Source organism: Gobius niger (genome assembly GCF_951799975.1).
Source record: "Gobius niger genome assembly, contig: SCAFFOLD_155, whole genome shotgun sequence".
Taxonomy (NCBI): domain Eukaryota; kingdom Metazoa; phylum Chordata; class Actinopteri; order Gobiiformes; family Gobiidae; genus Gobius; species Gobius niger.
Window position 1 is genome coordinate 1 of NW_027639222.1, and position 51,295 is coordinate 51,295.

General features: G+C 47.8%; 2 protein-coding genes across 2 annotated transcripts; both read left to right on the forward strand.

The window, feature by feature from the left end:
* Positions 1-33: 33 nt before the first annotated feature.
* Positions 34-23,275, forward strand: LOC306982729 (uncharacterized protein; the record flags this gene model as incomplete). The annotated part of the gene is made up of 8 exons (XM_079583191.1): positions 34-201; positions 13,017-13,066; positions 13,563-13,616; positions 13,725-14,068; positions 15,559-15,681; positions 21,838-21,957; positions 22,039-22,177; positions 23,086-23,275. The coding sequence occupies 8 exons, from the start codon at positions 34-36 to the stop codon at positions 23,273-23,275; spliced, it is 1,188 nt and encodes a 395-aa protein (XP_079439317.1).
* Positions 23,253-50,540, forward strand: cdc27 (cell division cycle 27; the record flags this gene model as incomplete). The annotated part of the gene is made up of 11 exons (XM_079583192.1): positions 23,253-23,421; positions 25,884-25,959; positions 26,175-26,322; positions 27,990-28,115; positions 29,061-29,158; positions 39,699-39,835; positions 43,235-43,437; positions 46,972-47,068; positions 48,608-48,717; positions 48,790-48,883; positions 50,300-50,540. Coding segments are annotated over exons 1-11 (1,357 nt in total), but the record flags the coding sequence as incomplete, so codon positions are not given.
* Positions 50,541-51,295: the final 755 nt, after the last annotated feature.

The following is a 51,295-nucleotide window of genomic DNA, read 5'->3' on the forward strand; positions in this document are numbered from 1 at the left end:
TCTCTGTTTTCCTCTGTGACTCCAGTCGGTGGAATGCACCGGGAGAAAGTGGCTCGTCGGGAGATCGGCTCCTTCACGGCTCAGAGGCGTGTCCCTCGCTGCCACAAGCTCCTCCCCCCGACGCAGCCCACGCCCCGCCCCCCCTACTCCCGTCAGCCAATCAACTTCCAGCAGCTGGACGCCGTCGGACACGGAGTCAAGGCGAGTGAACACACCTGAGACACAGAGTGAGAAACACCTGAGACACAGAGAGAGAAACACCTGAGACACAGAGAGAGAAACACCTGAGACACAGAGAGAGAAACACCTGAGACACAGAGTGAGAAACACCTGAGACACAGAGAGAGAAACACCTGAGACACAGAGTGAGAAACACCTGAGACACAGAGTGAGAAACACCTGAGACACAGAGAGAGAAACACCTGAGACACAGAGAGAGAAACACCTGAGACACAGAGAGAGAAACACCTGAGACACAGAGTGAGAAACACCTGAGACACAGAGAGAGAAACACCTGAGACACAGAGAGAGAAACACCTGAGACACAGAGAGAGAAACACCTGAGACACAGAGAGAGAAACACCTGAGACACAGAGTGAGAACACCTGAGACACAGAGAGAGAAACACCTGAGACACAGAGTGAGAAACACCTGAGACACAGAGAAACACCTGAGACACAGAGAGAAACACCTGAGACACAGAGAGAGAAACACCTGAGACACAGAGAGAGAAACACCTGAGACACAGAGTGAGAAACACCTGAGACACAGAGTGAGAAACACCTGAGACACAGAGAAACACCTGAGACACAGAGTGAGAAACACCTGAGACACAGAGTGAGAAACACCTGAGACACAGAGTGAGAAACACCTGAGACACAGAGAAACACCTGAGACACAGAGTGAGAAACACCTGAGACACAGAGTGAGAAACACCTGAGACACAGAGAGAGAAACACCTGAGACACAGAGTGAGAAACACCTGAGACACAGAGAAACACCTGAGACACAGAGTGAGAAACACCTGAGACACAGAGTGAGAAACACCTGAGACACAGAGTGAGAAACACCTGAGACACAGAGAGAAACACCTGAGACACAGAGTGAGAAACACCTGAGACACAGAGTGAGAAACACCTGAGACACAGAGTGAGAAACACCTGAGACACAGAGAGAGAAACACCTGAGACACAGAGAGAGAAACACCTGAGACACAGAGAGAGAAACACCTGAGACACAGAGAGAGAAACACCTGAGACACAGAGAGAAACACCTGAGACACAGAGAGAGAAACACCTGAGACACAGAGAGAAACACCTGAGACACAGAGAGAGAAACACCTGAGACACAGAGAGAGAAACACCTGAGACACAGAGAGAGAAACACCTGAGACACAGAGAGAGAAACACCTGAGACACAGAGAGAAACACCTGAGACACAGAGAGAGAAACACCTGAGACACAGAGAGAGAAACACCTGAGACACAGAGTGAGAAACACCTGAGACACAGAGAGAGAAACACCTGAGACACAGAGAGAGAAACACCTGAGACACAGAGAGAGAAACACCTGAGACACAGAGTGAGAAACACCTGAGACACAGAGTGAGAAACACCTGAGACACAGAGTGAGAAACACCTGAGACACAGAGAGAGAAACACCTGAGACACAGAGAGAGAAACACCTGAGACACAGAGTGAGAAACACCTGAGACACAGAGAGAGAAACACCTGAGACACAGAGAGAGAAACACCTGAGACACAGAGTGAGAAACACCTGAGACACAGAGAGAGAAACACCTGAGACACAGAGAGAACACCTGAGACACAGAGAGAGAAACACCTGAGACACAGAGAAACACCTGAGACACAGAGAAACACCTGAGACACAGAGAGAGAAACACCTGAGACACAGAGAGAGAAACACCTGAGACACAGAGAGAGAAACACCTGAGACACAGAGTGAGAAACACCTGAGACACAGAGTGAGAAACACCTGAGACACAGAGAGAGAAACACCTGAGACACAGAGAGAGAAACACCTGAGACACAGAGAGAGAAACACCTGAGACACAGAGAGAGAAACACCTGAGACACAGAGTGAGAAACACCTGAGACACAGAGTGAGAAACACCTGAGACACAGAGTGAGAAACACCTGAGACACAGAGAGAGAAACACCTGAGACACAGAGTGAGAAACACCTGAGACACAGAGTGAGAAACACCTGAGACACAGAGAGAGAAACACCTGAGACACAGAGTGAGAAACACCTGAGACACAGAGAGAGAAACACCTGAGACACAGAGTGAGAAACACCTGAGACACAGAGTGAGAAACACCTGAGACACAGAGAGAGAAACACCTGAGACACAGAGTGAGAAACACCTGAGACACAGAGAGAGAAACACCTGAGACACAGAGTGAGAAACACCTGAGACACAGAGAGAGAAACACCTGAGACACAGAGAAACACCTGAGACACAGAGTGAGAAACACCTGAGACACAGAGTGAGAAACACCTGAGACACAGAGTGAGAAACACCTGAGACACAGAGAGAGAAACACCTGAGACACAGAGTGAGAAACACCTGAGACACAGAGAGAGAAACACCTGAGACACAGAGTGAGAAACACCTGAGACACAGAGAGAGAAACACCTGAGACACAGAGTGAGAAACACCTGAGACACAGAGAGAGAAACACCTGAGACACAGAGAAAACACCTGAGACACAGAGAGAGAAACACCTGAGACACAGAGAGAGAAACACCTGAGACACAGAGAGAGAAACACCTGAGACACAGAGAGAACACCTGAGACACAGAGTGAGAAACACCTGAGACACAGAGAGAGAAACACCTGAGACACAGAGAGAGAAACACCTGAGACACAGAGAGAGAAACACCTGAGACACAGAGAGAGAAACACCTGAGACACAGAGTGAGAAACACCTGAGACACAGAGAGAGAAACACCTGAGACACAGAGAGAGAAACACCTGAGACACAGAGAGAAACACCTGAGACACAGAGTGAGAAACACCTGAGACACAGAGAAACACCTGAGACACAGAGTGAGAAACACCTGAGACACAGAGAAACACCTGAGACACAGAGAGAGAAACACCTGAGACACAGAGTGAGAAACACCTGAGACACAGAGTGAGAAACACCTGAGACACAGAGTGAGAAACACCTGAGACACAGAGAGAGAAACACCTGAGACACAGAGAGAGAAACACCTGAGACACAGAGAGAGAAACACCTGAGACACAGAGAGAGAAACACCTGAGACACAGAGTGAGAAACACCTGAGACACAGAGAGAGAAACACCTGAGACACAGAGAGAGAAACACCTGAGACACAGAGTGAGAAACACCTGAGACACAGAGTGAGAAACACCTGAGACACAGAGAGAGAAACACCTGAGACACAGAGAGAGAAACACCTGAGACACAGAGTGAGAAACACCTGAGACACAGAGAGAGAAACACCTGAGACACAGAGTGAGAAACACCTGAGACACAGAGTGAGAAACACCTGAGACACAGAGAAACACCTGAGACACAGAGAGAGAAACACCTGAGACACAGAGAAACACCTGAGACACAGAGTGAGAAACACCTGAGACACAGAGTGAGAAACACCTGAGACACAGAGTGAGAAACACCTGAGACACAGAGTGAGAAACACCTGAGACACAGAGTGAGAAACACCTGAGACACAGAGTGAGAAACACCTGAGACACAGAGAGAGAAACACCTGAGACACAGAGTGAGAAACACCTGAGACACAGAGAGAGAAACACCTGAGACACAGAGAGAGAAACACCTGAGACACAGAGAGAGAAACACCTGAGACACAGAGTGAGAAACACCTGAGACACAGAGAGAGAAACACCTGAGACACAGAGAAACACCTGAGACACAGAGTGAGAAACACCTGAGACACAGAGTGAGAAACACCTGAGACACAGAGTGAGAAACACCTGAGACACAGAGAGAGAAACACCTGAGACACAGAGAGAGAAACACCTGAGACACAGAGAGAGAAACACCTGAGACACAGAGAGAGAAACACCTGAGACACAGAGAGAGAAACACCTGAGACACAGAGAAACACCTGAGACACAGAGAAACACCTGAGACACAGAGAGAGAAACACCTGAGACACAGAGAGAGAAACACCTGAGACACAGAGAAACACCTGAGACACAGAGAGAGAAACACCTGAGACACAGAGTGAGAAACACCTGAGATACAGAGAAACACCTGAGACACAGAGAAACACCTGAGACACAGAGAAACACCTGAGACACAGAGTGAGAAACACCTGAGACACAGAGAAACACCTGAGACACAGAGAGAGAAACACCTGAGACACAGAGAGAGAAACACCTGAGACACAGAGTGAGAAACACCTGAGACACAGAGAAACACCTGAGACACAGAGAAACACCTGAGACACAGAGTGAGAAACACCTGAGACACAGAGAGAGAAACACCTGAGACACAGAGAGAGAAACACCTGAGACACAGAGTGAGAAACACCTGAGACACAGAGAGAGAAACACCTGAGACACAGAGTGAGAAACACCTGAGACACAGAGAGAGAAACACCTGAGACACAGAGTGAGAAACACCTGAGACACAGAGAGAGAAACACCTGAGACACAGAGTGAGAAACACCTGAGACACAGAGAGAGAAACACCTGAGACACAGAGTGAGAAACACCTGAGACACAGAGAGAGAAACACCTGAGACACAGAATGAGAAACACCTGAGACACAGAGAGAGAAACACCTGAGACACAGAGAGAGAAACACCTGAGACACAGAGTGAGAAACACCTGAGACACAGAGAAACACCTGAGACATAGAGAAACACCTGAGACACAGAGAAACACCTGAGACACAGAGAAACACCTGAGACACAGAGAAACACCTGAGACACAGAGAAACACCTGAGACACAGAGAAACACCTGAGACACAGAGAAACACCTGAGACACAGAGAAACACCTGAGACACAGAGTGAGAAACACCTGAGACACAGAGAAACACCTGAGACACAGAGAAACACCTGAGATGAGACACAGAGAAACACCTGAGACACAGAGAAACACCTGAGACACAGAGTGAGAAACACCTGAGACACAGAGAAACACCTGAGACACAGAGAGAGAAACACCTGAGACACAGAGAGAAACACCTGAGACACAGAGTGAGAAACACCTGAGACACAGAGTGAGAAACACCTGAGACACAGAGAGAGAAACACCTGAGACACAGAGTGAGAAACACCTGAGACACAGAGAGAGAAACACCTGAGACACAGAGTGAGAAACACCTGAGACACAGAGAGAGAAACACCTGAGACACAGAGAAACACCTGAGACACAGAGTGAGAAACACCTGAGACACAGAGTGAGAAACACCTGAGACACAGAGAGAGAAACACCTGAGACACAGAGAGAGAAACACCTGAGACACAGAGAGAGAAACACCTGAGACACAGAGAAACACCTGAGACACAGAGTGAGAAACACCTGAGACACAGAGAAACACCTGAGACACAGAGAAACACCTGAGACACAGAGTGAGAAACACCTGAGACACAGAGTGAGAAACACCTGAGACACAGAGAAACACCTGAGACACAGAGAGAGAAACACCTGAGACACAGAGTGAGAAACACCTGAGACACAGAGAGAGAAACACCTGAGACACAGAGAAACACCTGAGACACAGAGTGAGAAACACCTGAGACACAGAGTGAGAAACACCTGAGACACAGAGAGAGAAACACCTGAGACACAGAGTGAGAAACACCTGAGACACAGAGTGAGAAACACCTGAGACACAGAGTGAGAAACACCTGAGACACAGAGAGAGAAACACCTGAGACACAGAGTGAGAAACACCTGAGACACAGAGAGAGAAACACCTGAGACACAGAGTGAGAAACACCTGAGACACAGAGTGAGAAACACCTGAGACACAGAGAGAGAAACACCTGAGACACAGAGAAACACCTGAGACACAGAGTGAGAAACACCTGAGACACAGAGAGAGAAACACCTGAGACACAGAGAGAGAAACACCTGAGACACAGAGAGAGAAACACCTGAGACACAGAGTGAGAAACACCTGAGACACAGAGAGAGAAACACCTGAGACACAGAGTGAGAAACACCTGAGACACAGAGTGAGAAACACCTGAGACACAGAGTGAGAAACACCTGAGACACAGAGTGAGAAACACCTGAGACACAGAGTGAGAAACACCTGAGACACAGAGAGAGAAACACCTGAGACACAGAGAGAGAAACACCTGAGACACAGAGTGAGAAACACCTGAGACACAGAGTGAGAAACACCTGAGACACAGAGAGAGAAACACCTGAGACACAGAGAAACACCTGAGACACAGAGAGAGAAACACCTGAGACACAGAGAGAGAAACACCTGAGACACAGAGAGAGAAACACCTGAGACACAGAGAGAAACACCTGAGACACAGAGAGAGAAACACCTGAGACACAGAGAGAGAAACACCTGAGACACAGAGAAACACCTGAGACACAGAGAGAGAAACACCTGAGACACAGAGAGAGAAACACCTGAGACACAGAGTGAGAAACACCTGAGACACAGAGTGAGAAACACCTGAGACACAGAGTGAGAAACACCTGAGACACAGAGAAACACCTGAGACACAGAGAAACACCTGAGACACAGAGAGAGAAACACCTGAGACACAGAGTGAGAAACACCTGAGACACAGAGAGAGAAACACCTGAGACACAGAGAGAAACACCTGAGACACAGAGAGAGAAACACCTGAGACACAGAGAAACACCTGAGACACAGAGTGAGAAACACCTGAGACACAGAGAGAGAAACACCTGAGACACAGAGAGAGAAACACCTGAGACACAGAGAAACACCTGAGACACAGAGAGAGAAACACCTGAGACACAGAGTGAGAAACACCTGAGACACAGAGAGAGAAACACCTGAGACACAGAGAGAGAAACACCTGAGACACAGAGAAACACCTGAGACACAGAGAGAGAAACACCTGAGACACAGAGTGAGAAACACCTGAGACACAGAGAGAGAAACACCTGAGACACAGAGAAACACCTGAGACACAGAGTGAGAAACACCTGAGACACAGAGAGAGAAACACCTGAGACACAGAGTGAGAAACACCTGAGACACAGAGTGAGAAACACCTGAGACACAGAGTGAGAAACACCTGAGACACAGAGAGAGAAACACCTGAGACACAGAGAGAGAAACACCTGAGACACAGAGAAACACCTGAGACACAGAGAGAGAAACACCTGAGACACAGAGAGAGAAACACCTGAGACACAGAGAGAGAAACACCTGAGACACAGAGAGAGAAACACCTGAGACACAGAGTGAGAAACACCTGAGACACAGAGTGAGAAACACCTGAGACACAGAGTGACAAACACCTGAGACACAGAGTGAGAAACACCTGAGACACAGAGAGAGAAACACCTGAGACACAGAGTGAGAAACACCTGAGACACAGAGAGAGAAACACCTGAGACACAGAGTGAGAAACACCTGAGACACAGAGAGAGAAACACCTGAGACACAGAGAAACACCTGAGACACAGAGAGAGAAACACCTGAGACACAGAGTGAGAAACACCTGAGACACAGAGAGAGAAACACCTGAGACACAGAGTGAGAAACACCTGAGACACAGAGAGAGAAACACCTGAGACACAGAGAGAGAAACACCTGAGACACAGAGAAACACCTGAGACACAGAGTGAGAAACACCTGAGACACAGAGAGAGAAACACCTGAGACACAGAGTGAGAAACACCTGAGACACAGAGAGAGAAACACCTGAGACACAGAGTGAGAAACACCTGAGACACAGAGAGAGAAACACCTGAGACACAGAGAAACACCTGAGACACAGAGAGAGAAACACCTGAGACACAGAGTGAGAAACACCTGAGACACAGAGAGAGAAACACCTGAGACACAGAGTGAGAAACACCTGAGACACAGAGAGAGAAACACCTGAGACACAGAGAAACACCTGAGACACAGAGTGAGAAACACCTGAGACACAGAGTGAGAAACACCTGAGACACAGAGAGAGAAACACCTGAGACACAGAGAAACACCTGAGACACAGAGAGAGAAACACCTGAGACACAGAGTGAGAAACACCTGAGACACAGAGAAACACCTGAGACACAGAGAGAGAAACACCTGAGACACAGAGTGAGAAACACCTGAGACACAGAGAGAGAAACACCTGAGACACAGAGAGAGAAACACCTGAGACACAGAGAGAGAAACACCTGAGACACAGAGTGAGAAACACCTGAGACACAGAGAGAGAAACACCTGAGACACAGAGAGAGAAACACCTGAGACACAGAGAGAGAAACACCTGAGACACAGAGAGAGAAACACCTGAGACACAGAGTGAGAAACACCTGAGACACAGAGTGAGAAACACCTGAGACACAGAGTGAGAAACACCTGAGACACAGAGAGAGAAACACCTGAGACACAGAGAGAGAAACACCTGAGACACAGAGTGAGAAACACCTGAGACACAGAGAGAGAAACACCTGAGACACAGAGAGAGAAACACCTGAGACACAGAGAGAGAAACACCTGAGACACAGAGAGAGAAACACCTGAGACACAGAGAGAGAAACACCTGAGACACAGAGTGAGAAACACCTGAGACACAGAGTGAGAAACACCTGAGACACAGAGAAACACCTGAGACACAGAGTGAGAAACACCTGAGACACAGAGTGAGAAACACCTGAGACACAGAGAAACACCTGAGACACAGAGAGAGAAACACCTGAGACACAGAGAGAGAAACACCTGAGACACAGAGTGAGAAACACCTGAGACACAGAGTGAGAAACACCTGAGACACAGAGAAACACCTGAGACACAGAGAGAGAAACACCTGAGACACAGAGAAACACCTGAGACACAGAGAGAGAAACACCTGAGACACAGAGAAACACCTGAGACACAGAGTGAGAAACACCTGAGACACAGAGAGAGAAACACCTGAGACACAGAGTGAGAAACACCTGAGACACAGAGTGAGAAACACCTGAGACACAGAGTGAGAAACACCTGAGACACAGAGTGAGAAACACCTGAGACACAGAGAAACACCTGAGACACAGAGAGAGAAACACCTGAGACACAGAGTGAGAAACACCTGAGACACAGAGTGAGAAACACCTGAGACACAGAGAGAGAAACACCTGAGACACAGAGTGAGAAACACCTGAGACACAGAGAGAGAAACACCTGAGACACAGAGTGAGAAACACCTGAGACACAGAGAGAGAAACACCTGAGACACAGAGTGAGAAACACCTGAGACACAGAGAGAGAAACACCTGAGACACAGAGTGAGAAACACCTGAGACACAGAGAGAGAAACACCTGAGACACAGAGAAACACCTGAGACACAGAGAGAGAAACACCTGAGACACAGAGTGAGAAACACCTGAGATACAGAGAAACACCTGAGACACAGAGAGAGAAACACCTGAGACACAGAGTGAGAAACACCTGAGACACAGAGAGAGAAACACCTGAGACACAGAGTGAGAAACACCTGAGACACAGAGTGAGAAACACCTGAGACACAGAGAGAGAAACACCTGAGACACAGAGTGAGAAACACCTGAGACACAGAGAGTGAAACACCTGAGACACTGAGTGAGAAACACCTGAGACACAGAGTGAGAAACACCTGAGACACAGAGAGTGAAACACCTGAGACACAGAGAGAGAAACACCTGAGACACAGAGAAACACCTGAGACACAGAGAAACACCTGAGACACAGAGAAACACCTGAGACACAGAGAGAGAAACACCTGAGACACAGAGAGAGAAACACCTGAGACACAGAGAAACACCTGAGACACAGAGAAACACCTGAGACACAGAGAGAGAAACACCTGAGACACAGAGTGAGAAACATCTGAGACACAGAGAAACACCTGAGACACAGAGTGAGAAACATCTGAGACACAGAGAAACACCTGAGACACAGAGTGAGAAACACCTGAGACACAGAGAGAGAAACACCTGAGACACAGAGAAACACCTGAGACACAGAGAAACACCTGAGACACAGAGAGAGAAACACCTGAGACACAGAGTGAGAAACATCTGAGACACAGAGAAACACCTGAGACACAGAGTGAGAAACATCTGAGACACAGAGAAACACCTGAGACACAGAGAGAGAAACACCTGAGACACAGAGAAACACCTGAGACACAGAGAAACACCTGAGACACAGAGAAACACCTGAGACACAGAGAAACACCTGAGACACAGAGAGAGAAACACCTGAGACACAGAGTGAGAAACACCTGAGACACAGAGTGAGAAACACCTGAGACACAGAGAAACACCTGAGACACAGAGAGAGACAGAGTGTGTGGGCTGATGTTTCGTTACACATGAAGAGAAGCTCAGACAAAGGAAACATTTAACTTTGAGAAAGTCTTTGTTTCATTGGGAAGTGACTCGTTTTGAGGAACTGTTTTCTGGTAAACTTGAGACTATTTAGATTCAGTTTCCAAATATCAAGAGAAACTTCCCGTCTTTAGCTTCATATTCACATTATTAAGAAAGAGCTTTTAACGTCGACCTGTTTAGATTCAAACGCCTTCAGCCACAGTTCATTCACACGCGTGTCACATGATGTGTCACGTGATGTGTCACATGATGCTGCATCTGCTGCTCCATTGGCCGAGAGTTAAAGAGTTCATCATTAATGCTGAGTGAGATACAGAAATATAATGACATTGTGAAAGTATCTTAAAGTATTCAGAATACACAGTACTGATTACAAAATGCAGTTTTCTCCCCAACACTGGCTGTAAATACTCGTCTTTATGTTCCTTCACGAGGAAGTCATGTGACCTCAGAGGACACGCCCACAGTGTTCATACATGACATTAAAACATTACAAACATTGAAGTGATCTGGCTCTTTGCTCACACTGAAGCAGAAACTGAAACAGGAAGTGCCGACCACACACACAGCCACTTCCTGTTCAGTGTATGCAGTACATGTACTACTTCTGCAAGTACTGCAGTAACTCCGTCTGTCTTTAGCCTCACTGACGGAAACTGCCCATGTTTGATCCGTGATGTTTCTAAAGTTTCCTCTGAGTCTGAAGAGTCTGGAGCTGCAAACAATCAGTAATAAAACTACACCCTGATGTAAACACTCAGTAATAAAACTACACCCTGATGTAAACACTCAGTAATAAAACTACACCCTGATTATTCTGGAATAACATCTTCACAAACACTGACTGGGAAAATACAGGAGTATTGTTTTTTAACGAAGTTTCAGAGGTTTTCATTTAGTTTAGTTTTACATGAGAAATATTTTGTGATTGTTGTTAGACTGAAGTCTCCCCCAGGGGAAACTGAAGCTACAAATGTAGTTCATCACCCCCGAGTTCTTCTTCTTCTTCTTCTTCTTCTTCTTCTTCTTCTTCTTCTTCTTCTTCTTCTTCTTCTTCTTCTTCTTCTTCTTCTTCTTCTTCTAAAAATAGTGAACTGGACTGAATCGTGCAGTAACAGTAACAGGGCCACATGTATTTGTATTGATTTGAATGATTTTCAGTGGAACACATGAATAACACATGAATAACACATGAATAACACATGAATAACACATGAATAACACATGAATAACACATGAATAACACATGAATCTTCTTCATATGTTTTCATGATTTTTTTGTTGCACAGAAAGAAGTATTGCAGTAGAAGTAGATGTATTGTAGTAATACTACTGCAGCACTGAAGTTTTGCATTAGAAGTACTGCAGTATTGCTGTAGAAGTACTGCAGTACTGCTGTAGAAGTACTGCAGTATTGCTGTAGAAGTAGTAGTACTGCAGTGCTGTGGCAGTCGCTGGAGTTTGAGGCAGGTCAGTGGTGAGTTGTTGTTTTCAGGTCTTTGTTGAAGCGTGGGAACAGCTCTGAGCTCATCAATGGGCCTCCCCCCGGCACCCCCTTTACCCCCCGCTTTACCCACACGACCCCCCTTACCCCCCTTCTGCCCCCCCCCCCTCCCTTTACCCCCCTCTCTAACCCTCGTTTCCAGCAGATCACATTCTCGTTATTTACACTTCTTTCCTCTTTCCGCTCAGCCTGGGGGGAAATACTCTGAGCTGTACTCAGTTACTACTGTCTGTACTGGTCGTGGATTTTGTTCCTTTTTCTGCCTGTTTACTATTATACATTGTACATAGTTGTATGTATCCTGTTGTGAATAGTTTCTACATATTGCACATATTCTTTATGTATATTTTGCTATTTCCACAGATGTCTTTTGACGGAGGAAATTAGCATTTTGTATTTCAAATAACACAATGCACTTGTGGTTGTACATCCTGGACAGGGTCATATTTTATTTTATTTTATTATTATATTTTTTTCTTTTTTTTTCTCTTTTTTTCCCCTTTTTTTCTTTTTTTCTTTGTTTTATTTATTTTCTGTTTTTCTCTCATTTCCATTTGTTCTGTTTTGATCTTTCCTTGAGGAATCGCCTTCAGTGCATCTGTTTTTGGGCATCATTTGATGATTCCACAGATATGACGCTCGTCTCAAGAGGGATTGGGGAAAAAACAAAAAATGTGCTATGCCTGTAAACTACACTGGAAAAACTGTAAATTGCAATAATGGCATTGCACCAATAAAAAGTTGATCAAAAAAACAAAAAAACAAAATGTACTTAGTTACTCAGTACTCGGGTTCGGTACAGTTACATGGTTCAGTTACCAGTACTTTAACTATACTAAAATATCTGTGGTTCAGAACCAGAAAACAGAACAATAATGTGAGCAAGATCTGCACGTTTACATGATCAGGTTCATGTGAGTAAAAACAGGGGGCGCTGACGCTGTTCTCCTCAAGAATAACATCTGTCTCTGCAGCTCGGAGCCAAACCCCCGGAGCGCAGCGGGAAACACAGCGCCTCCTTCAGGTCAGAGACGCCACAGTTTCTTTTCTCCCCCATTCTTCTCTTCTTCCCCCAGTCTTTTCTTCTCCCCCAGTCTTTTCTGGTTTCCTTTAGAAACAGCGCCTCCTTCAGGTCAGAGACGCCACAGTTTTCTTTTCTCCCCCAGTCTTTTCTTCTCCCCCCAGTCTTCTCTGGTTTCCTTTAGAAACAGCGCCTCCTTCAGGTCAGAGACGCCACAGTTTCCTTTTCTCCACATTCTTTTCTTTCTCTTCCAGTCTTTTCTTTCTCCTCCAGTCTTTTCTTTCTCCTCCAGTCTTTTCTTTCTCCTCCAGTCTTTTCTTTCTCCTCCAGTCTTTTCTTTCTCCTCCATTCTTTTCTTTTCTCCCCCAGTCTTTTCTTTCCCCCAGTCTTCTCTTCTTCCCCAGTCTTCTCTGGTTTCCTTTAGAAACAGCGCCTCCTTCAGGTCACATGTGGTGTTTCCTTGTGTTGGTTTTATATGAATAGACTGTGATTGTTTCAGGTCGAAGCCTCTGGAGCCGGTGCAGTGTCCCACAGCGCCCCCTGCAGTCGGCAGGTCAGAGCATGTGATCCTGTGTACTTGCACTAGTACTGCAGTTGTAGTACTGCAGTAGGGTCAGCAGTATTATTGTAGTACTACAATAATGTTGTATTTTCTGTGTAGTTTTGGGAAGCCCGTGGCTCCGCCCTCTGTCCCCTCCTCCTGGCAGGCCCCGCCCCCATGTGATGTCATCGAGCCCCTCCTTCTGAGTGATGTCACAGCTGAGGCTCCTCCCCCTCCTCCTGAAGAAGCCAATGGGAGCCCAGCAGAATCTACAGCCCCGCCCCCTCCGCCTCCTCCGCCTCCTCCACCTCCAGCCAATGAGAACACAGCCCCGCCCCTTCCACCTGAGGCCCCACCCCCTCCACCTGAGGCTCCACTCCCTCCATCTGAAGCCCCACCCCCTCCATCTGAGGCCCCACCTCCTCCTTTACTGGAGACTCCGCCCCCTCCTCCCCTGGAGACAGGTACACGCTAATACTACTGCAGTATTTACGGTATTTAAAGTATTCGTACTGCAGTAGTCCTGTATTAATACGTCACAATGAGATGTGTACAAATACTGCATTTGGTGGAGTTTAGTTATTTAGAAAAAAGAAGCTAAAGACGTGCTACGAAGCTTCAGTAACAATACATGAGCTGCTGTGTTTAGCTTCCCCTCGGCTTCGTTTGTGCTAATGCTAACGCTAATGCTAATGCTAACGCTAAAGAAGAGATGAGGTTATAGTCACAGTAATGGCCGTGTTGTCATTATGTCCCTGATCTAAGAGTGACAGTGAGTGAGGTTTTAAATACCCCATAACTGTTATTACTGATCTAAGAGCTCCCAACCATACCAGAAACCTGCATCTCCAGTTACATACTCACCATAAACACCACAGTCACAAGCACATCAATGAGAAGCATTTATATCGACAGACAGACAGACAGACAGACAGACAGACAGACAGACAGACAGACAGACAGACAGACAGACAGACAGACAGACAAGACAGACAAGACAGACAAGACAGACAGACAGACAGACAGACAGACAGACAGACAGACAGACAGACAGACAGACAGACAGACAGACAAGACAGACAAGACAGACAGACAGACAGACAGACAGACAGACAGACAGACAGACAGACAGACAGACAGACAGACAGACAGACAGACAGACAAGACAGACAGACAAGACAGACAAGACAGACAAGACAGACAAGACAGATTCAATATCGGGATATCGCGACCTGTGTATCGGGATACTTATCGTATCACCTGAGACGAGGCGATACACACCCCTAGTGCTAATGTTGCTAACACCAGCTAATGTTATGCTAGCACCAGCTGATGTTTTACTAACACCAGCTGATGTTTTACTAACACCAGCTAATGTCATGCTAACACCAGCTAGTGTTATGCTAACACCAGCTAATGTCATGCTAACACCAGCTAATGTCATGCTAACACCAGCTGATGTTTTACTAACACCAGCTGATGTTTTACTAACACCAGCTAATGTCATGCTAACACCAGCTAGTGTTATGCTAACACCAGCTAATGTCATGCTAACACCAGCTAATGTCATGCTAGCACCAGCTGATGTTTTACTAACACCAGCTGATGTTTTACTAACACCAGCTAATGTCATGCTAACACCAGCTAGTGTTATGCTAACACCAGCTAATGTCATGCTAACACCAGCTAATGTCATGCTAACACCAGCTAATGTCATGCTAGCACCAGCTAATGTCACGCTAACACCAGCTAATGTCATGCTAACACCAGCTAGTGTTATGCTAACACCAGCTAATGTCATGCTAACACCAGCTAATGTCATGCTAGCACCAGCTAATGTCATGCTAGCACCAGCTAATGTCATGCTAGCACCAGCTAACACTGTCATATCTAAAGGAGGCTCTGGTTCTGCTGCTGTGACACAGACGTAAAGTTTTTCTCATTTCTGTTTCAGTTTTAGAAGAGTCCAGTTTCCCGCCTCCTCCTGATGACCTCACTAACGCCACGCCCCTTTTACCAGAGGAGGCCCCGCCTCCTCCACCTCCTCCACCAATCGTTGACGAGACAGTCCCCTACGGTAACTCCCCCTCTCCTCTGATTGGCTCTTGCTCTCCTGCTCTCCTCTGATTGGCTCTCTCTCTCCTGCTCTCCTCTGATTGGCTCTTGCTCTCCTGCTCTCCTCTGATTGGCTCTCTCTCTCCTGCTCTCCTCTGATTGGCTCTTGCTCTCCTGCTCTCCTCTGATTGGCTCTCTCTCTCCTGCTCTCCTCTGATTGGCTCTTGCTCTCCTGCTCTCCTCTGATTGGCTCTCTCTCCTGCTCTCCTCTGATTGGCTCTCTCTCTCCTTCTCTCCTGATTGGCTCTCTCTCTCCTGCTCTCCTCTGATTGGCTCTCTCTCCCCCCCTCTCCTCTGATTGGCTCTCTCTCTCCTGCTCTCCTCTGATTGGCTCTCTCTCTCTCCCCCTCTCCTCTGATTGGCTCTCTCTCTCCTGCTCTCCTCTGATTGGCTCTCTCTCTCCTGCTCTCCTCTGATTGGCTCTCTCTCTCCTGCTCTCCTCTGATTGTCTCTCTCTCTCCTGCTCTCCTCTGATTGGCTCTCTCTCCTGCTCTCCTCTGATTGGCTCTCTCTCTCTCCTGCTCTCCTCTGATTGGCTCTCTCTCTCCTGCTCTCCTCTGATTGGCTCTCTCTCTCCTGCTCTCCTCTGATTGGCTCTCTCTCTCCTGCTTTCCTCTGATTGGCTCTCTCTCTCCTGCTCTCCTCTGATTGGCTCTCTCTCTCCTGCTCTCCTCTGATTGGCTCTCTCTCTCCTGCTCTCCTCTGATTGGCTCTCTCTCTCCTGCTCTCCTCTGATTGGCTCTCTCCCTCCTGCTCTCCTCTGATTGGCTCTCTCTCTCCTGCTCTCCTCTGATTGACTCTCTCTCTCCTGCTCTCCTCTGATTGGCTCTCTCTCTCCTGCTCTCCTCTGATTGGCTCTTGCTCTCCTGCTCTCCTCTGATTGGCTCTCTCTCTCTCCTGCTCTCCTCTGATTGGCTCTCTCTCTCCTGGTCTCCTCTGATTGGCTCTCTCTCTCTCCTGCTCTCCTCTGATTGGCTCTCTCTCTCTCCTGCTCTCCTCTGATTGGCTCTCTCTCTCCTGCTCTCCTCTGATTGGCTCTCTCTCTCCTGCTCTCCTCTGATTGGCTCTCTCTCTCTCCTGCTCTCCTCTGATTGGCTCTTGCTCTCCTGCTCTCCTCTGATTGGCTCTCTCTCTCTCCTGCTCTCCTCTGATTGGCTCTTGCTCTCCTGCTCTCCTCTGATTGGCTCTCTCTCTCTCCTGCTCTCCTCTGATTGGCTCTTGCTCTCCTGCTCTCCTCTGATTGGCTCTCTCTCTCTCCTGCTCTCCTCTGATTGGCTCTCTCTCTCCTGCTCTCCTCTGATTGGCTCTCTCTCTCCTGCTCTCCTCTGATTGGCTCTCTCTATTTTCTGCTCTCCTCTGATTGGCTCTCTCTCTCCTGCTCTCCTCTGATTGGCTCTCTCTCTATTTTCTGCTCTCCTCTGATTGGCTCTCTCTCTCCTGCTCTCCTCTGATTGGCTCTTGCTCTCCTGCTCTCCTCTGATTGGCTCTCTCTCTATTTTCTGCTCTCCTCTGATTGGCTCTCTCTCTCCTGCTCTCCTCTGATTGGCTCTCTCTCTCCTGCTCTCCTCTGATTGGCTCTCTCTCCTGCTCTCCTCTGATTGGCTCTCTCTCTCTCCTGCTCTCCTCTGATTGGCTCTCTCTCCTGCTCTCCTCTGATTGACTCTCTCTCCTGCTCTCCTCTGATTGGCTCTCTCTCTCCTTCTCTCCTGATTGGCTCTCTCTCTCCTGCTCTCCTCTGATTGGCTCTCTCTCTCCTGCTCTCCTCTGATTGGCTCTCGCTCTCCTGCTCTCCTCTGATTGGCTCTCTCTCTCTCCTGCTCTCCTCTGATTGGCTCTCTCTCTCCTGCTCTCCTCTGATTGGCTCTCTCTCTCCTGCTCTCCTCTGATTGGCTCTCTCTTTCCTGCTCTCCTCTGATTGGCTCTCTCTTTCCTGCTCTCCTCTGATTGGCTCTCTCTCCTGCTCTCCTCTGATTGGCTCTCTCTCTCCTGCTCTCCTCTGATTGGCTCTCTCTCTCCTGCTCTCCTCTGATCTGCTCTCGCTCTCCTCTGATTGGCTCTCGCTCTCCTGCTCTCCTCTGATTGGCTCTCTCTCCTGCTCTCCTCTGATTGGCTCTCTCTCCTGCTCTCCTCTGATTGGCTCTCTCTCCTGCTCTCCTCTGATTGGCTCTCTCTCTCCTGCTCTCCTCTGATTGGCTCTCGCTCTCCTGCTCTCCTCTGATTGGCTCTCTCTCTCCTGCTCTCCTCTGATTGGCTCTCTCTCTCCTGCTCTCCTCTGATTGGCTCTCTCTCCTGCTCTCCTCTGATTGGCTCTCTCTCTCCTGCTCTCCTCTGATTGGCTCTCTCTCTCCTGCTCTCCTCTGATTGGCTCTCTCTCTCCTGCTCTCCTCTGATTGGCTCTCTCTCTCCTACTCTCCTCTGATTGGCTCTCTCTCTCCTGCTCTCCTGCTCTCCTCTGATTGGCTCTCCCTCCTGCTCTCCTGCTCTCCTCTGATTGGCTCTCTCTCTCCTGCTCTCCTCTGATTGGCTCTCTCTCTCCTGCTCTCCTCTGATTGGCTCTCTCTCTCCTGCTCTCCTGCTCTCCTCTGATTGGCTCTCCCTCCTGCTCTCCTGCTCTCCTCTGATTGGCTCTCTCTCTCCTGCTCTCCTCTGATTGGCTCTCTCTCTCCTGCTCTCCTCTGATTGGCTCTCTCTCTCTCCTGCTCTCCTCTGATTGGCTCTCGCTCTCCTGCTCTCCTCTGATTGGCTCTTGCTCTCCTGCTCTCCTCTGATTGGCTCTCTCTCTCCTGCTCTCCTCTGATTGGCTCTCGCTCTCCTGCTCTCCTCTGATTGGCTCTCTCTCTCCTGCTCTCCTCTGATTGGCTCTCTCTCTCTCCTGCTCTCCTCTGATTGGCTCTCTCTCTCCTGCTCTCCTCTGATTGGCTCTCTCTCCTGCTCTCCTCTGATTGGCTCTCCCCCTCTCCTCTGATTGTCTCTCTCTCTCCTGCTCTCCTCTGATTGGCTCTCTCTCTCCTGCTCTCCTCTGATTGTCTCTCTCTCTCCTGCTCTCCTCTGATTGGCTCTCCCCCTCTCCTCTGATTGGCTCTCTCTCTCCTGCTCTCCTCTGATTGGCTCTCGCTCTCCTGCTCTCCTCTGATTGGCTCTCTCTCTCTCCTGCTCTCCTCTGATTGGCTCTCGCTCTCCTGCTCTCCTCTGATTGGCTCTCTCTCTCTCCTGCTCTCCTCTGATTGGCTCTCTCTCCTGCTCTCCTCTGATTGGCTCTCTCTCCTGCTCTCCTCTGATTGGCTCTCTCTCTCCTGCTCTCCTCTGATTGGCTCTCTCTCCTGCTCTCCTCTGATTGGCTCTCTCTCCTGCTCTCCTCTGATTGGCTCTTGCTCTCCTGCTCTCCTCTGATTGGCTCTCTCTCTCCTGCTCTCCTCTGATTGGCTCTTGCTCTCCTGCTCTCCTCTGATTGGCTCTCTCTCCTGCTCTCCTCTGATTGGCTCTCTCTCTCCTGCTCTCCTCTGATTGGCTCTCTTTCCTGCTCTCCTCTGATTGTCTCTCTCTCTCCTGCTCTCCTCTGATTGGCTCTCTCTCTCCTGCTCTCCTGATTGTCTCTCTCTCTCCCCCTCTCCTCTGATTGGCTCTCTCTCTCCTGCTCTCCTCTGATTGGCTCTTGCTCTCCTGCTCTCCTCTGATTGGCTCTCTCTCTCCTGCTCTCCTCTGATTGGCTCTCTCTCTCCTGCTCTCCTCTGATTGGCTCTCTCTCTTTCCTGCTCTCCTCTGATTGGCTCTCTCTCTCCTGCTCTCCTCTGATTGGCTCTCTCTCTCCTGCTCTCCTCTGATTGGCTCTCTCTCTCCTGCTCTCCTCTGATTGGCTCTCTCTCTCCTGCTCTCCTCTGATTGGCTCTCTCTCTCCTGCTCTCCTGATTGGCTCTCTCTCTTTCCTGCTCTCCTCTGATTGGCTCTCTCTCTCCTGCTCTCCTCTGATTGGCTCTCTCTCCCCCTCTCCTCTGATTGGCTCTCTCTCTCCTGCTCTCCTCTGATTGGCTCTCTCTCCTGCTCTCCTCTGATTGGCTCTCTCTCTCCTGCTCTCCTCTGATTGGCTCTTGCTCTCCTGCTCTCCTCTGATTGGCTCTCTCTCTCCTGCTCTCCTGATTGGCTCTCTCTCTCCTGCTCTCCTCTGATTGGCTCTTGCTCTCCTGCTCTCCTCTGATTGGCTCTCTCTCCTGCTCTCCTCTGATTGGCTCTCTCTCTCCTGCTCTCCTCTGATTGTCTCTCTCTCCTGCTCTCCTCTGATTGGCTCTCTCTCCTGCTCTCCTCTGATTGGCTCTCTCTCTCCTGCTCTCCTCTGATTGGCTCTCTCTCTCCTGCTCTCCTCTGATTGGCTCTTGCTCTCCTGCTCTCCTCTGATTGGCTCTCTCTCCTGCTCTCCTCTGATTGGCTCTCTCTCTCCTGCTCTCCTCTGATTGGCTCTCCCTCCTGCTCTCCTCTGATTGGCTCTCTCTCTCCTGCTCTCCTCTGATTGGCTCTCTCTCTCCTGCTCTCCTGATTGTCTCTCTCTCTCCTGCTCTCCTCTGATTGGCTCTCTCCCTCCTGCTCTCCTCTGATTGGCTCTCTCTCTCCTGCTCTCCTGATTGGCTCTCTCTCTCCTGCTCTCCTCTGATTGGCTCTTGCTCTCCTGCTCTCCTCTGATTGGCTCTCTCTCTCTCCTGCTCTCCTCTGATTGGCTCTTGCTCTCCTCTGATTGGCTCTCTCTCTCCTGCTCTCCTCTGATTGGCTCTCTCTCTCTCCTGCTCTCCTCTGATTGGCTCTCTCTCTCCTGCTCTCCTCTGATTGGCTCTCTCTCCTGCTCTCCTCTGATTGACTCTCTCTCCTGCTCTCCTCTGATTGGCTCTCTCTCCTGCTCTCCTCTGATTGGCTCTCTCTCTCTCCTGCTCTCCTCTGATTGGCTCTCTCTCTCCTGCTCTCCTCTGATTGGCTCTCTCTCTCCTGCTCTCCTCTGATTGGCTCTCTCTCTCCTGCTCTCCTCTGATTGGCTCTTGCTCTCCTGCTCTCCTCTGATTGGCTCTCTCTCTTTCCTGCTCTCCTCTGATTGGCTCTCTCTCTCCTGCTCTCCTCTGATTGGCTCTCTCTCCTGCTCTCCTCTGATTGGCTCTCTCTCCTGCTCTCCTCTGATTGGCTCTCTCTCTCCTGCTCTCCTCTGATTGTCTCTCTCTCTCCTGCTCTCCTCTGATTGGCTCTCTCTCCTGCTCTCCTGATTGGCTCTCTCTCTCCTGCTCTCCTCTGATTGGCTCTCTCTCTCTCCTGCTCTCCTCTGATTGGCTCTCTCTCCTGCTCTCCTCTGATTGGCTCTCTCTCTCTCCTGCTCTCCTCTGATTGGCTCTCTCTCCTGCTCTCCTCTGATTGGCTCTCGCTCTCCTGCTCTCCTCTGATTGGCTCTCTCTCTCTCCTGCTCTCCTCTGATTGGCTCTCTCTCCTGCTCTCCTCTGATTGACTCTCTCTCCTGCTCTCCTCTGATTGGCTCTCTCTCTCCTGCTCTCCTCTGATTGGCTCTCTCTCTCCTGCTCTCCTCTGATTGGCTCTCTCTCTCCTGCTCTCCTCTGATTGGCTCTCTCTCTCCTGCTCTCCTCTGATTGGCTCTCTCTCTCTCCTGCTCTCCTGATTGGCTCTCTCTCTCCTGCTCTCCTCTGATTGGCTCTCTCTCTCCTGCTCTCCTCTGATTGGCTCTCTCTCTCCTGCTTTCCTCTGATTGGCTCTCTCTCTCCTGCTCTCCTCTGATTGGCTCTTGCTCTCCTGCTCTCCTCTGATTGGCTCTCTCTCTCTCCTGCTCTCCTCTGATTGGCTCTTGCTCTCCTGCTCTCCTCTGATTGGCTCTCTCTCTCCTGCTCTCCTCTGATTGGCTCTCTCTCTCCTGCTCTCCTCTGATTGGCTCTTGCTCTCCTGCTCTCCTCTGATTGGCTCTCTCTCTCCTGCTCTCCTGATTGGCTCTCTCTCTCCTGCTCTCCTCTGATTGGCTCTCTCTCTCCTGCTCTCCTCTGATTGGCTCTTGCTCTCCTGCTCTCCTCTGATTGGCTCTCTCTCTCCTGCTCTCCTCTGATTGGCTCTCTCTCTCCTGCTCTCCTCTGATTGGCTGCTTTAGCTTCGAGGAGGAGCCGGCACCGAGCTCCGCCCGCCCTGCGCTCTCATTCGCTGAGGGTCCGCTCTGGCCCCGCCTCCCGCTGCTTCACGCGCTCGCTCTTCCTGCCTCCCGGCCAATCACGTAAGAGCCCCGCCCTCCTGGTATGATGACGTCATCGCTTCTGCTTTAAAGCGTTTCCTGTCTTCGCCCCGCCCCTCTCAGTCATGATCCCGCCCCCTCCGCCCTTTCCCCCGCCCTCAGCTCCGCCCACTGGGCCCCGCCCCCTTGCACCTGTGGATTTACCTGCGAGTCTGCAGCACCTGGGTAAGAGAGACAGAGAGAGCGCCCCCTGGAGGCCCGTGTCAGACTCACTGTTAAAGGTTAAAGTGAGGTTTTGGTTTTAACTTCTTCATTTCTTTTGTTTTTGCAACTTTTTTTTTTTTTTTTTCTCAAGAACTTTTTAGATTTGGGTAAAGCCAAACTGCAGAAAATGAGCTCGGTTCACACGGGGGTTAAGAGGTTAAACACATAAAGCTGGAGACCCAGAGTTTATGACAGATCTGTGGCGCCCCCTACTGCTGCGTCCACTGCTACTACCTCTACTTTCTACTGGGAGCTTCTTCTTTTGTCTCACTTTCCTGTTTTGTTTCGACAGATTTGGAGATCCCTCCTCCTCCTCCTCCTCCTCCTCTGATCCAGGACTGAACCGTTTCCTTTGTCACATAATAATTAACATAGTCATTTAAATGTTTAACTTAAGTCGCAGAAATGAAGTGATAAATATAGTTAAAGAAACGATGAGTAAAAGGCTCCATCGTGTGGCGTCTCTGTGGAACTGCAGCTTCATTAACATTTTTCACTTACATTTTGAATTGTAAACTAATTTACATAAATAAACAATTGTTAACAATTTAGTCAGAAACAAACTGTGCCTTTGATCCTTCAATAAACTTTGGAGAAAGTTTCGTTGCTTTTGTATCATTTACTGAACAGAAAGTACGTCATTATTAACTGCACGTGCGCATGTTACGGTTTTGTTTTTGCGGCAAAATTATTATTTTTTGTTTTTGCATAAAAAGTAAAAAGTCAAAAGGCAATTTCCGCCAGTCTCCGGCAGCTTCCGCCCCCCAGCTTTTTTTTAATTATTATTATTTTTTTTAGATTTCATGTTCGATGCTCTTTTTCTATTTATTTATTTTATTATTATTTTTTATTATTTTTGTATACATACATTTTATTTTCCTTTTTTTTTTTTCCTCCGCTCGACAGTTTCCGCCAGTGTCCACTCGGCAATTTCCGCCAGTCTCCGGCAGCTTCCGCCCCTCAGCTTGGCAGTTTCCGCCAGTCTCCGCTCGACAGTTTCCGCCAGTGTCCACTCGGCAATTTCCGCCAATCTCCGGCAGTTTCCGCCAGTGTCCACTCGGCAGTTTCCGCCAGTCTCCGGCAGTTTCCGCTGTAACGGTCGCAGTTCAAAGCTGGGCCTCTCTTCTCTCAGAGGCACAGACCGACACAGAGCAGCAGAGCCGCGGAAAACAGCGTTAAAGCCCCGTCACGGAGCTTTGACGCAGCCGAGGGGTGATGACAGTCCTCCAGGAGCCCGTCCAGGTACGAGGGTGGGGTTGGGTTCGGTTCGGCTGCAGGGCCCGGGAGCCCGGTGCAGCTGCAGGCCGAGGACAGAGGCTGCAGCTCGGCCTGAGGGAGAGCCTCTGCCCGCCGCTGCAGTGGAGCTCCGGCACCGCTGCTTTCACACGTGTGTTCGCAGAATCCTGTCTTTAGGCTCGGTCCAGGTCCAAACTCCGGTCCCGGGCCGGTTCTGACCCGCGGCTCCGGTTCTGTGGCTTGATTTAACAGAATGGGCCAAAGGAACGCTGGATCACACCAGGCTTCCATCGCAGCCCAGTCATTTTTCCGCCTAAATGAACTTTTCTGTCACGTAAAGCTCTTATGGAGGGTCAGGTTTGAGTCTGGTGGTGACTGGGCTGTGGGGAAGAGTTCGGCTGAGATTAGAACCACAACAAACCATTGTCTTTTTATTAATTTGGTTTATCTGAATTTCAAACAGCGACTCTCCGAAATGATCCAATAAATCGGAGTTCTTAATTATAGTTAATGTGTTTATTTCCCCGAACATGAATCCTGCTCTTGCCTGGTTTGTGTCGCGGTTCTTTGATCATATCATTTCCAAACACTTAATAATGAAGTGATGTTTGATGCTTCAGAAGAGCTCAGGCATCTTTGTTATTCCTCCATAATCCTCACTCAGACCTGTCACCGCAGCATCTGCTAAAACAACGCGTCTTATATGTTTAAATGTGTGTTTTATTCCGAATAACGAACAGCTTTGTAATATTTCAAATGCTTTGTTTTTGTGGATCATCGGTGAGTGATTGGAACGAGCCTGGCAGAGACTCCACATTTACGCACGCATTAAAATGACTTTTCTGAGTGTTTGAAAGCGTGTCCGCGGTGTTTATTAAAGCCGAAGCTTCTGTAACTCGTGCTTTGACTTTCGGCTTTGATGGAAAGTGTCTGGTGTTTTTTTTAAAGCCGTGTTTGTGTGTTTTTCTGAGAGTCGTGTAGTTGTGAAGGGGCTTTAGCCTGATGCTACTGATGCTAGCTCCTCAAACTCCGCCGTGTGGCTGAAGGATCCGTGTTTCTGCTTTTCTCTGCCATGTTCGGATTAAATCTGAGGTAAACCCGCTGTCAGTCTGAGCGGACTGTGATTCTGGAGCTCATTATTCCTCTCTGTATGTTTTATTCGCCCTTTGCCGCAGTGTTTGTGTCGTTAGCTCGAGGCTAGCACTACGGCTAGCTTCGGGTTCGATAAAACTCCGACTTTGGTTAAAAAGTGTTTCAGTGTCGCTGTTTGACTCTGGGCCGGTCCCGAGGCTCGTGTAGAACCGGGCCGAGCACATTCTAAAACATGTCTTTACTGTAAAGAAGTATTAAATTACGTTTCTCTGCGGCTAACTGCACTTAGCTGCCGGTGCTAACATTAGCATCAGCTGTTAGCCGCATTAGCATTAGCCTCTGCGGAGAAACTGCTTTATTTGATTCATATTTTCTTTGTGAAACACGTTTATGTGAATGAGTCCGTGGATCAGAGGGACATGTGTCTGTGTCATTAGTAAATCTGATCCTCCACGAGCCTCTGCCCGTGATTCTGCTGTTAAATCTGTTTATTACATTTATTTATAGGTTTTTTAGGATAGGATAGACTCAGGCTGCCGTGTAACTGGCCCTAAACACTAAATATATTATATCATATCATATATAATATCTTATCATTACATTATAAACTCAGGCTGCAGTGTAACCGTCCCTAAGTATAGTATAGTATAGTATAGTATAGTATAGTATAGTATAGTATAGTATAGTATAGTATAGTATAGTATAGTATAGTATAGTATAGTATAGTATAGTATAGTATAGTATAGCAGTGTTTTTCAACCTTTTTTGAGCTAAGGCACATTTTTTTCATTGAAAAAATCCCGAGGCACCACCAGCAGAAAATATTTAAAAATGTAACGCTGTAGCCTATATTCAGTCGTTCACATCAAAGTGTTTTGATTAGCGTATAGTCTCACTACCCACAATGCCCCAGTCACCGCCACCTGCCGCATCCATGCATCACTAATTCTCTTGTTTCAAAGAAATTAGCAACCTAATATGGAGTATTTATTACATGGTTACTCTACTCTAGACAGCACAGACACTTGAAAACGGTACAATATTTGTGGATAATAATGAATTTGTTTAAAAAAAAAAACAACTAGGTGAAATTGGATAATTTTCCAAGGCACACCAGACAATATCTCACGGCACACTAGTGTGCCACGGCACAGTGGTTGAAAAACACTATAGTATAGTATAGTATAGTATAGTATAGTATAGTATAGTATAGTATAGTATAGTATAGTATAGTATAGTATAGTATAGTATAGTATAGTATAGCATAGCATAGCATAGCATAGCATAGCATAGCATAGCATAGCATAGCATAGCATAGTATAGTATTTTGTCCCGTCTTTGTTGCTAACGACCCTGTGGTTTGTGTTTCTGCCCAGGCTGCAGTGTGGCAGGCCCTGAACCACTACTCGTACCTGGACGCCGTGTTTCTGGCGGAGAGATTATACGCTGAAGGTAACGCTGCTCCCTCGCATGCTCTGCACTCTCCACTCCAGACCCTTTTCCATCCTATAGTTCACGTCCTATAGTAGTAGGGTCACAGAGGAGTCTCTGTCATCAGTGTTTGTCCTCCTGCTCCTCCTTTGAACTCTTAACCCCCACTTGAACTGAGCGCATTTTGTCATGTGTGGCTTTACCCAAATCTAAAAGCTGCCCTCCTGTCTCCACAGTGCGCTCGGAGGAGGCCCTCTACCTGCTGGCCACATGTTACTATCGCTCGGGTAAAGCCTATAAAGCCTATCGTCTGCTGAAGGCCCACTCCTGCTGCTCCCCACAGCTCCGCTTCCTGCTCGCCAAGTGCTGCGTGGAGCTCAGCAAGTAGGTCCTCCTCTACAACAGCTCCTCTACAACAGCTCCTCTACAACAGCTCCACCTCCTCTACAACAGCTCCTCTATAACAGCTCTTCCTCCTCTATAACAGCTCTTCCTCCTCTATAACAGCTCTTCCTCCTCTATAACAGCTCCACCGCTACAACAGCTCTTCCTCCTCTATAACAGCTCCACCTCCTCTACTGCAGCTCCTCTTCCTCCTGTACACCACCTCTTCCTCCTCTACACCTCCTCTTCCTCCTCTACACCTCCTCTTCCTCTTCTAGAGCTACCCCCCCTTCCCGTCCTCCTCTGTTTTTATTAATAGTTGATGAAGTATTAATCACTGATATGTTTATTACAGATGGGCTGAGGGGAGAGTGTAGTTACATGTTTATTACATGTTTATTACAGATGGGCTGAGGGGAGAGTGTAGTTAAGTGTTTATTACAGATGGGCTGAGGGGAGAGTGTAGTTACATGTTTATTACATGTTTATTACAGATGGGCTGAGGGGAGAGTGTAGTTACATGTTTATTACATGTTTATTACAGATGGGCTGAGGGGAGAGTGTAGTTAAGTGTTTATTACATGTTTATTACAGATGGGCTGAGGGGAGAGTGTAGTTAAGTGTTTATTACAGATGGGCTGAGGGGAGAGTGTAGTTAAGTGTTTATTACATGTTTATTACAGATGGGCTGAGGGGAGAGTGTAGTTGTGTGTTAAGTGTTTATTACATGTTTATTACATGTTTATTACAGATGGGCTGAGGGGAGAGTGTAGTTACATGTTTATTACATGTTTATTACAGATGGGCTGAGGGGAGAGTGTAGTTACGTGTTAAGTGTTTATTACATGTTTATTACAGATGGGCTGAGGGGAGAGTGTAGTTACATGTTTATTACAGATGGGCTGAGGGGAGAGTGTAGTTACGTGTTAAGTGTTTATTACATGTTTATTACAGATGGGCTGAGGGGAGAGTGTAGTTAAGTGTTTATTACAGATGGGCTGAGGGGAGAGTGTAGTTAAGTGTTTATTACAGATGGGCTGAGGGGAGAGTGTAGTTACATGTTTATTACAGATGGGCTGAGGGGAGAGTGTAGTTACGTGTTTATTACATGTTTATTACAGATGGGCTGAGGGGAGAGTGTAGTTACATGTTTATTACGTGTTTATTACATGTTTATTACATGTTTATTACAGATGGGCTGAGGGGAGAGTGTAGTTACATGTTTATTACATGTTTATTACAGATGGGCTGAGGGGAGAGTGTAGTTACATGTTTATTACGTGTTTATTACATGTTTATTACATGTTTATTACAGATGGGCTGAGGGGAGAGTGTAGTTACATGTTTATTACATGTTTATTACAGATGGGCTGAGGGGAGAGTGTAGTTAAGTGTTTATTACAGATGGGCTGAGGGGAGAGTGTAGTTACATGTTTATTACAGATGGGCTGAGGGGAGAGTGTAGTTACGTGTTAAGTGTTTATTACATGTTTATTACAGATGGGCTGAGGGGAGAGTGTAGTTAAGTGTTTATTACAGATGGGCTGAGGGGAGAGTGTAGTTAAGTGTTTATTACAGATGGGCTGAGGGGAGAGTGTAGTTACATGTTTATTACAGATGGGCTGAGGGGAGAGTGTAGTTACGTGTTTATTACATGTTTATTACAGATTGGCGGAGGGGGAGCAGGTTCTCGTCGGGGGAGTGCTGAACAAACAGAAAACTCAGGACGACATCATCACAGAGTTTGGAGACTCGGCTCCGTTCACGTTGTCTCTGCTCGGACACATTTACTGGTCTGTACCATAATACTACAGTTCTACTGCAATACCGTAATACTACAGTTCTACTGCAATACTACAGTTCTACTGCAATACTACAGTTCTACTGCAATACCGTAATACTACAGTTCTACTGCAATACTACAGTTCTACTGCAATACCATAATACTACAGTTCTACTGCAATACCGTAATACTACAGTTCTACTGCAATACCGTAATACTACAGTTCTACTGCAATACCGTAATACTACAGTTCTACTGCAATACTACAATACTACAGTTCTACTGCAATACCATAATACTACAGTTCTACTGCAATACTACAATACTACAGTTCTACTGCAATACCGCAATACTACAGTTCTACTGCAATACTACAGTTCTACTGCAATACCGTAATACTACAGTTCTACTGCAATACTACAGTTCTACTGCAATACTACAGTTCTACTGCAATACCGTAATACTACAGTTCTACTGCAATACCATAATACTACAGTTCTACTGCAATACCATAATACTACAGTTCTACTGCAATACTACAGTTCTACTGCAATACCGTAATACTACAGTTCTACTGCAATACTACAATACTACAGTTCTACTGCAATACCGTAATACTACAGTTCTACTGCAATACCATAATACTACAGTTCTACTGCAATACCATAATACTACAGTTCTACTGCAATACTACAGTTCTACTGCAATACCGTAATACTACAGTTCTACTGCAATACTACAATACTACAGTTCTACTACAATACCACAATACTACAGTTCTACTGCACTACTATAATACTACACTCCTACAGTACTACAGTACACTAGTGCTGCTTGTAGGCCTGAAATCATTATGAACTTGGTGATGCTCTTTGTAGGTGCTCTTTGTAGGTGCTCTTTGTAGATGCTCTCCTGAAATGTTTCTTTTGTAGTAGTTGTGTTTGTTTTGTTTCAGTAAAACGGACCGCGCGGCCAAAGGAGCAGAATGTTTCCAGAAGAGTCTGAATCTGAACCCGTTCAACTGGGGCCCTTTCCAGAACCTCTGCCACTTAGGTACCACCTCATTTACCCGTCACTTAGGTACCACCTCATTAACCAGCCACTTAGGTACCACCTCATTAACCCGTCACTTAGGTACCACCTCATTAACCAGTCACTTAGGTACCACCTCATTAACCAGTCACTTAGGTACCACCTCATTAACCAGTCACTTAGGTACCACCTCATTAACCCGTCACTTAGGTACCACCTCATTAACCCGTCACTTAGGTACCACCTCATTAACCAGTCACTTAGGTACCACCTCATTAACCAGTCACTTAGGTACCACCTCATTAACCCGTCACTTAGGTACCACCTCATTAACCCGTCACTTAGGTACCACCTCATTAACCCGTCACTTAGGTACCACCTCATTAACCTGCCACTTAGGTACCACCTCATTAACCAGCCACTTAGGTACCACCTCATTAACATGTCACTTAGGTACCACCTCATTAACCTGTCACTTAGGTACCACCTCATTAACCTGCCACTTAGGTACCACCTCATTAACCTGTCACTTAGGTACCACCTCATTAACCTGCCACTTAGGTACCACCTCATTAACCCGTCACTTAGGTACCACCTCATTAACCAGTCACTTAGGTACCACCTCATTAACCTGCCACTTAGGTACCACCTCATTAACCCATCACTTAGGTACCACCTCATTAACCCGTCACTTAGGTACCACCTCATTAACCTGCCACTTAGGTACCACCTCATTAACCCGTCACTTAGGTACCACCTCATTAACCAGTCACTTAGGTACCACCTCATTAACCTGCCACTTAGGTACCACCTCATTAACCCATCACTTAGGTACCACCTCATTAACCTGTCACTTAGGTACCACCTCATTAACCTGCCACTTAGGTACCACCTCATTAACCTGTCACTTAGGTACCACCTCATTAACCTGTCACTTAGGTACCACCTCATTAACCCGTCACTTAGGTACCACTTCATTAACCTGTCACTTAGGTACCACCTCATTAACCCGCCACTTAGGTACCACCTCATTAACCCGTCACTTAGGTACCACCTCATTAACCCGTCACTTAGGTACCACCTCATTAACCTGTCACTTAGGTACCACCTCATTAACCTGTCACTTAGGTACCACCTCATTAACCTGTCACTTAGGTACCACCTCATTAACCAGTCACTTAGGTACCACCTCATTAACCAGTCACTTAGGTACCACCTCATTAACCCGTCACTTAGGTACCACCTCATTAACCCGTCACTTAGGTACCACCTCATTAACCCAGCCACTTAGGTACCACCTCATTAACCCGTCACTTAGGTACCACCTCATTAACCCCTGTCACTTAGGTACCACCTCATTAACCTGTCACTTAGGTACCACCTCATTAACCTGTCACTTAGGTACCACCTCATTAACCTGCCACTTAAGTACCACCTCATTAACCTGCCACTTAGGTACCACCTCATTAACCTCTCACTTAGGTACCACCTCATTAACCCGTCACTTAGGTACCACCTCATTAACCTGCCACTTAGGTACCACCTCATTAACCCGTCACTTAGGTACCACCTCATTAACCCGTCACTTAGGTACCACCTCATTAACCCGTCACTTAGGTACCACCTCATTAACCCGTCACTTAGGTACCACCTCATTAACCCGTCACTTAGGTACCACCTCATTAACCCGTCACTTAGGTACCACCTCATTAACCAGTCACTTAAGTACCACCTCATTAACCTGTCACTTAGGTACCACCTCATTAACCCATCACTTAGGTACCACCTCATTAACCTGTTACTTAAGTACCACCTCATTAACCTCTCACTTAGGTACCACCTCATTAACCTCTCACTTAGGTACCACCTCATTAACCAGCCACTTAGGTACCACCTCATTAACCTGCCACTTAGGTACCACCTCATTAACCTGTCACTTAGGTACCACCTCATTAACCAGCCACTTAGGTTCCACCTCATTAACCCATCACTTAGGTACCACCTCATTAACCTCTCACTTAGGTACCACCTCATTAACCAGCCACTTAGGTACCACCTCATTAACACTTGTGAATATGGTCATGTTAGCTAACGCGTGTGAATGTGGTCATGTTAGCTAACGCGTGTGAATGTGGTGATGTTTGCTAACACGTGTGAATGTGGTCATGTTAGCTAACGCGTGTGAATGTGGTCATGTTAGCTAACACGTGTGAATGTGGTCATGTTAGCTGACACGTGTGAATGTGGTCATGTTAGCTAACGCGTGTGAATGTGGTCATGTTAGCTGACACGTGTGAATGTGGTCATGTTAGCTAACGCGTGTGAATGTGGTCATGTTAGCTAACGTGTGTGAATGTGGTCATGTTAGCTAACACGTGTGAATGCGGTCATGTTAGCTAACACGTGTGAATGTGGTCATGTTAGCTAACACGTGTGAATGTGGTCATGTTAGCTAACACGTGTGAATGTGGCACGTTAGCTAACACGTGTGAATGTGGCACGTTAGCTAACACGTGTGAATGTGGTCATGATAGCTGACACGTGTGAATATGGTCTTGTTAGCTAACACGTGTGAATGTGGCACGTTAGCTAACACGTGTGAATGTGGTCATGATAGCTAACACGTGTGAATATGGTCTTGTTAGCTAACACGTGTGAATGCGGTCATGTTAGCTAACACGTGTGAATGTGGTCATGTTAGCTAACACGTGTGAATGTGGTCACGTTAGCTAACACGTGTGAAAGTGGTCATGCTAGCTAACACGTGTGAATGTGGTCGTGTTAGCTAACACGTGTGAATGCGGTCGTGTTAGCTGACACGTGTGAATATGGTCATGTTAGCTAACGCGTGTGAATGTGGTCATGTTAGCTAACGCGTGTGAATGTGGTGATGTTTGCTAACGCGTGTGAATGTGGTCATGTTAGCTAACGCGTGTGAATGTGGTCATGTTAGCTAACACGTGTGAATGTGGCTATGTTAGCTGACACGTGTGAATGTGGTCATGTTAGCTAACGCGTGTGAATGTGGTCATGTTAGCTGACACGTGTGAATGTGGTCATGTTAGCTAACACGTGTGAATGTGGTCTTGTTAGCTAACACGTGTGAATGTGGTCATGTTAGCTAACACGTGTGAATGTGGTCATGTTAGCTGACGCGTGTGAATGTGGTCATGTTAGCTGACGCGTGTGAATGTGGTCATGTTAGCTGACACGTGTGAATGTGGTCATGTTAGCTAACACGTGTGAATGTGGTCTTGTTAGCTAACGCGTGTGAATGTGGTCATGTTAGCTAACGCGTGTGAATGTGGTCATGTTAGCTGACACGTGTGAATATGGTCACGTTAGCTAACGCGTGTGAATGTGGTCATGTTAGCTAACGCGTGTGAATGTGGTCATGTTAGCTAACACGTGTGAATGTGGTCTTGTTAGCTAACACGTGTGAATGTGGTCATGTTAGCTAACGCGTGTGAATGTGGTCATGTTAGCTAACACGTGTGAATATGGTCACGTTAGCTAACGCGTGTGAATGTGGTCATGTTAGCTAACACGTGTGAATGTGGTCATGTTAGCTAACACGTGTGAATGCGGTCGTGTTAGCTGACACGTGTGAATATGGTCATGTTAGCTAACACGTGTGAATGTGGTCATGTTAGCTAACGCGTGTGAATGTGGTGATGTTTGCTAACACGTGTGAATGTGGTCATGTTAGCTAACGCGTGTGAATGTGGTCATGTTAGCTAACACGTGTGAATGTGGTCATGTTAGCTAACGCGTGTGAATGTGGTCATGTTAGCTGACACGTGTGAATGTGGTCATGTTAGCTAACGCGTGTGAATGTGGTCATGTTAGCTAACACGTGTGAATGTGGTCATGTTAGCTAACGCGTGTGAATGTGGTCATGTTAGCTAACACGTGTGAATTTGGTCATGTTAGCTAACGTGTGTGAATGTGGTCATGTTAGCTAACACGTGTGAATGCGGTCATGTTAGCTAACACGTGTAAATGTGGTCATGTTAGCTAACACGTGTGAATGTGGTCATGTTAGCTAACACGTGTGAATGTGGCACGTTAGCTAACACGTGTGAATGTGGCACGTTAGCTAACACGTGTGAATGTGGTCATGTTAGCTAACACGTGTGAATGTGGCACGTTAGCTAACACGTGTGAATGTGGCACATTGGCTAACACGTGTGAATGTGGTCATGTTAGCTAACACGTGTGAATGTGGCACGTTAGCTAACACGTGTGAATGTGGTCTTGTTAGCTAACACGTGTGAATGTGGTCATGATAGCTAACACGTGTGAATATGGTCTTGTTAGCTAACACGTGTGAATGTGGTCATGTTAGCTAACACGTGTGAATGTGGTCATGATAGCTGACACGTGTGAATGTGGTCTTGTTAGCTAACACGTGTGAATGTGGTCATGATAGCTAACACGTGTGAATATGGTCTTGTTAGCTAACACGTGTGAATGTGGTCATGTTAGCTAACACGTGTGAATGTGGTCATGTTAGCTAACACGTGTGAATGTGGTCATGTTAGCTAACACGTGTGAATGTGGTCATGATAGCTGACACGTGTGAATATGGTCTTGTTAGCTAACACGTGTGAATGTAGTCATGTTAGCTAACACGTGTGAATGTGGCACGTTAGCTAACACGTGTGAATGTGGTCATGTTAGCTAACACGTGTGAATGTGGTCATGTTAGCTAACACGTGTGAATGTGGTCACGTTAGCTAACACGTGTGAATGTGGTCATGTTAGCTAACACGTGTGAATGTGGCACGTTAGCTAACACGTGTGAATGTGGTCTTGTTAGCTAACACGTGTGAATGTGGTCATGTTAGCTAACACGTGTGAATGTGGCACGTTAGCTAACACGTGTGAATCTGGCACGTTAGCTAACACGTGTGAATGTGGTCATGTTAGCTAACACGTGTGAATGTGGTCATGTTACCTAACACGTGTGAATGTGGCACATTGGCTAACACGTGTGAATGTGGCACGTTAGCTAACACGTGTGAATGTGGTCATGTTAGCTAACACGTGTGAATATGGTCACGTTAGCTAACACGTGTGAATATGGTCACGTTAGCTAACACGTGTGAATGTGGCACGTTGGCTAACACGTGTGAATGTGGCACGTTAGCTAACACGTGTGAATGTGGTCATGTTAGCTAACGCGTGTGAATGTGGTCATGTTAGCTAACACGTGTGAATGTGGTCATGTTAGCTAACACGTGTGAATGTGGCACGTTAGCTAACACGTGTGAATGTGGTCATGTTAGCTAACATGTGTGAATATGGTCACGTTAGCTAACACGTGTGAATGTGGTCATGTTAGCTAACACGTGTGAATGTGGCACGTTAGCTAACACGTGTGAATGTGGTCATGTTAGCTAACACGTGTGAATGTGGTCATGTTAGCTAACACGTGTGAATGTGGACATGTTAGCTAACACGTGTGAATGTGGTCATGTTAGCTAACACGTGTGAATATGGTCACGTTAGCTAACACGTGTGAATATGGTCACGTTAGCTAACACGTGTGAATGTGGCACGTTGGCTAACACGTGTGAATGTGGCACGTTAGCTAACACGTATGAATGTGGTCATGTTAGCTAACACGTGTGAATGTGGTCATGTTAGCTAACACGTGTGAATGTGGCACGTTAGCTAACACGTGTGAATGTGGTCATGTTAGCTAACACGTGTGAATGTGGTCATGTTAGCTAACACGTGTGAATGCGGTCGTGTTAGCTGACACGTGTGAATATGGTCATGTTAGCTAACACGTGTGAATGTGGTCATGTTAGCTAACGCGTGTGAATGTGGTGATGTTTGCTAACACGTGTGAATGTGGTCATGTTAGCTAACGCGTGTGAATGTGGTCATGTTAGCTAACACGTGTGAATGTGGTCATGTTAGCTGACACGTGTGAATGTGGTCATGTTAGCTGACGCGTGTGAATGTGGTCATGTTAGCTGACACGTGTGAATGTGGTCATGTTAGCTAACACGTGTGAATGTGGTCTTGTTAGCTAACACGTGTGAATGTGGTCATGTTAGCTAACACGTGTGAATGTGGTCATGTTAGCTGACACGTGTGAATGTGGTCATGTTAGCTAACGCGTGTGAATGTGGTCATGTTAGCTAACACGTGTGAATGTGGTCTTGTTAGCTAACACGTGTGAATGTGGTCTTGTTAGCTAACGCGTGTGAATGTGGTCATGTTAGCTAACGCGTGTGAATGTGGTCACGTTAGCTAACACGTGTGAATGTGGTCATGTTAGCTAACACGTGTGAATGTGGTCTTGTTAGCTAACACGTGTGAATGTGGTCATGTTAGCTAACGCGTGTGAATGTGGTCATGTTAGCTGACACGTGTGAATATGGTCACGTTAGCTAACGCGTGTGAATGTGGTCATGTTAGCTAACGCGTGTGAATGTGGTCATGTTAGCTAACACGTGTGAATGTGGTCTTGTTAGCTAACACGTGTGAATGTGGTCATGTTAGCTAACGCGTGTGAATGTGGTCATGTTAGCTAACACGTGTGAATATGGTCACGTTAGCTAACGCGTGTGAATGTGGTCATGTTAGCTAACACGTGTGAATGTGGTCATGTTAGCTAACACGTGTGAATGCGGTCGTGTTAGCTGACACGTGTGAATATGGTCATGTTAGCTAACACGTGTGAATGTGGTCATGTTAGCTAACGCGTGTGAATGTGGTGATGTTTGCTAACACGTGTGAATGTGGTCATGTTAGCTAACACGTGTGAATGTGGTCATGTTAGCTAACGCGTGTGAATGTGGTCATGTTAGCTGACACGTGTGAATGTGGTCATGTTAGCTAACGCGTGTGAATGTGGTCATGTTAGCTAACACGTGTGAATGTGGTCATGTTAGCTAACGCGTGTGAATGTGGTCATGTTAGCTAACACGTGTGAATTTGGTCATGTTAGCTAACGTGTGTGAATGTGGTCATGTTAGCTAACACGTGTGAATGCGGTCATGTTAGCTAACACGTGTGAATGTGGTCATGTTAGCTAACACGTGTGAATGTGGTCATGTTAGCTAACACGTGTGAATGTGGCACGTTAGCTAACACGTGTGAATGTGGCACGTTAGCTAACACGTGTGAATGTGGCACGTTAGCTAACACGTGTGAATGTGGTCATGTTAGCTAACACGTGTGAATGTGGTCATGTTAGCTAACACGTGTGAATTTGGCACGTTAGCTAACACGTGTGAATGTGGCACGTTAGCTAACACGTGTGAATGAGGTCTTGTTAGCTAACACGTGTGAATGTGGTCATGATAGCTGACACGTGTGAATGTGGTCTTGTTAGCTAACACGTGTGAATGTGGTCATGATAGCTAACACGTGTGAATATGGTCTTGTTAGCTAACACGTGTGAATGTGGTCATGTTAGCTAACACGTGTGAATGTGGTCATGTTAGCTAACACGTGTGAATGTGGTCATGTTAGCTAACACGTGTGAATGTGGTCATGATAGCTGACACGTGTGAATATGGTCTTGTTAGCTAACACGTGTGAATGTAGTCATGTTAGCTAACACGTGTGAATGTGGCACGTTAGCTAACACGTGTGAATGTGGTCTTGTTAGCTAACACGTGTGAATATGGTCTTGTTAGCTAACACGTGTGAATGCGGTCATGTTAGCTAACACGTGTGAATATGGTCTTGTTAGCTAACACGTGTGAATGTGGTCATGTTAGCTAACACGTGTGAATGTGGTCATGTTAGCTAACACGTGTGAATGTGGTCACGTTAGCTAACACGTGTGAATGTGGTCATGTTAGCTAACACGTGTGAATGTGGCACGTTAGCTAACACGTGTGAATGTGGTCTTGTTAGCTAACACGTGTGAATGTGGTCATGTTAGCTAACACGTGTGAATGTGGCACGTTAGCTAACACGTGTGAATGTGGCACGTTAGCTAACACGTGTGAATGTGGTCATGTTAGCTAACACGTGTGAATGTGGTCATGTTAGCTAACACGTGTGAATGTGGCACATTGGCTAACACGTGTGAATGTGGCATGTTAGCTAACACGTGTGAATGTGGTCATGTTAGCTAACACGTGTGAATATGGTCACGTTAGCTAACACGTGTGAATATGGTCACGTTAGCTAACACGTGTGAGTGTGGCACATTGGCTAACACTTGTGAATGTGGCACGTTAGCTAACACGTGTGAATGTGGTCATGTTAGCTAACGCGTGTGAATGTGGTCATGTTAGCTAACACGTGTGAATGTGGTCATGTTAGCTAACACGTGTGAATGTGGCACGTTAGCTAACACGTGTGAATGTGGTCATGTTAGGTAACATGTGTGAATATGGTCACGTTAGCTAACACGTGTGAATGTGGTCATGTTAGCTAACACGTGTGAATGTGGCACGTTAGCTAACACGTGTGAATGTGGTCATGTTAGCTAACACGTGTGAATGTGGTCATGTTAGCTAACACGTGTGAATATGGTCACGTTAGCTAACACGTGTGAATATGGTCACGTTAGCTAACACGTGTGAATGTGGCACGTTGGCTAACACGTGTGAATGTGGCACGTTAGCTAACACGTGTGAATGTGGTCATGTTTGCTAACGCGTGTGAATGTGGTCATGTTAGCTAACACGTGTGAATGTGGTCATGTTAGCTAACACGTGTGAATGTGGCACATTAGCTAACACGTGTGAATGTGGTCATGTTAGCTAACACGTGTGAATGTGGTCTTGTTAGCTAACACGTGTGAATGTGGCACGTTAGCTAACACGTGTGAATGTGGTCATGTTAGCTAACACGTGTGAATGTGGCACGTTAGCTAACACTTGTGAATGTGGTCTTGTTAGCTAACACGTGTGAATGTGGCACGTTAGCTAACACGTGTGAATGTGGCACGTTAGCTAACACGTGTGAATGTGGTCATGTTAGCTAACACGTGTGAATGTGGCACGTTAGCTAACACGTGTGAATGTGGTCATGTTAGCTAACACGTGTGAATGTGGCACGTTAGCTAACACGTGTGAATGTGGTCATGTTAGCTAACACGTGTGAATGTGGTCTTGTTTGCTAACACGTGTGAATGTGGCACGTTAGCTAACACGTGTGAATGTGGCACGTTAGCTAACACGTGTGAATGTGGTCATGTTAGCTAACACGTGTGAATGTGGTCGTGTTAGCTAACACGTGTGAATGTGGCACGTTAGCTAACACGTGTGAATGTGGTCTTGTTAGCTAACACGTGTGAATATGGTCATGTTAGCTGTGAATGTGGTCATGTTAGCTAACACGTGTGAATGTGGTCATGTTAGCTAACACGTGTGAATGTGGTCATGTTAGCTAACACGTGTGAATGTGGTCATGTTAGCTAACACGTGTGAATGTGGTCTTGTTAGCTAACACGTGTGAATGTGGTCATGTTAGCTAACGCGTGTGAATGCGGTCATGTTAGCTAACACGTGTGAATGTGGCACGTTAGCTAACACGTGTGAATGTGGTCATGTTAGCTAACACGTGTGAATGTGGCACGTTAGCTAACACGTGTGAATGTGGTCATGTTAGCTAACACGTGTGAATGTGGTCTTGTTAGCTAACACGTGTGAATATGGCACGTTAGCTAACACGTGTGAATGTGGCACGTTAGCTAACACGTGTGAATGTGGTCATGTTAGCTAACACGTGTGAATGTGGTCGTGTTAGCTAACACGTGTGAATGTGGCACGTTAGCTAACACGTGTGAATGTGGTCTTGTTAGCTAACACGTGTGAATATGGTCATGTTAGCTGTGAATGTGGTCATGTTAGCTAACACGTGTGAATGTGGTCATGTTAGCTAACACGTGTGAATGTGGTCATGTTAGCTAACACGTGTGAATGTGGTCTTGTTAGCTAACACGTGTGAATGTGGTCATGTTAGCTAACGCGTGTGAATGCGGTCATGTTAGCTAACACGTGTGAATGTGGTCATGTTAGCTAACGCGTGTAAATGCGGTCATGTTAGCTAACACGTGTGAATGTGGTCATGTTAGCTAACACGTGTGAATGTGGTCATGTTAGCTAACACGTGTGAATGTGGTCATGTTAGCTAACACGTGTGAATGTGGTCTTGTTAGCTAACACGTGTGAATGTGGTCATGTTAGCTAACGCGTGTGAATGCGGTCATGTTAGCTAACACGTGTGAATGTGGTCATGTTAGCTAACGCGTGTAAATGCGGTCATGTTAGCTAACACGTGTGAATGTGGTCACGTTAGCTGACACGTGTGAATGTGGTCATGTTAGCTAACACGTGTGAATGTGGTCACGTTAGCTGACACGTGTGAATGTGGTCATGTTAGCTAACACGTGTGAATGTGGTCACGTTAGCTGACACGTGTGAATATGGTCGTGTTAGCTAACGCGTGTGAATGTGGTCACGTTAGCTAACACATGTGATTGTGGCCATGTTAGCTAGCATGTAGCTCAGTGTGAGGTCAGTCTGGGAGCACCTTTTTAAAGGAACACCTCCAAAACTGTCTCTCTCTGTTGTTCCAGGGGACAAGCCCGATCCGGACCAGGTTTTTCGGCTCCCACATGTAGCCCCGCCCTCTCAGCCCGTAAGCCCCGCCCAGACGCAGATTCCCAGTCACCGATTGGACACAGCGCTGATGGAGACGCCGCAGGATACGCTGGTTTGTACTTCCTGTCCCTCTCTGAGACACACATAAAAACATAAGCATTCAGCATAAAATGACCCAAAATATAAAGAACGTGGAGGGAGGTGTTTGTACTGCTAGTATTTAGGCACGATAATATCGGCCGCCGATCATTATTGGCATTTATTGGCATTTTTGACGCCATCCCCGATAAGCTGATAAAAAAAAGCTCGCCGCCTTGCTCTCGGTGGCTCCAGCTCGCAGCCTTGCTCTCGGTGGCTCCAGCTCGCAGCCTTGCTCTCGGAGGCTCCAGCTCGCTGCCTTGCTCTCGGAGGCTCCAGCTCGCAGCCTTGCTCTCGGTGGCTCCAGCTCGCAGCCTTGCTCTCAGTGGCTCCAGCTCGCAGCCTTGCTCTCAGTGGCTCCAGCTCGCAGCCTTGCTCTCAGTGGCTCCAGCTCGCAGCCTTGCTCTCAGTGGCTCCAGCTCGCAGCCTTGCTCTCAGTGGCTCCAGCTCGCAGCCTTGCTCTCAGTGGCTCCAGCTCGCAGCCTTGCTCTCAGTAGCTCCAGCTCGCAGCCTTGCTCTCAGTGGCTCCAGCTCGCAGCCTTGCTCTCAGTGGCTCCAGCTCGCAGCCTTGCTCTCAGTGGCTCCAGCTCGCAGCCTTGCTCTCAGTGGCTCCAGCTCGCAGCCTTGCTCTCGGCGGCTCCAGCTCGCAGCCTTGCTCTCGGTGGCTCCAGCTCGCAGCCTTGCTCTCGGCGGCTCCAGCTCGCAGCCTTGCTCTCAGTGGCTCCAGCTCGCAGCCTTGCTCTCAGTGGCTCCAGCTCGCAGCCTTGCTCTCAGTAGCTCCAGCTCGCAGCCTTGCTCTCAGTGGCTCCAGCTCGCAGCCTTGCTCTCAGTGGCTCCAGCTCGCAGCCTTGCTCTCAGTGGCTCCAGCTCGCAGCCTTGCTCTCAGTGGCTCCAGCTCGCAGCCTTGCTCTCAGTGGCTCCAGCTCGCAGCCTTGCTCTCAGTGGCTCCAGCTCGCCGCCTTGCTCTCAGTGGCTCCAGCTCGCCGCCTTGCTCTCAGTGGCTCCAGCTCGCCGCCTTGCTCTCAGTGGCTCCAGCTCGCCGCCTTGCTCTCAGTGGCTCCAGCTCGCCGCCTTGCTCTCAGTGGCTCCAGCTCGCCGCCTTGCTCTCAGTGGCTCCAGCTCGCCGCCTTGCTCTCAGTGGCTCCAGCTCGCCGCCTTGCTCTGAGTGGCTCCAGCTCGCCGCCTTGCTCTGAGTGGCTCCAGCTCGCCGCCTTGCTCTGAGTGGCTCCAGCTCGCAGCCTTGCTCTCAGTGGCTCCAGCTCGCCGCCTTGCTCTCAGTGGCTCCAGCTCGCCGCCTTGCTCTCAGTGGCTCCAGCTCGCCGCCTTGCTCTGAGTGGCTCCAGCTCGCCGCCTTGCTCTGAGTGGCTCCAGCTCGCAGCCTTGCTCTCGGTGGTTCCAGCTCGCCGCCTTGCAGCCTTGCTCTCAGTGGCTCCAGCTCGCCGCCTTGCAGCCTTGCTCTCAGTGGCTCCAGCTCGCAGCCTTGCTCTCAGTGGCTCCAGCTCGCCGCCTTGCTCTCAGTGGCTCCAGCTCGCCGCCTTGCTCTCAGTGGCTCCAGCTCGCCGCCTTGCTCTCAGTGGCTCCAGCTCGCCGCCTTGCAGCCTTGCTCTCAGTGGCTCCAGCTCGCAGCCTTGCTCTCAGTGGCTCCAGCTCGCCGCCTTGCTCTCAGTGGCTCCAGCTCGCCGCCTTGCTCTCGGTGGTTCCAGCTCGCCGCCTTGCAGCCTTGCTCTCAGTGGCTCCAGCTCGCCGCCTTGCTCTCAGTGGCTCCAGCTCGCCGCCTTGCTCTCAGTGGCTCCAGCTCGCCGCCTTGCTCTCAGTGGCTCCAGCTCGCCGCCTTGCTCTGAGTGGCTCCAGCTCGCCGCCTTGCTCTGAGTGGCTCCAGCTCGCAGCCTTGCTCTCGGTGGTTCCAGCTCGCCGCCTTGCAGCCTTGCTCTCAGTGGCTCCAGCTCGCCGCCTTGCAGCCTTGCTCTCAGTGGCTCCAGCTCGCAGCCTTGCTCTCAGTGGCTCCAGCTCGCCGCCTTGCTCTCAGTGGCTCCAGCTCGCCGCCTTGCTCTCAGTGGCTCCAGCTCGCCGCCTTGCTCTCAGTGGCTCCAGCTCGCCGCCTTGCAGCCTTGCTCTCAGTGGCTCCAGCTCGCCGCCTTGCTCTCAGTGGCTCCAGCTCGCCGCCTTGCTCTCAGTGGCTCCAGCTCGCCGCCTTGCTCTCAGTGGCTCCAGCTCGCCGCCTTGCAGCCTTGCTCTCAGTGGCTCCAGCTCGCAGCCTTGCTCTCAGTGGCTCCAGCTCGCCGCCTTGCTCTCAGTGGCTCCAGCTCGCCGCCTTGCTCTCAGTGGCTCCAGCTCGCCGCCTTGCTCTCAGTGGCTCCAGCTCGCAGCCTTGCTCTCAGTGGCTCCAGCTCGCAGCCTTGCTCTCAGTGGCTCCAGCTCGCCGCCTTGCAGCCTTGCTCTCGGTGGTTCCAGCTCGCCGCCTTGCAGCCTTGCTCTCAGTGGCTCCAGCTCGCCGCCTTGCAGCCTTGCTCTCGGTGGTTCCAGCTCGCCGCCCCCCTCTCGGTGGCCGTCGTCTTCCTGCAGCCCGGAGCTGCTGCAGACTCAGCACATTTGCAGCAGCAGATATACGCTCTCCCCGGCCGACTTCTGCACGGTTTTAGCTGAAAAACATAACGAGTATTCAAAATCGACTTTTTACATCGAAGTCACTTCAACATTAGCACCGCAACAAACCGCGGACCCGCTCACGTAAGTTACTGGAACAGAGCGAGGCCTAGACTGATCGTGTTTCTGATAAATAAAGACAATAGCCCCGTGATTCAAGCGTTATGGACGAGAGGAGTTTCACGTTGATGAAATGAGCCGCGCTGCTCGTCACAAATGCATAAATGAGCCCAGTGCAGGAGAGAGTCTTGTTTTTGTGCTGTAGTATCGCATTATTAGTCAAACTCGAATCACAGACACAGAGACGCCTCTAGACTCAGTGAAATACTATAATACTGTCTATATTCCAGTATTGTCAACAAGAATTTGTTAGTATGATGATGGAAAAATACTAGGAAGTAGATAAGTTGTGACACAGATGAGCAGAGACAGACCTGCTCAGATGATGAACTGTAAAAACCCAGAGCTTTAGAAAAAGGTGGAGACTCATTATTTGATTTATATTTATACACTTATATATTGCTTGGTACATTTTGGGCAGAACTGTTGCATTGAGTTCTTTTCACAGAGTAAAGTGCAAATTTATATACATAATTATCGGCGTCATTATCGGTTATCGGTATCGGGACCTGCGGAATTATCGGTTCAAATTGGCATTATCGTGCATCACTACTAGTAATAGCAGTATTTGTAGTATTCGCAGTGACGTGTATAAATCTTTCCGTTTCAGGAGCTGAACCGCCTGAACCTCGAGGCGTCCAGTGGGAAGCTGAACTCTGACCTCTCTGTGTCCTACATCGACTCCTCCCTCATCTCCCCGGAGACCGTCTCCGTGGCAACCGCCGCCTCGCTGCTTAGCAACAAACAAAATAAACCCAAGAGCGGGCGGAGTCTGTTGGGAGGCCCGCCTGCTCTCAGCCCCCTTACGCCCAGGTGAGTCCCGCCCCCTTTCACCCGGGTGAGCCCATAAAACAGGCTAATGCTAACGGCTATAGGGAAATACATTAAAAAGGCTAATGCTAACGGCTATAGGGAAGTACATTATCCAGGCTAATGCTAAAGGCTATAGGGAAGTACATTATCCAGGCTAGTGCTAAAGGCTATAGGGAAGTACATTATCCAGGCTAAGGCTAACGGCTATAGGGAAGTACATTAAACAGGCTAATGCTAACGGCTATAGGGAAGTACACTAAACAGGCTAATGCTAACGGCTATAGGGAAGTACATTAAACAGGCTAATGCTAACGGCTATAGGGAAGTACATTATCCAGGCTAGTGCTAAAGGCTATAGGGAAGTACATTATCCAGGCTAATGCTAACGGCTATAGGGAAGTACATTAAACAGGCTAATGCTAGCGGCTATAGGGAAGTACATTATCCAGGCTAATGCTAAAGGCTATAGGGAAGTACATTAAACAGGCTATTGCTAACGGCTATAGGGAAGTACATTAAACAGGCTAATGCTAACGGCTATAGGGAAGTACATTAAACAGGCTAATGCTAACGGCTATAGGGAAGTACATTAAACAGGCTAATGCTAACGGCTATAGGGAAGTACATTAAACAGGCTAATGCTAACGGCTATAGGGAAGTACATTAAACAGGCTAATGCTAACGGCTATAGGGAAGTACATTAAACAGGCTAATGCTAACGGCTATAGGGAAGTACATTAAACAGGCTAATGCTAACGGCTATAGGGAAGTACATTAAACAGGCTAATGCTAACGGCTATAGGGAAGTACATTAAACAGGCTAATGCTAACGGCTATAGGGAAATGCATAATCAGGCTAATGCTAACGGCTATAGGGAAGTACGTTATCCAGGCTAATGCTAACGGCTATAGGGAAGTACGTTAAACAGGCTAATGGTAACGGCTATAGGGAAGTACGTTAAACAGGCTAATGCTAACGGCTATAGGGAAATGCATAATCAGGCTAATGCTAACGGCTATAGGGAAATGCATAATCAGGCTAATGCTAACGGCTATAGGGAAGTACGTTATCCAGGCTAATGCTAACGGCTATAGGGAAGTACGTTAAACAGGCTAATGCTAGCGGCTATAGGGAAGTACGTTAAACAGGCTAGTGCTAAAGGCTATAAGGAAATGCATAATCAGGCTAATGCTAACGGCTATAGGGAAATGCATAATCAGGCTAATGCTAATGGCTATAGCGAAGTACATTATCCAGGCTAATGCTAACGGCTATAGGGAAGTACGTTAAACAGGCTAATGCTAACGGCTATAGCGAAGTACATTATCCAGGCTAATGCTAGCGGCTATAGCGAAGTACATTATCCAGGCTAATGCTAACGGCTATAGGGAAGTACGTTAAACAGGCTAATGCTAACGGCTATAGGGAAGTACGTTAAACAGGCTAATGCTAACGGCTATAGCGAAGTACATTATCCAGGCTAATGCTAACGGCTATAGCGAAGTACATTATCCAGGCTAATGCTAACGGCTATAGGGAAGTACGTTAAACAGGCTAATGCTAACGGCTATAGGGAAGTAAACAGGCTAATGCTAACGGCTATAGCGAAGTACATTATCCAGGCTAATGCTAGCGGCTATAGGGAAGTACTTTAAACAGGCTAATGCTAACGGCTATAGGGAAGTACATTATCCAGGCTAATGCTAGCGGCTATAGGGAAGTGCGGTAAACAGGCTAATGCTAACAGCTATAGGGAAGTACGTTAAACAGGCTAATGCTAACGGCTATAGGGAAGTACATTATCCAGGCTAGTGCTAACGGCTATAGGGAAGTACATTAAACAGGCTAGTGCTAAAGGCTATAGGGAAGTACATTATCCAGGCTAATGCTAACGGCTATAGGGAAGTACATTATCCAGGCTAATGCTAACGGCTATAGGGAAGTACATTATCTAGGCTAGTGCTAAAGGCTATAGGGAAGTACATTATCCAGGCTATTGCTAAAGGCTATAGGGAAGTACATTATCCAGGTTAATGCTAACGGCTATAGGGAAGTACATTAAACAGGCTAATGCTAACGGCTATAGGGAAGTACATTAAACAGGCTAATGCTAACGGCTATAGGGAAGTACATTATCCAGGCTAGTGCTAACGGCTATAGGGAAGTACATTATCCAGGCTAGTGCTAACGGCTATAGGGAAGTACATTATCCAGGCTAATGCTAACGGCTATAGGGAAGTACATTATCCAGGCTAATGCTAACGGCTATAGGGAAGTAAATTATCCAGGCTAATGCTAACGGCTATAGGGAAGTACATTATCCAGGCTAGTGCTAACGGCTATAGGGAAGTACATTATCCAGGCTAGTGCTAAAGGCTATAGGGAAGTACATTATCCAGGCTAATGCTAACGGCTATAGGGAAGTACATTATCCAGGCTAGTGCTAAAGGCTATAGGGAAGTACATCATCCAGGCTAGTGCTAACGGCTATAGGGAAGTACGTTAAACAGGCTAATGCTAACGACTATCTGGAAGTACATTAAACAGGCTAATGCTAACGACTATCTGGAAGTACATTAAACAGGCTAATGCTAACGGCTATAGGGAAGTACATCATCCAGGCTAGTGCTAATGGCTATAGGGAAGTACGTTAAACAGGCTAATGCTAACGACTATCTGGAAGTACATTAAACAGGCTAATGCTAACGGCTATAGGGAAGTACATTATCCAGGCTAGTGCTAAAGGCTATAGGGAAGTACATTATCAAGGCTAATGCTAACGGTTATAGGGAAGCACATTAAACAGGCTAATGCTAAAGGCTATAGGGAAGTACATTATCCAGGCTAATGCTAACGGCTATAGGGAAGTACGTTAAACAGGCTAATTTTAACGACTATAGGGAAGTACGTTAAACAGGCTAATGCTAAAGGCTATAGGGAAGTACATTATCCAGGCTAGTGCTAAAGGCTATAGGGAAGTACATTATCAAGGCTAATGCTAACGGCTATAGGGAAGTACATTAAACAGGCTAATGCTAACGGCTATAGGGAAGTACATTAAACAGGCTAATGCTAACGTCATTAAACAGGCTAATGCTAAAGGCTATAGGGAAATGCATAATCAGGCTAATGCTAACAGCTATAAGGAAATATATTATCCAGGCTAGTGCTAAAGGCTATAGCGAAATACATTAAACAGGCTAATGCTAACGGCTATAGGGAAGTACGTTAAACAGGCTAATGCTAACGGCTATAGGGAAGTACATTAAACAGGCTAATGCTAACAGCTATAAGGAAATATATTAAACAGGCTAATGCTAACGGCTATAGGGAAGTACGTTAAACAGGCTAGTGCTAACAGCTATAGGGAAATACATTAAACAGGCTAGTGCTAACAGCTATAGGGAAGTACGTTAAACAGGCTAATGCTACCAGCTACAGGCTAATGCTAACAGCTACAGGGAAGTAAACAGGCCCCTTTGGCCCTGCCCCTCAGTGATGTATTAACCGGAGTCAAATCTTTTTCTCTGAAGTTTCGGGATCCTGCCCCTGGAGCCCAGCCCTGGAGACCCCTCATATCTGCAGAATTTCAGCAGCGGCCTGGACGCCCCGCCAGGACCCAACAAGAAGGTACTGCCCCCCACTCCTGCCCTCACTCCTGCCCCCACCCCTCCTGCCCTCACTCCTGCCCTCACTACTGCCCTCACTCCTGCCCTCACTCCTGCCCCCACTCCTCCTGCCCTCACTCCTATCTTCACTCCTGCCCCCCACTCCTGCCCTCACTCCTGCCCTCACTCCTGCCCCCACTCCTCCTGCCCTCACTCCTGCCCTCACTCCTGCCCTCACTCCTGCCCTCACTCCTGCCCTCACTCCTGCCCCCCACTCCTGCCCCCCACTCCTGCCCCCCACTCCTGCCCCCACTCCTGCCCCCCACTCCTGCCCCCACTCCTGAAGGGAAGTACATTATCCAGGCTAATGCTAACGGCTATAGGGAAGTACATTATCCAGGCTAATGCTAACGGCTATAGGGAAGTACATTATCCAGGCTAATGCTAACGGCTATAGGGAAGTACATTATCCAGGCTAGTGCTAACGGCTATAGGGAAGTACATTATCCAGGCTAGTGCTAACGGCTATAGGGAAGTACATTATCCAGGCTAGTGCTAACGGCTATAGGGAAGTACATTATCCAGGCTAATGCTAACGGCTATAGGGAAGTACATTATCCAGGCTAATGCTAATGGCTATAGGGAAGTACATTATCCAGGCTAAGGCTAACGGCTATAGCGAAGTACGTTAAACAGGCTAATGCTAACGGCTATAGGGAAATACATTATCCAGGCTAATGCTAACGGCTATAGGGAAGTACATTTTCCAAGCTAATGCTAACGGCTATAGGGAAGTACATTATCCAGGCTAATGCTAACAGCTATAGGGAAGTACATTATCCAGGCTAATGCTAACGGCTATAGGGAAGTACATTATCCAGGCTAGTGCTAACGGCTATAGGGAAGTACATTATCCAGGCTAATGCTAACGGCTATAGGGAAGTACATTATCCAGGCTAATGCTAACGGCTATAGGGAAGTACATTATCCAGGCTAATGCTAACGGCTATAGGGAAGTACATTATCCAGGCTAGTGCTAACGGCTATAGGGAAGTACATTATCCAGGCTAGTGCTAACGGCTATAGGGAAATACATTATCCAGGCTAGTGCTAACGGCTATAGGGAAGTACATTATCCAGGCTAATGCTAACGGCTATAGGGAAGTACATTATCCAGGCTAATGCTAATGGCTATAGGGAAGTACATTATCCACTCACTCCTGCCCCCTCCCTGCTCACTCCTGCCCCCTCCCTGCTCACTCCTGCCCCCTCCCTGCTCACTCCTGCCCCCTGCTGCCCACTCCTGCCCCCTGCTGCTCACTCCTGCCCCCTGCTGCTCACTCCTGCCCCCTCCCTGCTCACTCCTGCCCCCTCCCTGCTCACTCCTGCCCCCTCCCTGCTCACTCCTGCCCCCTCCCTGCTCACTCCTGCCCCCTCCCTGCTCACTCCTGCCCCCTCCCTGCTCACTCCTGCCCCCTCCCTGCTCACTCCTGCCCCCTCCTGCCCCCTCCCTGCTCACTCCTGCCCCCTGCTGATCCTTAATGTCTCTCTCTGTCCTCAGACCGTGTCCAGGATCAGTCAGTCGAAGGTTTTCTCTCAGAGCGGAAACAGCCGAGAGGTTCTGCCCATCCCCTTCAACCAATCACAGCAGAGCGCCGCCCCACACACCAGGTAGCAGCCAATCACAGACGGGGCTGGGTGCCATGCCATAAGCTGTAACTGTAACCTCTGACCTCTCCACAGCGGGACGCCCCAGGTCCTCAGCCCCTCCGGCCCCCCCAACATCCAGCCCCGACGGAGCACCCGGCTGTTCACCAGCGCCTCCTCCACCGCAAAGGTGAGATCAGATCAAATCAAAATCAAATTCACTTTATTTATCCGTTAGGAACTTCATTTGCAGGAGAAGTGCCAGTACGGGCCCGATAAAAACAATACATCCACAGACATTCAACAACATACAGCAATAATAAAAAAAAAAAAAAAGAAAAAAAAAAAAAAGAAAAACAGTATAGTGGGCCTTCGATAGACCAAGGTCCACACAGTCATTTATTCAGCAGGCGGATGGAGGTCGGGAGGAAAGTGGAGGTCGCCCTCTTTGTCCCCAGAGGGAGGGACCTGAACCTGCGCCCTGACGGCACCAGGGCCATCAGTTTATGTGACTGACCTCTGGTGGACAAACTTTATCAATGTGGCTTCTCATGAACACAGGCTGTATCCGAATGTCCACACTATTCCCTATATAGTGACTATATAGTGCTTACGCCATTTTGTAGGGGTGTCCGAATGTCCAGAGAGAAAAAAGTAGTGCACTCGAAATTTCCCACAATGCATCTGGAAAAGTAGTGAGCATCGATGGTCACTAAACGGGTCAATATAGACCACAATGCATTGCGAGAGTCGGAGAAGAGCCTGACAGCCACAGGTGTTTGAACTAAACAACACGACTGAAGTAAATCAGCTGTTTCAGTCGTGTGTTGCGTATTTCTCATGAATAAACGACCAAAATATAACCGGTTACGGTGAAAAGATGCTAACGTTAGCTGCTAACCTTTAGCTTGAGCTGTTAAATGACCGACAGCTTCATGCTAACGTTAGCTGCTAACCTTTAGCTTGAGCTGTTAAATGACCGACAGCTTCATGCTAACGTTAGCTGCTAACCTTTAGCTTGAGCTGTTAAATGACCGACAGCTTCCTCTCGAATAATCCAAGCCATTCACGTAAAATCCATGTGAAGTAAAAGCGTATCTGTCTCGTATTTATCCATAAATATTCCACTGTCTCTGAGTCTGGCTGGTTTTTATCGCAGAATTACATTATTCCAGGAGTTTCGCGAACTTTTATCAGATGTAGTCGCTCAATCTGCTGGTGTTCGGACACCGGGCTCTGACCTACTGTCGGCGTCTCTGAGCTCACGCTGGGGTGACTTTTTTTTTGTTTTTTTGTTTTTTTGTGATGATGGTAACGCCTGTAAAAATGACAAAACAGTCATTCTCTTTCATAAAATAAACGTTTGTAACAATAAATAAATTCAGATAAAAAAAAAAAAAAACACATCTGCAGCCGCAGCGCCTGACGTCACGCAGCTCGGAGAAAGTCGTGGCTTGTGTCCGAATCGCCAACAGAATCGGTGACTATATAGTGACTATATAGTGCGGCCTATGTAGTGAATGAGGGGTTACGGGATAGTGTGGACATTCAGATACAGCCACTGAGTTGTTACACATCCTGACCTCTGACCTCTGACCTGCTGCAGGAAAACAGTAAGAAGCTGAAGATGAAGTTTCCCACGAAGATCCCGAACAGAAAAACCAAATGTAAAACAAAGTCCTCGTCCAACACCAACCTCAACGAGAGCCTGGACATCCTCCGCCTCGACCACCCCGGCCTGGGCCCCGACAAGCTGCACCCCCAGACCCGCGCCACCGCAGGTAAGCCCCGCCCCCAGACCCGCGCCACTGCAGGTGAGCCCCGCCCCCAGACCCGCGCCACTGCAGGTAAGCCCCGCCCCCAGACCCGCGCCACTGCAGGTGAGCCCCGCCCCCAGACCCGCGCCACTGCAGGTGAGCCCCGCCCCCAGACCCGCGCCACTGCAGGTAAGCCCCGCCCCCAGACCCGCGCCACTGCAGCCCACACTTTAGGTGAAAGTATTGATGTTTCCCGCAGTGGTGGAAGTGGAGATTTGTATCTGTTTTCCTCCCTTTACATCTTAGTTTTCATGTCAGATATAAAAATGATGTTTATTTGATGATGTTTTGTCTGCGAGGTGGGGGCGACCCGGATGTAGAAAGGCCGTCTTTCCCGCGGGTTTTCATTCATAAATATTGACAGATTTGACATCCACGTGTCCTGCTAAGGGGCCCCGTGATGACGCTTTCACCCAAATATGGTGTTTTTCCTCCTACGAGACGCTGGAGCGGAAAAGTGGAAGAACGGGCCGAGCATGCGCACTCGCTACAAAACTTCAGGGCTGGTTTTCTCTGAATGAGAGAAGCCGCACTCGGGCAGAGCCTGAGCCCTTATAGAAGCTCCCACAGACTCCACACTTTACAGGCTGAGACACAACAACATTCTGAAGGTTTTTTCAGAGGGATTTTTTAATATCTAATTCCTAGCCTGATTTATTCAGCTTTGAAACCAAAAAAACAGGCGGAATTTGAGTTTTTACAGATTTTTTCACTGATGATTAGTTTATTGAAAAACTAAACCAAATAACCAAAATCCCCTCTGAAAAAATCTTAGTTACTAATAT